General features: G+C 43.9%; 2 protein-coding genes across 3 annotated transcripts in view; one reads left to right on the forward strand and one right to left on the reverse strand.

Moving 5' to 3' along the window:
• Positions 1–4068: 4068 nt before the first annotated feature.
• SLC18A1 (solute carrier family 18 member A1) lies at positions 4069–39658 on the reverse strand. Of its 2 annotated transcripts, XM_047760200.1 has the most exons (18): positions 39299–39658; positions 37058–37194; positions 35452–35645; positions 32232–32456; positions 30217–30577; positions 29152–29210; positions 23926–24009; positions 22658–22750; positions 20291–20380; positions 20006–20049; positions 17892–17952; positions 17714–17809; positions 10158–10236; positions 8616–8667; positions 7575–7638; positions 7176–7295; positions 6827–6960; positions 4069–5340 (listed from the first exon to the last, which is right to left on the reverse strand). In XM_047760200.1, exons 4-18 carry the CDS (start codon positions 32353–32355, stop codon positions 5227–5229), a joined length of 1575 nt encoding a protein of 524 aa, XP_047616156.1. In that variant the 5' UTR covers positions 32356–32456; positions 35452–35645; positions 37058–37194; positions 39299–39658; the 3' UTR covers positions 4069–5226. The 2 variants fall into 2 exon arrangements, with proteins under 2 accessions (XP_047616156.1, XP_047616155.1); XM_047760199.1 differs by lacking the exon at positions 37058–37194.
• Positions 39659–51513: 11855 nt separating this feature from the next.
• Positions 51514–71459, forward strand: part of ATP6V1B2 (ATPase H+ transporting V1 subunit B2) — a 27433-nt gene continuing 7487 nt past the window's right edge. Inside the window, exons 1-10 of the mRNA XM_047760201.1 lie at positions 51514–51702; positions 58327–58382; positions 63140–63238; positions 64531–64624; positions 64751–64828; positions 65534–65673; positions 66020–66121; positions 66467–66564; positions 67200–67323; positions 69629–69779. Of these exons, the coding sequence (XP_047616157.1) occupies positions 51567–51702; positions 58327–58382; positions 63140–63238; positions 64531–64624; positions 64751–64828; positions 65534–65673; positions 66020–66121; positions 66467–66564; positions 67200–67323; positions 69629–69779 (1078 nt within the window). The 5' untranslated portion in view covers positions 51514–51566. The remainder of the gene's footprint in view (positions 51703–58326; positions 58383–63139; positions 63239–64530; positions 64625–64750; positions 64829–65533; positions 65674–66019; positions 66122–66466; positions 66565–67199; positions 67324–69628; positions 69780–71459) is intronic.

Here is a 71459-nt window from a genome sequence, read left to right on the forward strand (position 1 = left end):
GATGAGAGGCTTCAGGCCGGTTGAAGTGACAAAAGGAGACCTGGGTATGAAAAATAAATTTCACTTAACATTGTGTGTAAAATTTATGTAACATTGTGTGTGCATAAGGACCACAATAATTAGTAAATAGTAACTGCTCAGTAAGACTCCTGCAGCCAGTCTCACTGGAATTTGGCTTTAGGCCACTTCCTTCGGCTTAACCAGTTCAGGGTGTAACCAACTTGGTGTGGACTCTACTGCCCTCTTCTGGAAAGAATGGGGAACTGACCATTACTTTCGATGGTGCAGATCAGTCAAAAATACTGGAAGTGTCCCTGTGGAAGGTGAGACAATTTGGTAGGTGTCTCAGGAGGAAGGGAAATCGGGGTGGGAGCAAATAAAGGTAATGCAGGCTCTTTTTCAAAATATGCAGAAAAGGTTCTACAGTACACTTAAACTTTAGTAGTAATTTACTACTGCTTTGGAAAGGGCCCTGTGTTAAGTTTTGTTCATGAGCAGGTGTTTGTTGCGATATTCGTTTATAGAGGAAAGAGCTCAGACTTTGGAGGAAGACCAACCTGAATTTAAATCTGGACTCTGCTGCTTGTTATGTGGGAAAGTGATGATAGGAGTGCAAGACGATAATTTACCTTCCCAGCCTTGGTTTTTTTCAGCTGTAAATTGGGAACAATAATGCCTAAGGAAGATAAGGTGAAATGCCACATTTGAAAAGGACCAATATGTCACAGATTCCCTTCAAGAAATTTACCCAGGGAGTTTCCACTGTGGCTCAGTGGTAATGAACCTGACTAATATGTATGAGGACGGGGGTTTGGTCCCTGACCTCGCTCAGTGGGTCAAGGATCCAGCATTGCTGTGGCTGGGGCCTGGGCTGTCAGCTGCAGCTCTGATTTGACCCCTAGCCTGAGAATTCCATGTGCCGTGGATGTGGCCATAAAAAGAAAAAAAGAAAGAAATGGAAAATTTTACTTTAGGGAGTTGGCTTGTGGCCTAGCAGTTAAGGATCCAGCATTGCCACTGCTGTGGCTGGGGTTCGATCCGTGACCCAAGAACTTCCGCATGCCGTGGGCATGGCCAAAGAAAGAAAGAAAAGAAATTTACCTGAAGGGAGAGGGGCAAGATATGAGTAACGGGAGTTCCCGTTGTGGTGCAGTGGAAATGAATCCGACTAGTATCCATGAGGACGCAGGTTTGATTCCTGGCCTCACTCAGTGGGTTAAGGATCCAGCATTGCTGTGAGCTGTGGTGTAGGTCGCAGACATGGCTCAGACCCCGTGTTGCTCTGTGGTTGTGGTGTAGGCTGACAGCTGTAGGTCTGATTTGACCCCTAGCCTGGGAACCCCCATATGCCACAGGTCCATCCCTAAAAATAAATAAATAAATAAATAAGCCGTTCAGGGTTTTGAGTGCAAGCCACTCATTCTTGCTTGGTAAACTTTTTCTGTTCAAAAAAAAAGCCAATAGATCAATAAGTGAAAAGGCAACTAAGATATGTTGTACACATTGTAGTTATTATGTATATAATATAGACACAGGGAAATACCGTTATTATTTTATAATAACCTTAAATGAATAATCTAGAGAAATACTGACTCACTATGTCATGCACGTGGAACTAATATTGCAAATCAATCGTAATTTCAAGTTAAAAGGGGAACAAAAGGAAGTTTACTTGAGGCAAATTACAAAATCCTAATGAGAAATCTGAGCAAATGGAGAAATACAGATGAAGTTCAAGAACAGGTAAAAACATGGAGTTCCCATCGTGGCGCAGTGGTTAACGAATCCGACTGGGAACATGAGGTTGCGGGTTCGGTCCCTGCCCTTGCTCAGTGGATTAAGGATCTGACGTCGCCTTGAGCTGTGGTGTAGGTTGCAGACGTGGCTCGGATCCCGCGTTGCTGTGGCTCTGGTGTAGGCCGGTGGCTACAGCTCCGATTTGACCCCTGGCCTGGGAACCTCCATGTGCCGCAGGAGCGGCCCAAGAAATAGCAAAGACAAAAAAAAAAAAAAAAAGAACAGGTAAAAACAATTGATGGGGATAGAAGTCAGAAAGGGGAGTTCCCGTCATGGCTTAGTGTTTAATGAACGTGACTATGATCCATGAGGTTGCAGGTTCAATCCCTCACCTCCCTTAGTGGGTTAAGGATCCAGCGTTGCTGTGAGCTGTGGTGTAGGCCGCAGATGTGGCTCGGATCGGGTGTTGCTGTGGTGTAGGCCAGGAACTGTAGCTCTGATTGGACCCCTAGCCTGGGAACCTCCATATGCTGGGGGTGAGGCTCTAATAAAAAGCAAAAAAAAAAAAAAGTCAGAATGGTATTTACCTTTGGGTGAGGGTGGGTACTGCCTGAGGAGGGAACGGCTCTGTTATTGCTAACTGTGTGGTAGTTACACACATATGTAAATTATCCAACATATCCTTATGAGTACACTTCATTGTATGTATAGGACATATAATTTTCTTAAAGGAGGGGGAAGAAGGGGAAGGAAAAAAATAGGGGAGGAGAAGTAGAAGAAAAGAGAAAAAAAAATGGAAAGAAAAGGAAAAGGGAAAATGACTAAGAAATATCCAGTGGAGGTGCAGGATGGGGGAAACCAGAATTTAGTCAAGATAGTGATCTAGGCTTTTTTACTCTGCCCTCCCCTCCTTTCCCAAGGGCCCATTAAATGTCCAGTATCAGTGCTGGAACCTAGAGGAAGATATATTCACAGGCAGAGACTATGAGGAATTTCTGCTGATACTGAGGGAAGGAGATAGAGCAAAGACGTACTAACCTGTGATTCAACCAGGTCAAAGGAAAGCCCGCAGGGGATTGGGTGGAAGGGATTTCTGTAAGAAACCCCTTGGCTCAGCATGGCAGGGGTTGGAAGCCAAGATGGACCAAGAGGCAGCCAGATTAGGGTTGGATGAGTAAGACTTGCTTCTTCCACAATTCCTGGAACACAGAGTGGTGAGCGCCCCTGCATCATTCACCTGCAGCGTTGCATGTCAGGCATACTGTGCATGCCGCAAGTTCAGCCACGGCTCTGCCCCAGCTAATTGCTAACAGAAGAGCCTGGCCAGTTGCAGAAATAAAGGACTTAACTTCAGACTGCTCCAGCAAATGTGAAAAATACACACATGCACACAGACCAAACTCTCTTCCACCCTTGTCTCAACTCTGGCTCTTATCTTTACAGGCACATTTAAACTGTGAGTAATCACCCCCCCACACACACACACACCGCCTTCTTTAAATGAGCTGGAAAGCTTCAAACTCAGATAAGTTCTTCTGGCTACCCTGTGAAAGGACTCAGAAGAAAAGATTTGGGAAAATCGTTTTCTTACTGGGAGACAGTAAGAAATTTTTGGAAATCATTGGGGTGAAACATTGGATAAAAATTGACGAGAAAATTAGCAAAAGTGGGCTGTCTACATAGTAAATTCAGGCAAAAGGCGATGACAATAAAAATAGCCAATTTATGTCACAGAACTCCAGAAATAACTAGGAATCGAAAGTGGTACAAGCGGTTCCTGCGGTGGCTGAGCAGAAATGGACCTGACTAGTATCTATGAGGATGGGGGTCTGATCTCTGGCCCCACTTGGTGGGTTAGGGATGCGGCATTGCCGTGAGCTGTGGTGTAGGTCACAGATGTGGCTCGGATCTGGTGTTGCTGTGGCTGCGGCATTGGCAGGCAGCTGTAGCTCCAATTCGACCCCCAGCCTGGAAATTTCCATAGGCCACAGGTGTGGCCCTAAAATGACAAAAATAAGTAAATAAATAATCAAAAAATCAGATACCCGATATCCAAGCGGTAAGAATTCACTAAGGCTCAGCTTGAACATGTTCTGATGATTCAGGGCTTGGACTGAACCCACTCAACTCTTGCCAAGGAGTGCAATGATCAGAGCCAGCCACCATTCCAGAGTAAGATCTGAACACCCGATTGGACATCTACGCATCCTGCAGCCTCCACCTGTGGGTCCTCCCATTCCTGCCTCCATCTCCCCATTATTCGCCACCTAGACCGTGAGCATCCTTGCCTCTCTGCCCTCGAACACAGAGTGTATACAAACTTGTGGTATTGATCATTTTTATTTGATGTACATCCAGTTTGCCCAAATAGACGAGAAGCTACTTAAGTGTGGGTACCATGTCTGCCATCTCTTTGAAACCTCATCTCTTAGTAAGGATTTTAAAAAGGTAAAAAAAAAAAAAAAGAGTCAAAATACTTATGGTACCTACTGTATTTGCCCACACGCTCTCTTTTGCCGTAAGAGCATCTAGTTTGTCATGACTGAATTAAGGAATAACTTGCTCATTAGCAAACGTGAACAATGCCTCCTTATAATCCTTGTTTGGAAACCTGCAGTTGGAAGGGATTTCAGGGCACTTTTTTTTTTTTTTAACACTCCTTCCTGTAAAATCTTAGAGCTAACAGACTGTGTTTTCCGTTAAATTTCTGTCTAAGAATCTAAGAAATTTAAGAAAAGGTAGAAAAAACCTACAGGGGAAACCACGAGCATGTCAGTAACTCCAACATGAGCAAAACAGCCTCCTTCCCTTTATATCGGGAAGGGGAAGAAAAAAAAAAAAAAAAAAGAGCCCTCCTTTCACGGAGGGCAGAATTGTTTCAGCAGCTGAAGGTCTGGCCACAGGGGGGAAAAAAAATTCACCTTATAGAAACCAGGCAAAAATTCCCAAATTGGCAACTGGGTAGCCATTCAATATTCAGGAAGCTTTCTCAACTCCTATGGGAAAACTCAGATAGGATCACGTCAGGGAAGAGAGGACAAAACTTCCATCTGTGGGGAACGTGCCGGAGCGAATCAGATAACAGATGAGATGAGGTGTGTCAGCCACCCCACTGGTTTCAGGGAACAGTGTGTGTTCACTGTCGCCTCCGCGGAATGAGTCACCCCTTGCAGAACCCGTCACAGCTTTGCAGAGGCCGAGAGGGAAGCATGACTCTGCCCTCCCCTAAAAGATGAGCCAGCTGAAGCCTGGATGCTTAGAGGGAGAGCTAGGGGGATGCAGGTGAGGGGAGAACCGGGAAACAGACCCCCCCCCCCCCCGCCCGGCTGTGTGTGTGTTGTTGTGGGGAAGGGGGGGCACTGCGGAGAGGAGACACCAGGGGAGCGCGAAGTGATGCCTGGGGGACAGCCCATGGTGATCCGGTTCCAGAGGTGGTCGCCGACGCCTGAGCCTCATGTGACAATGCCCAGGGACCAGTTTCTGCTGTTGCTACTCCTCACTGGCCGGCTCCGCATCGCTGTCGTCCCCCAAAGGAAACTCCCTCATGTGCGGCTCTGCTGCATACATCCGGGTCTCCAGGGGGCAGTCCTGGCTCAGAATTGCCTGCACCAAGAAGCGGGAATAGAATCATTGCTTTCCCCAGCTCCCCCGCGCCCCGCCGCCTCTGCAACAAGCTCATTGGGGTCTAGCGCTGCTCAGAAAAGACTCAAGAAACCTGCCAAGGCCCCTCGGTTCTCTTCTTGCATATGCACAGGCCACCCAAGGCCCTGAGGTGGAACCGCCCTAGTTGAGACAGTCATCTGATAGGCTTTTAACCGAATCCCAAAAGCAGCAGCAGAGGCTCCAGCGAGGAGCCAGCTGCACTGGGTGCCCTTCTCCATGAGATCTTCCTGTCTTCTCCTCTTCCTTTAAGCAGCCTCCACATCCAAAGTAGCTCATTAACTAAAATCATATGTTGTGGTTCTCTCCCCTGGGGTGCTTATACTTTAAGAAATGCCCTGGTGGGGTTCCCATTGTGGTGCTGCGGAAACAAACCCAATTAGTATCCACGAGGATGTGGGTTCAATCCCTGGTCTCGCTCATTGGGTCAGGGATCTGGTGCTGCTGTGAGCTGTGGTGCAGGAAGCAGACGTTGCTGTGGCTGTGGTGTAGGCTGGCAGCTGTAGCCCCTAGCCTGGGAATTTCCATATGCCGCTGGTGTGGCCCTACAAAGATAGGAAAAGAAAGACAAGACAAGACAAGACCTGGTAGAGGGAATTCTTTGTGGCTCAGCAGGTTAAGGATCTGACCTTGTCACTGCAGCAGCTTGGGTCGCTGCTGTGGAGCGAGTTCAATTCCTGGCCTAGGAACTTCCGAATGCTGCAGGAGCGGCCAAAAAAAAAAAAAAAAGGAAAGAAAGAAAAAAATGACCTGGCAAGGATAATGACAGAAGTGAATGAATGAATGAATGAATGAATGAACAGGCCCAGTGGAATTCTGCCTACTTGGGGGCATGCTTTGGTAGTTCACACTTTGCTAGTAGTTACAGCAAGTATAGGATGCTTATGGTGGCCTCAGACCCCAACACTTTACAAACTTCCTATTTTCTTTCTACACCTAGGACCCTTCTTAACTGACCTGTGTAAAAGGGAAAGTGGTTAATGTAGAGAAGGCAAAATCAGGGCACAAAGGAAAGAAAGGAGCATCAGAAAACATAGCAAAGTGGGAGTTCCCATTGTGGTTCAGCAGTAACGAACCTGAGGAGAATCCATGAGGATACAGGTTTGATCCCTGGCCTTGCTCAGCAGGTTAAGCATCCAGCATTGCTGGGAGCTGTGGTGTAGAATAAAGATGCGTGGCTCAGATCTGGCGTTGCTGGCTGTGGTACAGCTGGCAGCTGCAGCTCCGATTCGATCTCTAGCCTGGGAACCTCCCTATGTCGCAGGTGTGGCCCCCCAAAAAAGAAAAACAGAAACAAAAAAACCCCAGAAACATGACAAAGCAGAGAGTGTATAAGGAAGAGGAAAAAAGAGCACAGGATTAAAAGGAATGAGAGAGACATGGAAAGAAATGCAACATTATTTTTCCAGCAGTTGTCAGAGCCCCTTACGAGCTTCTCCTCCTTGGCTGGGGGGCTCCTCAGGTAGCAGCAAAGAGGAGCATAGATGATGTTGACGACCCCAATGACGACCATGAGCCAGGGGAAGCCAATGGCCCGCACGATGGCACCCCCGGTGGATGGGCCTGTGAGGAATCAAGCAAATTCACAAGTGTTTACTGAGCCTGGATCACATGAAGACACCACGCTAGGGGCAGCAGGCCACCCACAGGATGTCCCAGGGCCAAATATCTCCAGAACCCCAGGGAAACCAGCCTCTTGGCTCTACTTCCAGCTGATAAACAGTAAAGGGAGCATGGGTACCGGGTCCTGCTGCTCCCCTCTCCCTCTGCCAGCATACCTATAGCAAAGCCCATGCAAAACGCCACGTCGGCGATGGCGTAGACGCTCCCATACACAGGGGCGTGGCGCAGGTCCACCAGGTGCCCCATGATGGGCATCATGGAGGAATCCACCATGCCTGTGGTCAAAGCAAACGGGACACAGTCTGTCAACCCTCCCCACGGTGCCCTCCCCCATCGCTGCCCGCATCTGCAGCCTCCTCCCGCCCGCTTTCGCCCGCCGCCGCCGCCTTTGGCTGCTGTCTGTCCGACCCGCAGCGCTGACACCCATTCCTAGCAGGAGTTGCTAGGATTCCCAGCATCTCTCCACAACCCCTGCCAGCCACCCTCCCAGTCCTTCTGCCTTTCCACGTGCCGGCTCTGATCTGCCCCAAAGTCAACATCTAGGAACTTCTTACCTATAGAAAAGCCAAGCCCTGCATTGGGGCCAATGAGACCAAAAATATTATGAGCCAGAGGCACCTGCAGCAGGAAAGGAGGAGTTTTCCTATGAAATGCATTTATTAACCAGGTGCTATGTGCCACATACCTTATCTAATTCGGATTCTTATACCTCCTGATGAAAAAGGACCTTTACCCTTTTATCTTTTCATTTTTTTCATTTCATTTCCTTTTTTTGTTTTGTTTTGTTTTGTTTTGTTTTTTTAGGGCTGCACCTGTGGCATATGGAAGTTCCCAGACTAGGAGTTGAATTGGAGCTGCACCACAGCTATAGCAACTCAGGATCCAAGCCGAGTCTGCAATCTACACCACAGCTCACAGCAATGCCAGATCCTTAACCTACTGAGTGAGGCCAGGGATCGAACCCACGTCCTCATGGATACTAGTCAGATCTGTTTCCGCTGAACCACGACGGGAACTCCCCAGCCTTTCTTGAGCACTGTGTTCCCGTGCATTCCACCCATTCACATCCCCCTCAAGCCTCAGAGGCAAGTGTGCTTGTAATCCCCATAGCAGAGAGGAGGAAATGAAGCCTTAGAGAGCTTGAAGGGGCCTCCTGAACATGGGAAAGCCCTTCTTTCTTTCTTCCTCTGCCAAACATTCCGGAGCTGGAGCTGGAGGCAGAGATGATGGTTCCCTTGGTGGCTTATGGGGTCCTGTCAGGGTAGGGTGAGGAAATGAAGGCATGAAATGCATCATTTTGCTGACCCCAGAAGTAGAGTCCAACATATATTGCTTCACAGGCCCGTCCACAGTGCCTCAGATCTGTCCCCAGCTGCCCCACTGCCCTCTCCCTTTCTGTCCCCACCCCTTTCCAATGGGCTGGCTGCTGGCATCTGCCCCAGGGCTAAATGCCTCCCTACAAAGACAGTCTCTCTGACCGTTCTTTTCAAGTCAACTTGCTGCTCATTTCAAAAGAAAGTGGTCTTTAAATCTCCGGATCTCTTCTCTCTCTCTCCATCCCCCTCTCTGTCTCCACTAGACCTTATTGTACTTACACAAAGCAAGCTGGTACCTACTATCACCATCCCAACCAGGGAACACAGCCACCTGGAAGAAAAGAGCCATCATCCAACAGGTCGAAGGGGAGAGCGATCCCTTCCACCTGCCAGCCCATCACTAACACACCGGTCAGCCTGACCACCCCTAATTCCAGCAATTCCTTAGGATCCGAGGCGATCAACGCATCTCTCCATGCCCAGTCTGTACCAGGCGAGCCCTCCCCATCCCTTTCCCACCCTCCTCTCTTCCTTGGCTCCACCCCTCTTTCCATAGTAGAAGCAGATAAGGAGCAACGGGAGAGTCTTCCTTCCCTCGGAAGAGGAAACTGACTGACTCAGAAGGTACTTGTCCCTGGGGAATAAATCTCAAACCTGACGGATGCTATTTACCAATTCAGACCACCTCACACCTGTTCTGATTTTATCAGATCTTTGAGGCCCAAAAGCCACAAAATATACCAAACTTCTTTCACTCTCTGATTTCCTATGGCTTTGGTTTTAAACTTATCTTTTATTTTATTTTACTTAATTTTATTTTATTTTTTCTTCCTTTCTTTCCTGGCAGTGCCTGCAGCATATGGAAGTTCCTAGGCTAGGAGTCGAATCAGAGCTGTGGCTGCCAGCCTATACCACAGCCACAGCAATACCAGATCTGGGCCACATCTGTGACTTACACCACAGCTCACAGCAATGCCGAATCCTTCACTCACTAAGTGGGGCCAGGGATTGAACCCAAGTCATCATGGGTACTAGTCAGGCTTGTTAATGCTGAGGCACACAGGAACTCCTATTTTTAATTTTTTTTTTTTCAGGGCTGCACCTGCAGCATATGGAAGTTCCCAGGCTAAGGGTCAAATCGGAGCTGCAGCTGCTGGCCTACACCACAGCCACAGCAATGTGGGATCTGAGCTGCACCCCCAACCTACACCACAGCTGGTGGCAACATCAGATCCTTAACCTACTGAGTGAGGCCAGGGATGGAACCCACATCCCCATAGATACTAGTCAGGTTCATTACCACTGAGACACAACGGGAACTCCTAAACTAATTATTTAAAATCTTTATGCTGAACTCCAAAGACAAACTTCAAGCTGTTCTCACAGCAGTGGGGGAACAGAATCCAGAGTCACACCTCTTAAGCCTCCAACCCTTTCCACTAGGGGGGCCTCTGAGGCACCTCTGTGGAGCTCCCTGGAGCTTCAGCGAGCATGTGACAACCACTGCCCCAAGGTACTGGTGTCTTCATACCTGTTCTCTGTGGAGTTATTTTCTCTCTTCAAAGGGACAAACATCTGCAAAGCAAAGGCTGTCCCTCATCTATTCCCTGCCTCTTCTGTAGCAACCAGCTCAGGGCGGTCCTTCCTGCACCACCCTCTCCACCTCCACGCCCCGTCCTCCCTGTGGGCAGTTTTTACCCGTGTTCTAAATTTCCAGGCTCAACGAAGCTATTACTCATCATCCCCAATGCAGGGGAAAACCTCAGAAGACTCTCCCACCTCACATTCACATTCCTCTTCCCAGATCCCCGGGCTACATACCGGCCCATCTTGTTGGCCAACACGCCAAAGAGGTTGGTGCCAATGAGGTAGGACACACTGGCTGGCAAGAAAGCCAGACCTGTGGAAAGACAGAGGCCCTTACCTTAGAACATGCCCGGTTACTCTGAAATAGCGTGACAGTGAAGTCCCCCTGTCTCTTTCAAGGCTCCCAAACCACTGTGTCTTGTGGGTTGGAGAGTCTGGTACAAACCCAGAGCAGCTGACCTAGGGCTCCACACCTCTGCTTTCCTCAAGGGCGGGGCTTCGTTTTGTTGCAACACATTTAAGGTGCTTCTAGCTCCCCATTTCCTGATGCATGGCTTTAATGAGCCATTCTCAAGTATAAAATACCCATGAATATCAGCATAAGAACATAAGCTTTATTTTTTATTTCCTTTTCTTTTTCTTGGCCAATCTTGTGGCATGCAGTAGGTCCCAGGCCAGGGATCAAACCAGTGACCCGTGCCACAGCAGCAATGCCAGGTCCTTAACACATTGAGCTACCAGGGAACTCCAAGAACATGAGCTTTAGAGAAAAACAAACACACTTCCTGGAAAGTAAAAATTCCTGTGCTGCTGTTTACCTGCCCTTCTATTGCTCTGGCAGTGACCTTGAATAAATTACTAAACCTTTCTGAGCTTTGGTTTCCACATCTGGGAAAAAATGAAGCTGTGATTTTATCATACCAGATTACACTATGGAGCAAGTTAGATAAATATATATAAAAGGGTTTATCTTTGTGACCAGGAGCCATTTACCCTCTCTGAGGCTCACAGATTTGTTTATTCATTCATTCATTCTTTCATTATTTTTATGAGCTTTTACTATGTGCCAGGCATTCTAGGGACAAGGATAAGAAGGGTGAATAAAATAGACAAAATCGTGGCGTTCTCTCGTGGTATATAGTATGTTAAGGATCTAGCGTTGCCACTGCAGGGGCTTGGGTCACTGCTGTGGCTCAGGTTTGATCCCTGCCCACAAGCCATGGGTTTGGCAAAAAAAATAAATTAAAAATCAAGCAATTTTAATAATGAAATTTTTTTTTTAATTTTTAAAAAGGGAGTTCCCGTCGTGGCTCAGTGGTTAATGAACCCAACTAGTAATCATGAGGTTTTCAGGTTTGATCCCTGGCTTCGCTCAGTGAGTTAAGGATCCAGTGTTGCCATGAGCTGTGGTGTAGGTTGCAGACATGGCTCGGATCTGGAGTTGCTGTGGCTGTGGAGCAGGCCAGCAGCTGTGGCTCTGATTCTACCCCTAGCCTGGGAACCTCCGTATGCCGAGGGTGTGGCCCTAAAAAGACACACACATACAAAATTTTTTTTTAAAAAAGGAAGCAACAGCAGAGGTGAAGAGCAATAGCCAATGAAGTAAATGACAGGAGATGGAATCCAGAGGGGGAAAGAAAAAGAAAAAGATGCAGTTGCCGTTGTGGCTCGGCAGTAAGGAAACTGACTAGTATCCGTGAGGAACTGGGTTCAATCCCTGGGCTCATGCCAGCATTGCTGTGAGCTGCAATGTAGGTCACAGACATGGCTCGGATCCTGCCTTGCTGTGACGGTGGTATAGGCTGGCAGTTGTGGCTCTGATTCAACCCCTCACCTGGGAATTTCCATGTGCCATGGCTGTGGCCCTAAAAAAAAGAAAAGAAAAAAGAAGTTTGACCCTGAAGGAGCTGGGGTGCTTTAACCATAAAGAGAAGGAAGAGGATGTGGGCGCAAGTGGAGGGCAGTAAGAATATTTAGTGATGGGAACATGTGAGTGCCCTTCTCATTGCCTCTTTTTTCTCAATGACTGGGAGCTGAGAATGATGTAAGTGAAGGGAGGAGTGTGTGTAGGAGTCTGAACGGGGAAGTGTACAACAGTCCTTTTGGAACGGGGAAAGAACATAACTAGGGACTTAAAGATTGTGGGACACGGAGTTCCCGTCGTGGCGCAGTGGTTAACGAATCCGACTAGGAACCAGGAGGTTGCGGGTTCGATCCCTGGCCTTGCTCAGTGGGTTAACGATCCGGCATGTCCATGAGCTGAACATTGCAGGTTCAATCCCTGGTCTCCCTCAGTGGGCTAAGGATCTGGCATTGCCTCGAGTCGTGGTGTAGGTCGTAGACGCGACTCAGATCTGTTGTTGCTGTGGCTCTGGTGTAGGCCGGTGGCTACAGCTCCAAGTAGACCCCTAGCCTGGGAACTTCCACATGCTGCGAGTGTGGCCCTAGAAAGACAGAAAGACAAAAAAAAAAAAAAAAAGATTGTGGGACAGTGTGAAAACCCACTTTAGATTTGTGACCACGAATATAAGGTGAGACCAACAGCCTAGTGTGTGTTTTCCTACAGTTCCCTTTCACTGCCAGGCACAAAGACGGGGCAACCAGACAGGCTTAACCGAGTCACAGCTTCCCAGATGACAACCCCACTGGGAGAGTGGGTGGGGCAAAGGAATCAACATTCAAGGAGTGACACTGAGGACAGACTTGGATTCAGCATAATGGAGTCCAAGCTGAGTGAAGGAAAAAAGTGCAGGTATAAGTAGCGATGGAAACAGAGAGAGAGCTGAATGGACTAGGGATTGCAGGGTAGCCCGGACGTGTTAGTATAGGGGGATTAGAATACCTGAGCAGAGAATATGTAACCTGGTAACTGGACTGCTTGGAACTGAAATTTCAGAGGTGTTACAATTAATGGTGATGTCAAGGTCAATACTATAGAAAAGTTAGACTGGTCAAGGTGGAGAGCAGAGAAAGATCACTGCAAGAGAACAGATGAAGGAATAGGCCAAGATGTTGGGAGGGTTATCCACCTGGATATTGAAGTCACCAAAAATGGTGACAGGAGGGATTTCCCTTCGTGGCTCAGTGGTTAACAAACCTGACTAGGATCCATGAGGGTTCAATCCCTGGCCTCGCTCAGTGGGTTAAGGATCTGGCATTGCTGTGAACTGTGGTGAAGGTCGCAGATGCAGCTCGGATGTGGCGTGGCTGTGGCTGTGGTGTAGGCTGGTGGCTACAGCTCCAATTAGACCCCTAGCCTGGGAACCTCCATATGCCTCGGGTGCAACCCTAAAAGAAAAAAAAAAAAGGTGACAGGAGTAAAAGTGAAAAGAATACGAGCCAAATGCTGACAGATTTAATGAATGAGAAGGTAACAAAGGAGTTGGGAGATGACTGCAATGCTGAGGGGTGTGGTGGTATAATCTAAGAGTATGGTCTTCAGGGAAGTCAGGGTATTCAAAAGAGAATGGAAAAGAAATGATTCAGAAGCAGTGAAATAAAGCAAAGTCTGAAGTTCCCGTCGTGGCGCAGTGGAACCGAATCCGACGAGGAACCATGAGGTTGCAGGTTCGATCCCTTGCTTTGCTCAGTGGGTTAAGGATCTGACATTGCTGTGAGCTGTGGTGTAGGTCACAGACATGGCTCGGATCTGGCGTTGCTGTGGCTCTGGTGTAGGCCGGCAGCAACAGCTTCGATTAGACCCCTAGCCTGGGAACCTCCATATGCCTCAGGTGTGGCTGTAAAAAGGAAAATAAAAGAAGCAATCTCTGAACTATGGGGATAATAAGAGACTCCCCCCAGATGGGCAGACTGTGAGGCTTTGAGGAGATAACACATACCAACCATTTTGCAAGGTGCTTGGCACAAAATAAGTGCCGTCTGAGCACTGGCCTTAACTATCATCATCCTAACCAGTGACTAACAGGGTCGAAACTTGAGCCCAGACCTCCTCCCTCCAACTCCAGGTGCTTCCGCAACCCACACCAGCAGTGTGGCAGCACAGACGGCTCTGGCATAAGGGACTGCATGGAAAAGCAGCGTCAGTGTCCTTGGGTTCCACCAGCGCTCTCTCCTTCTCTGTATGGAAAGGAAACAGTGCTGCCTAATAGAAACTGTCATGACCCAAAGTCAACAACTCACCAGCGACTGGCTGACATCTTGTTTGCTTTTAATATTCTCTTCTAAGGGCTGGAGGTAAAACACACCTTAGTATATTTGTCTAGTCTATCTTTACAGGTGGCAATCTGTTTCAAACTGTAATTGTTTGTTTATAGTTAATTGCTTTAAAAAAAGTTTAATAGGATAGCTACTTGACTGTTTACCTGGCATGTAGAAATAAGCCTCACGAGGAAGCCCACAAACCTTCTAGATACATCTCCTTGACACTGTTTTTAAGAGATGTGGGATTTCCTGAGTGAGATTTTCCTCAATCAGTGTGGCTTGTTCTTTAGGATCTGAGTACAGCTTGCATTTCAATAATATTCTGTGCAAAAGAGGAGTTCAAACTATTTGTCTACAGACACATATGTATCTCACGGCGTATCTTCAAAGCGTGGGGGATTACACAAAGCTGTGACTGTCAGAGTGATTTCGACAAACGCAATGATGAAAACGATAATGCTTTTTATCTCCTGAGTATATCCTGTATCCCATGCACTGTGCTACTGCCTTTAGACTACATGGATCTAGTTAATCCTGAAAATCTGAACAGTGTCTCAGGAGTTCCTTTTGTGGTGCAGCGGAAATGAATCTGACTAGTATCCATGAGGATGCAGGTTCAATCCCTGGCCTCGCTCAGTGGGTCAGGGATCCGGCATTGCCATGAGCTGTGGTGTAGGTTGCAGATGCGTCTTGGATCCTGAATTGCTGTGGCTGTGGTGTAGGATGGCAGCTGTAGCTCCAATGGGATCCCTAGCCTGGGAACTTACATGCTGCAGGTGCAGCCCTTTATAAAAAAAAAATAAATGGAGTTCCCGTCGTGGCGCAGCGGAAACAAATCCGACTAGGAACCATGAGGTTGCAGGTTCCATCCCTGGCCTCGCTCAGTGGGTCAAGGATCTGGTGTTGCCGTGAGCTGTGGTGTAGGTTGCAGACACAGCTCGGATTCCACATTGCTATAGCTGTGGTGTAGGCTGGTAGATGTAGCTCCGTTTCGACCCCTAGCCTGGGAACCTCCATATGCTGTGGGTGCAGCCCGAAAAAAAAAAAATTAAAAAACCCTGAATGTGTCTCCATTTTTGCAAATGAAAGAAGTGCAGTTCGAAGAAGTAACCTGGTGAAGGACTCAACCAGTAAGTGGTTGGGTCAAGATTTAAACCCAGTTTCCAAAGCCTAAACTCCTTCCTCCACTGGATGAGTGTAGCGGGCACACAGCCCCTCACTTGGAGAGTGTGCGGTCACAGGCTATAAACTGCTCTTTCCAACAGCTTGGAGAGGGAGGGTTCTGCACTGATAGCAATATTTTTCAGTGTGGTCACTGATGCCATATCGGCATCATCAGGAAACTTACCAGGAATGCAAACTTGTTTCTACTGAATTTGTTGGCCAGGTCCCCGCCATCTGAATGTTAACATACTCTCCAGGTCAGAACCTTTTCTTTTTTTCTTTTTTTTTTTTTGTCTTTTTGCCATTTCTTGGGCCACTCTCGCAGCATATGGAGGTTTCCAGGCTAGGGGTCTGTCTAACCGGAGCTGTACCTGCCAGCCTACGCCAGAGCCACAGCAATGTGGGATCCGAGCAGCGTCTGTGACCTACACCACAGCTCATGGCAACGCCAGATCCTCAACCCACTGAGCAAGGCCAGGGATTGAACCCGCAACCTCATGGTTCCTCGTCGGATTCGTTAACCACTGCGCCTTGACAGGAACTCCCAGGTCATAACCTTTGAAGTTAGACTTACAGATGCAGAGAGAACTGAGGAGAGCTGCAAGGGATAGTGTCTCTCACTTACTCCCCTGAGGACCTTCTCCGGCAGCCTCGCCTGCATGAGCCACTGTGTGAGATCACCGGACCCTCTTTCTGTTTCTCGGTACCCCAAGAGGAAACAGGGCTGTGTAACAGAAACTGTCAGGATGATGACAACTAAACCCAAAGTCAACAATTCACCAGCTGCTGGCTGACAGCTGGTTTGCTTTTAACATTCTCTCCTGTAGGGAGAAAAAGGGCTGGGGCGGGGCCATTCTGAGCCACAGACGCCTGCCCACCTGCATCAAGAGACCCAGTGGCTGAAGCCTTGGGGGAGGATGGGGGCAAGCTTATCTGCACCAAGTACCAACTAACTCAATTACCTGTCATGGTCAGAGGCAGCTGCAGCCCAGAAAAATTCAATTTGGGGCTAGGAGTGCAGCTGGGAGCCATGCTAAGAATGGCCCCCTAAAAAATTAGATTTAGTGCTTTTCATTGCATATTAAGCTCTATTGGGTCCTTATCAGTTTCCTTTCTGGTCACATAAGCCTCTCTTCCCTGCAGTGACTGAGCGATTTGCACGTAGCCTTCTCTGCCCCCTCTCCTCTGGCTTCCTGGAAAGGGCCAGAGCCTCCTCTCGAAGCTCAGATGGGTCGTGAGAACGTCTCTCCATGGAACAGAGGAGGTTGGAGGCCTCTCTCACGGAACAATGCACTGCGGCACCTTTTTAGAGGTTAAAGGACCACAACAGGGTGATCTGGGGTATGGAGGGTGAGAAGGAGCAAAGCATCAATGGTGATGCTGTTGCTGTTAACAGTCTACGAGTGCCAAGTACAGCCAAGTATGATGCCACTGACTCCTCAAATTTACCCTCTGAACTAAACCTTCTTCTTCTTTTTTCACAACGGATCGAGGCCAGGGATCAAACTGGCATATCCTCAGGGACACGCTACTCTGTCCCGTTCTTTTTCTATTTATTTTTTTATTTTTTTCTTGTCAGGGCCGTACCTGTGGCACATGGAGGTTCCCAGGCTAGGAGTCTAACCAGAGATGGAGCCACCAGCCTATACCACGGTCACAGCAACACAGGATCCGAGCCAGGTCTGTGACCTAAACCACAGCTCACGGCAATGCCGGATCTTAACCCACTGAGGGAGGCCAGGGATGGAACCTGCAACCTCATGGTTCCTAGTTGGATTCGTTTCCGCTGAGCCACAATGGGAACTCCTAGATAGTATTCTGATGTCCATCTGTTTTTTTTTTTTTTTTTTTGGTCTTTTTAGAGCTGTACCCACAGCATATGGAGGTTTCCAGGCTAGGGGTTGAATTAGAGCTGTAGCTGGTGGCCTACGCCACAGCCACAGCAACGCCAGATCTGAGCCACCTCTGTGACTTACACCACAGTTCACGGCAACTTCTTAACCCACTGAACAAGGCCAGGGATAGAACCTGCGCCCTCATGGATCCCAGTCAGATTTGCCTCCGCTGAGCCATGATGGGAATTTGCTGATGCCCATCTTAGAGATGAGAAAAGTGATGCTCAGAAAGTTGATGTGATTTGCACTGGTTTGCATAGCAAATCAATGAAGAAAATAGATTCTTCAGTGAAGGAAGTGAAAACCTGAAGTCTTTTGACTAGAAGTTGTTAATCATTCTAATACACAGCTAGGTATGTGGCCACTCCACCGCCCCAGTCAATCCCTCCCACTGCATCCTTCTCCACCCGCTTCTTGAAGGGAACGCCCGCCCCTTAAGGCTTGATTTGCAAGTGTGGACAGGTAATTCTACCTGTGAACACCTGGTCCTGACGATGCTTCCCAATTACCTGAGAAAAGGCCTGGCACACACCTTGGCCCAAGCTCAAGGTGGGGACCCAGGTCACTTACCTAGATGCCACTCAGGGGGACACATGGTCTGCAGCATCCAGATGGGCAGTGTGGGCTCCAGCATGGCCACTCCCATGTTGGCAAAGCAGAGGGCGCCTAGGGACATGGTTCAGTGAGCCCCCGAGGCTGTCCTGAAGCTCAGACTCTGCCAGCCGAAAGCGAGGCAAGGTCAGCTTACCTGCAGCCACCAGGATATAAGGGTCTTGGAGAAGTGTGAGGAGCGGAGTCCCCTTGGCACTCTGAGGACATGGACAAAAAACTTCCATTTGTACAGTGCATACGTCCCTCCTGTTTTCACAGAATCTGAGAGTGTTCAGGCAGGACCTTAGAGGCCACCCACATCGACTCCCTTACACGAGAGAACCTCCACATCACAGAAAAGGAAGTGACCTGCCCAGTGTCCACAGAGTGAGCTGGTGCCGAATACCCTGTGTGCAAGGCAGTCACAAAGCGTGGGACAACATATTCCAGACATGATTCCTGCCTTCAAGCGACCATCAACCAGCTCAAAGTGGACTGTCAGCAAGGCTGACATTGGGCAACAGGTGTCTGGACTCCTGGTCTTGCACTAGGTCTTGCTGGCACTGACATTCATCCTGGGAGAACCACTGGCAGATCGCTGAATCCCAAAGGTGAGCCCAGGGTCCCACACTATTCTAACCGTGGCCCAATCAGGAATCCAGTACAATTCTTGCTTTCTCCATCTCCATTCTCCTAAGCATTTTTTTAATTGAAGTATAGTTATTTTACAATGTTGTATTAGTTTCTGGTGTACAGCAAAGTGATTCAGATTCTTTTTGATTATGGTTTATTACAGGAAATTGAATATAGTTCCCTGTGCTATACAGTAGTAGGACCTTCTTGTTTATCCATTTTATATATAATAGTTTGTATCTGCTAATCCCAAACTCATAATTTGTCCCTCCTTCACCCTCTTTCCCCTTTGGTAACCATAAGTTTGTTTTCTGCATCTGATTCTGTTTCTGTTTTGTAAATAAGTTTATTTGTGTCATATTTTAGATGCCAGATAGAAATGATATCGTATGGTATTTGTCTTTCTCTTTCAGACTTACTTCAATTAGTATGACAATCTCTAGGTTCATCTATGTTGCTGCAAATGCATTCTTTCATTTTTTATGGCTGAGTAGTATTCCATCGTGTATATATATGTATGTGTGTGTGTATACACACACACACCACATCTTCTTTATCCATTCATCTGTTGATGTACATTTAGGTTTCTTCCATGTCTTAACTATTGTAAATAATGCTGCTATGAACATTAGGGTACAGATTTCAAATTATTATTATTATTATTATTGTCTTTTTGCCTTTTCTAGGGCCGCTCCCGCGGCATATGGAGGTTCCCAGGCTAGGGGTCCAATCGGAGCTGTAGCCTCCGGCCTACGCCAGAGCCACAGCAATAGCAACACGGGATCTGAGCTGCGTCTGCAACCTATACCTCAGCTCACGGCAATGCCAGATCCTTAACCCACTGAGCAAGGCCAGGGATCGAACCTGCAACCTCATGGTTCCTAGTCAAATTCGTTAACCACTGTACCACAACGGGAACTCCTGCAGGTTTCAAATTACAGTTTTGTGTAGACATATGACCAGGAGTGGCATTGCTGGATCATATGGTAGTTCTATTTTTAGTTTTCTGAGGACCCTCCATACTGTTTTCATAGTGCCTGCACCAATTTCCATTTCCACCAACAGTGTAGGAGTGTCCTTTTTTCTCCACACCCTCTCCAGTATTTATTATTTGTAGATTTTTAAATAATGGCCATTCTGACCATCATTGTAGTTTTGATTTGCATGTTTCTAGTAATTAGGGATGTTGAGAATCTTTTCATGTGCCTGTTGGCCATCCATATGTCTTCTTTTTCTGGTGTGTGTGTGTGTGTGTGTGTGTGCACTCTTTATGGCCACACCTACAGCATATGGAAGTTCTCAGGGGTTGAATAGGAGCTGCAGCTGCTGGCCTGTGTCACAGCCACAGCAACGCTGGGATCAGAGCCCCATCTGCAACTTACACCACAGCTCAAGTCAATGCCAGATCCTTAATCCACTGAGCAGAGCCAGGGATTGAACCTGTGTCCTCATGGCTACTAGTCGGGTTTGTTACTACTGAGCCACAACAGGAACCTCCCCCTTATATCTTCTTTAGATAAATGTCTATTCTATTCCTCTTTCTTCTGATGGTTTGAGAGGGATGATCTAGGCAGGCCTGGGTCACTGCGCTTAGCCATTCTATCTCTCTCTTGGCAATGGAATTTGGTATCTACTTACCTCAGGAGAGACTTTGGAAGGCTGCAGGATGCAAAGCTGGAGTGCTAAGAAAGGGAGAGGGAGAGAGAAACACTTGAGTGTGCCCACTTATCTAGAAGGTCCACTCTCAGCTGCGTTGTCAGTATTAGACTCTGGGCAGGTCTAATTCCCCAAGCTTCCTCCATCGTCCTTACAAAGGGGCAGTCCCCAATCCTCCCAAACACGTCAAGGCTGACACCACAGCATGATGCATTCCCAACCCGACCTGGGCTCTCGCCTGCCTGGTGGCCTCTTATGGTGATTTACCTCCATCCAGTAGTGCCAGGAAGGCCAAGATGAGGAAGGGTACAACCTTCCCGAAAAACACATACATGACACTTCCGAAGGGCGCTCCCACTGGAAAAGCAACACAGGAAAGGATTTCAGAGGTGGTGAGCCAATTCCCAGCCAGCGTGACTGGCCCACCTACACCCAGCAGCATTTCCTAAGGATCCACAGGGGGCTGAGCCCTGCACGAGAATGTAAGGTTTTGAGGAATCAGCGACGAAGAAGACCTGCTTCCAAGGGGCTCACCTTCTAGTGGAGGAAATGGGGGTCTTGAGCACATAATCAAAACCTGGTGAAAAGTAAAGTTCAATGGTAAAGGTTCCATCCACAAAGGCCTATGTAATCACAGGAGAGTGAGTTCATGTAGCTACAGGGGCTTTGCCAAGAGGTGTCAAAAAAGCGAGCGTGGGGAGTTCGTATTGTGGCTCAGCAGTAACAAACCCGATTAAGATCCATGAGGATGCAGGTTTGATCCCTGGCCTCGCTCAGTGGGTTAAGGATTCAGCGTTGCCTCAAGCTGTGGTGTAGGTTGTAGACGTGGCTCAAATCCCACCTTGCTGTGGCTGGCAACTGCAGCTCTGATTTGACCCCTAGCCTGGGAACCTCCATATGCCACAGGTGCGACCCTAAAAAGACAAAGGAAAAAAAAAAGGAAGAAAGAAAAGAGAGTGTGGTTGGAGAAGAAATAGAAGAAATTCCCTGTTACTAGCATTTGGGAGAAAAGCAGAAATTGGAAGGTTGAAGGTCTTAGCTTGGGTGTTTAGGGAGGTGCATACTAACAAGAGCAGGGCTTTTGTTCGATCTCCTCACCATGATGAGCAAGCAGGGTAAGGGCCAAGGAAGAGATGTTTGGCATTCTCTTCTCACTTTGCTTACAAGCTTCCAGAGGTAGGAACCACATCTGAGACGTCTTACTCCTATCCTCTCTGTGCCAGCGCTGGGCTTGGCATGTAATACACGCTCAGTAAAAGTAAGTGGCTTTTTTCTTTCTTTCTTTCCTTTTTTTTTTAAATTGTTATTTTTTGCATTTTAGGGCCACACCTGTGGCATATGGAGGTTCCCAGGCTAGAGGAGCGAACCACAGCCACAGCAACACCAGATCCGAGCCTTGTCTGTGACCTATGTCACAGCTCACGGCAACCCTGGATCCTCAGGCAACCCTGAGGCCAGGGATGGAACCTGCATCCACATGGATACTAGTCAGATTCGTTTCCACTGAGCCACGACAGGAACTCTGTGGCTTTTTGGACTAATCAATTAAATCAGATTTAGAATGAACCTCAAGGAACGTAAAATGTTATGTATGGTTTGGAGTTTGGGAAAATCTGCATCTGTCTCCTGGCTCTGGCATTTCCTGGCCCTGTGACCTTGGATGGCTGTTAACCTTTCTTCTCCTTATCTCCATAATGGGGACAATCATTCCTCCTTCACAGAGTGGCGGTGAGGATTAAAGCAGGTTATGTGGAGTTCCCGTCGTGGTGCAGTGGTTAACGAATCCGACTAGGAACCATGAGGTTGCGGGTTCGGTCCCTGCCCTTGCTCAGTGGGTTAACGATCCGGCGTTGTCGTGAGCTATGGTGTAGGTTGCAGACGCGGCTCGGATCCTGCGTTGCTGTGGCTCTGGCGTAGGCCGGTGGCTACAGCTCCGATTAGACCCCTAGCCTGGGAACCTCCATATGCCGCGGCAGCGGCCCAAAGAAATAGCAAAAAGACAAAAAAAAAAAAAAAGCAGGTTATGTAAGTATTTAGCACAAAATATGACAAAGAGTATGTTCTAAAGTTGAAAACAGTGGCCACACATGACACAGAGTTGAGGCAGCGGCTATCAACAGGTAGAAATTTATTTACCCCCTTGAATAGACTAGGTTTCTGGACCATTCTTATGCCCTTATGGGCTAGTCAGCTTCTAAGGGGAAAGAGAGTCTGCTTTTCCTGAGCAAAATTTCAGGACTCAAAACTTGATTGGACATGGAGTTCCCGTTGTGGCACAGCAGGAGCGAATCCGACTAGGTACCATGAGGGTGTGCATTCATCCCTGGCCACGCTCAGTGGGTTAAGGAATCAGTGTTGCCATGAGCTGTGGTGTAGGTGGCAGACGGGGCTCAGATCCCATGTTACTGTGGCTGTGGTGTAGGCAGGCAGCTGTAGTTCTGATTTGACCCCTAGCCTGGGAACCTCCACATGCCCTGGGTGTGGCCCTAAAAAGAAAAAAAAAAAAAAAAGATTGGACAGAGAAGAAAGGAAAGTCTTCCACGACCTTAGAATCACCTGCTTCCTGGTGCCGTCTCTGAAGGGTCTGCAGGACCTCACCCTACTGAAGTCAGACCTGTGGCCAGGTGCACTTACCCAGCACCCCCAAAGCCAGGCCCCCCAAGGCAATTCCCATGGCCTTCCCTCTCTCATGGTCATCAGTGTAGACACTTGCCAGCATCCCAAGACCTGAAAGGGAAGAGGCAGGTAGAGTGAACACACAGGAGCTCTCTCTGTCTGCCCCGCTGCACCGAGCCCTGGGTCTCAGCCTTATTATAGCTTCAGGTCCCGTCTTAGCTAGAGTTTCAATTTGAAGGGATTTATAGAACCTAACTCATAGTCTTTTATACATACTGCCTGCCCCATGTCCCTTGAGTGCCCACATTGCTCGCTCCTGTTCAGAATATTATTGGAAACGCAAAAGGGAAAGGTAATGCAAAAACCACTGTCTCATGATCCTGCACTTCCTATCATTTTATCCTTCCCTGAATCCAAGGATATAGAGTAGGTCAAGGAAAGGGAAACCTTTGAAACACAGAGCATGGTCCTATTCGATGGGGGTGCCCAAAGGAGAGTATGAAAGCACTGAGGACCTGGGAGAGGGCCTGGCTCGGGCTCTTAGACCCACTTTCTCCCGTGTAAGACGGCATAAAATCCCTACTTCACAGGATTACACTAAACATTGTATTTGATAATACTCTGCAAACTGAGAGGGTATTACCAGTAGTATTAACATGACTATTCCTACAACCTGTTAAGAGAGGCACAGAGAAAAGGCTATGGCATGGCATTAAACAATAACCTGACCTACTTCATAGTTTTACCGTGAGGGCTGACCTGAGCGAGTGGCATCTGATATCAAAGAATGTCATGTCAGGCTTAGGGATTTAAAGGCACTGCTGGCAACACTATGATTGTCTTGTTTTTTAGTTGTTTGTCTTATTTGTTATTTATGTATGTATGTATGTATGTATGTATTCTTGCTTTTCAGGGCCACACCTTTAGCATATGGAGGTTCCCAGCCTAGGGGCCATGTCAGAGCTACAGCTGCCACCCTACACCACAGCCACAGCCACACCAAATCCAAGCCATGTCTGCGACCTACACCAGAGCTCACCGCAATGCTGGATCTTTAATCTACAGAGTGAGGCCAGGGATTGAACCCACAGACTCATGGGCACTGTGCGTGTACTTAACCTTCTGGGCCACAATGGGAATTCCTTGTCTGTATTTAAGCCATAATCTCTGCTTCGTATGATGTTATTTTCTGTAATTTCTTCATATAAATCTTATAGGGCCTGAAGGTAGTAAGAGGTGTGTGTGTGTGTGTGTATTCTCATGTGCACACATAATGTCAGCATTACCTGCAACAGATGAAAATGAAGATCCAATGCCTTGAAGGGTTCGGGCCACAAAGAGCAAAGCATAGGTACCAGAAAAAGCAAACACTGGGCAATGAGAAGAGCAAGAATGATCCGGTTAGCAAATTGCCTTTGATTCCCTGGCCACCAGAAAGTGGGCCCCCCTTATGGCAGATATGAGCCATTATGCGCACGTGTTAATAAAACCTGATCACTGCTCCCTGTTTTCAGAGTTGGCTTTCTAATCTCCTCCCCTTAATTAGGACTCCACTTTAATTGGCATGAAGACTGAGAAACCAAAGAAACATAAACCGATCCATCTCACAATGGATGGAAGGCTGGGTGTCTACATTTCCTGCTTAAAGCCCAACACTGGGGTCAGGGCTGTCTGTGAATGCCCTGGGCTGGGAACTAGTCCTGAGCCCCTACTTCTGGATTCTCCACATATAACACCCAGACTTCATCTCTGCCATTTTTTGAGCCCCGTTGGGTCATCTGGAGTGTAGGACACAAGCTATGTATGCTTGCAGGCCCATAGGCACTGGATAAAAAGTAATACTTTGTGATCCAATCAGATCTTTTCCCTTATACTGGAAGGCCTTTTAGCCAAATTAAATCAGTGAATACTGGAGTTCCTGTTGTGGCTCAGCAGGTTACGAACCTGGCTAGTATCCATGAAGATTTGGGTTCAATCCCTGGTCTCACTCAGTGGGTTAAGGATCCCGCGTTGCTGTGAGCTGTGGTACAAGTCACAGATGAGACCTGGATCCCAGGTAATGGTGGCTGTGGCTATGGCACAGACTGGCAGCTGTAGCTCCAATTTGACCCCTAGCTAGCTTGGGAACTTCCATATGCCGAAGGTGCGGCCCTTAAAAAAAAAAAAAAAGTTAAAAGTTAAAAAAAAAAGTCAGTGAATATTTATTAAATAATACAGAACATGCAGCTGTGCCAGACTCTGTGCAGATGTGAAATCAAGAGACTATCTGGGGGAGTTCCTGTTGTGGCATAGCGGAAGCGAATCCAACTAGTATCCATGAAAACACAGGTTCAACCACTGGCCTTGCTCCGTGGGTTAAGGATCCAGCATTGCTGTGAGCTGTGGTATAGCCCGGCAGCTGTAGCTCTGATTCGATCCCCTAGCCTGGGCAACTTTCATGTGCCATGGGTGCAGTCCTAAAAAGTAAAAAAAAAAATAGAGAGATTTTATCCAGGTTATGCCCTTGAGGAGATTCAGTCTACTCGTGACTAACATACAGAAAACTGAGAACCAAACAGGAATGTGTTATCAAAAACTAAATTACAGGGTGTTGGCGGTAAGGTTGGTAAGTCCAGGCACGTCTCACCCCCAATTCCAGGACAACGTCACTGAAAGAGAGAAGATCCTCTCCCCCAGCGTCTGAGTCAGCAGAGTTTGAACCCCTTTGCCTGTTCATTAGAGATGTCTTTGGTTGTGCTTATAATCTTCCCCCATTAGCTCCCGACATGATCACACCGTCTCCCAAACATGCAAATATTGTGGTATCTCCTTGCCAAGCCTGTGACGCCCTCTTCTAGGCCTTCTGATTTCCAGTCTGTTCAAGGTCAGCTATCCCTATATCCTTTGAGAATTGAGTAACCAGCTCATCTCTGGCTGCCCAGGACCTTCCTGGTTTTAAAATCAAAAGTCTTATATCCTGCACAGCAGGAACTGGCACAACACTGGAAATCAATTATACTTTAAAAAAAATAATAAGGCTCGCACCCTGGGAAGTCCCTCAGTGCCAGGCAAACTAGGATGGCTAATCACCCTGCTTATGTTTTTATTTTATTTTATTGTCTTTTTAGGGCCAAACCCATGGCTAGTGGAAATTCCCAGGCTAGGGGTCGAATCAGAGGTACAGGGGTTGAATCAGAGCTACGGTTGCCAGCCTACACCTCAGACACAGCAAGGCAGGATCTGAGCTGTGTTTACAACCTACACCACAACTCACGGCAACGCCGGATCCTTAACCCACTGAGCGAGGCCAGGGATCGAACGTGCATCCCCATGGATACTAGTCGGGTTCATTACCTGCTGAGCCATGACGAGAAGTCCGGTCACCCTGTTTAGGAAGACCAAAGTAAAATTAAACTGGAGTTCCTTCTGTGAGGCAGTGGGATTTGTGGTGTCTCTGGAGCGGATTTGATGCCCAGTCCAAGCTGCCGGTATAGCTCACAACTGTGGCTCAGATCTGATCCCTGGTTGGGAAATTCCACATGCCACGGGAGGCCAAAAAAAGAAAAACTAACAAAGAAAATAAACTTCTGGTTAACAAAGGAGAAAGGTGGGAGGAGGGATGGATTGGGGTTTGGGATTGGCGCATGCACACTATCATATAGGGAATAGATGGTCAGTGGGGACCTGCTGTAGAGCACAGGGAACCCCATGCAACATTCTGTGATAACCTGTGTGGGAAAAGAATCTGAAAAAGAATGGATATGTGGAGTTCCCGTCGTGGCTTAGTGGTTAACAAATCCAACTAAGAACCATGAGGTTGTGGGTTCGATCCCTGGCTTTGCTCAGTAGGTTAAGGATCCAGTGTTGCTGTGAGCTGTGGTGTAGGTTGCAGCTGCGGCTCGGATCCCGCGTTGCTGTGGCTCTGGCGTAGGCCAGGGGCTACAGCTCTGATTCAACCCCTAGCCTGGGAACCTCCATATGCCATGGGAGCGGCCCTAGAAAAGGCAAAAAGACAACAAAACAAAACAAGAATGGATATGTGTATATGGATAACTGAATCACTTTGTTGTACAGCAGAAATTAATACAACATTGTAAATTAACCATACTTCAATAAAACTTAAAAAGAGCAAAAGAAAAACTCCTGGGTAGCTGGAAACATTCCTGTCATTCTTTACCTTCCCTCCATGACTTCACCATCAAAGCATAATATGGGTATTCCGTAAAGGTTTGTGCTAGGAATTATGTCTCGTTTGATGAAAGAGAGCATCTTCTTAGCTTTTAATTTACTGTGTAGCCTAGGCTGTGCTCCTGGAAGTTCAATAAAAATTTCCAACTCTAATTTGCTCACTTTCTTTGATTTAGCAAGAACATCTCAAGTGCTGCAGTTCTCAGATAGAAATTCACACAGTGAGCTCCTGCACTCTGCACCTTCCAGCCCCAAAGGCAGCAAATTCCTGTTTAGCATTGGTTGATAGGAGTCAAGTCCTATACTGGAAGTGGAGAAAACTGAACGAAGAGCAACAGAAAAAAGCATGAAAGTAAAAGAAAGGCAATTTTAAAAAAATAAGAGGGAGGGAGTTCCTGTCCTGGCGCAGTGGTTAACGAATCCGACTAGGAACCACAAGGTTGTGGGTTCGGTCCCTGCCCTTGCTCAGTGGGTTAAGAATCCGGTGTTGCCGTGAGCTGTGGTGTAGGTTGCAGCTGCGGCTCGGATCCTGCATTGCTGTGGCTGTGTCGTAGGTCAGTGGCTACAGCTCCAATTCCACCCCTAGCCTGGGAACCTCCATATGCTGTGGAAGCGGCCCAAGAAATGGCAAAAAAGACAATAAATAAATAAATAAATAATAAATAAATAAATAAATAAATAAGAGGGAGAAGGAGGAGTGTTACTCGGAGCAGGGAGGCAGCGGAGGCATCAGGCTGCCTTCCCCTTTATTTATTTATTTTTTTGCCCCCACTTTTTTTTAGGGCCACACCCACGGCATATGGAGGGTCCCAGGCTAGGGGTGGAATCGGAGCTACAGCTGCTGGCCTACACCACAGCCACAGCAACTAGGGATCTGAGCTGTGTCTGCGAGCTACACCACAGCTCACAGCAATGGCAGATCCTTAACCCACTAAGCGAGGCCAGGGATCGAACCCGAGGCTTCATGGTTCCTAGTCGGATGGCACCTAGTTTCCGACGCACCACGATGGGAACTCCTGCCTTCCCCTTTATTAACTTCCCCCCACCACACCCCCACATTCATCCTTTCTTCTTTTCTCAGGGTCAGTTTCAGATGTATTTTATTTCACTTATTGCTCTTCTTCCATCTCCATTTTATTGGGAACACTTATCTGCTACTGGGTAGACTGTCTCTTTCTTGTTTCCTTAGCAAATTTGGTCTCCAAAGCTATAACCTTTAACAGCATTTCTTTGAAGGCAAGTAGACTTTTCAAAATTTTCCAGTTGCTATTGTTTGATTTAGGTTGTTAGTTGCCCTTTACCCCTGCCTATCAAAATAATACAATCTCTTCTCAAAGATGGGAGGTTTAGGAGTTGCCATTGTGGCTCAGTGGAAACAAATCTGACTAATATCCATGAGGACACAGGTTTGATCCCTGGCCTCGCTCAGTGGGTTCAGGATCCAGCACTGCCATGAGCTGTGGTGTAGGTTGCAGATGAGGCTCAGATCCGGAGTTGCTGCGGCTGTGGTGTAGGCTGGTGGCTACAGCTCCGATTCAACCCCTAGCCTGGCAACCTCCATATGCCTCGGGTGCAGCCCTAAAAAGACAAAAGACAAATGACACACACACTAAAAAAGATGGGAAGTTTATACTAAACTCATTCAAGGGATTCCTGATACACACATACAGCCTATAGCATACACATTAAAACAACCTTCACAGAGTTCTCTAGTGGGAACTTAACGCTTCTGAACCACATGTTCCCTTTTATAAAGAAAACACGATCTCTTGGATGTACTGTTTTTAGGATTTAAGATTATAATCTCTATGGGGTGTGCACGTGTGTGTGTGTGTGTGTGTGTGTATTTCCTCTAGGAGCAATTATTTAGTATTGATTAAATCCAGTGTTGACAGAAAGTTTATAGCAATGACTGTACCGGATAACCAATTTGTCTCAGGAAGATTCTTATTTAAAAATATGTATTTTGGAGTTCCCTGGTGGCCTAGTAGTTAAGAATCCAGTGTTGTTATTGCTGTGGCTCGGGTCGCTGCTGTGGCTCAGGTTTGATTCCTTCCATATGTCTTGGGGTACAGCCAAAAACAAAAACAAAAAGCCTTCCCGATTTTCCCCAGCTGGAGGAAATGTAGTATCTCTTCTTTTATAGCAGAATATACAAATTCCGACTAGACTGAGTCACCACTACTGCTTTAATCCCCAAAATGAAAAGTGGAAAGCATTTAAATCAGTGTCACAGGCCACAGAGTCAGATGACTAATTATCTGACTTGACCTTGTTCTTTTCACGGTAGTGCCCGAGATAAAATCAATCAGGGAAAGGAAGAAAAGAGGAGGCAAATTACTTACTAACTGTGGACATAAACATGATAACAAAGCCAGCAAACATGGGAATGTGATATCCAATCCTAAAAGAGAATTAGAAGAAGAAGAAGAAAAAAAAGACACACCGTAAATCAACTATAATGGAAAAAATAAAAATCATTAAAAATAAATAAATAAATCCAATGAGCCGGAAAAAAAAAAAAAAAAGATACTATTTCAATAGGCATCCACATAACTTGCACTGTATTTTTCATGTAACTAGGAACAGAAATGCAGTTGAGTGCATGGTAAGACATGTCTCTGCATGAAGATACAGAGCTTGGAGTTCCCATCGTGGCTCAGTGGTTAACAAATCCGACTAGGAACCATGAGGCTGTGGGTTCAATCCCTGGCCTTTCTCAGTGGGTTAAGGACCCAGCGTTGCCTTGAGCTGTGGTGTGGGTCACAGATGCGGCTCAGATCTGGCGTTGCTGTGGCTGTGGCGCAGGCGGGCGGCTACAGCTCTGATTAGACCCCTAGCCTGGGAACCTCCATGTGCCGCAGAAGCGGCCTTAGAAAAGGCAAAAAGGCAAAAAAAAAAAAAAGATATAGAGATAGACTACGACATGTGAATGCATATAAACAACATGCAAATTTATCTACAGGCCGGGACCCAAATCCTCTTTGCCAGAAAGGATAATCTAGTCCTAGTGCATATACCTTTTTTTGAAACATCAGGATAATCCCAAACGTAACTACTAAGGAACCAGTGCTCTGGACTTCAATAAGCCTATCCTATTTCCACCCTTGCCCCAACTGAGTCATGTTCCAGGACAGGGAAGTAAACCCATAACATACGTCTGTTCGCTGGTTCTTGCCTTGGTGCTCAACAGTCATTGTATCACCCAGAAAATCTGATGCCCAAGGCACTTCATCAATATCCTGTTATCCTTTGGGGTAATCAGGTTCCCAAAGAGCTGACGTCTCTGGCATGCAGACAAGTGAGTTTTCCTTTTTCAAATCTCTTTAACTACCTTTCTGATACCTCAGCCCATCCTCTTATTTCTGAGTCCCTGGGTACCCTATGGGGCCCTGCACCCACTGAGATACCTGTTGGTGAGAGGCCCCACGAATGGGTTGACCAGAAGTTGCATCAGAGCCTTGGAAGCAAACAGAACCCCGACCCATATGTTCTCTTCCTTCAAGAATTCTGTGCCTTGAAAGCAGTTGTTTTCATGTGTTGCGATGGCTTCGGTGACAGGAGGGGGGGTAGTGCCAGAAGTGCCATTTGTCCACGCTGTGCCACTTGGCACACTTTCTTCGACGGCTACGGTGTTGTTTTCAAAGAAGGAGAAGATGGTGGACAAGGCAGAAGCGAGGGCAGGCTGGGTAGTTGTGGTTGGGCCCAGGTACAGAGAAGTGTTGACATCTTTGAACTCTATGGCGTAGAGGTAGGTGGGCACAATGGGCACTGAAAGTTAAGAAGAACAATGTGATGAGGGCTAAGCACAGACAGTCTTTGGATCACCTGTCAGTTCAGAGGCATTACCATGAAGTTCAGATTCAAGCTCACGAAGGTGTCTGAGTGGCATGATTTGAAGCCTACTCAAAGACTGTGCCTGCCCAGACCATCCTGTTTGCTTAAGTACCTACATTCCAACTATCACACACTTGATCCTCGCTATTCTCAGATTCCATATCGGTTAATTCGCCTACTGGTCAACATTTATTTGTAATCACAAAGTCAACGCTCATGGAGCCATTTTTCTTAGATATGCAGAGATTGGAGGAAATACTGAGTCACAAATGCTCACTTTTGCAGCTAAGCTTGAACGAGGTGGGCTCTGCCTTCTTGTTTTAGTTCTCACAAAGAGATGCAGAGCCTGGAGATGGCAGGGGCAAGACAATGAGGGCAAGAAGCTCCAGCTCTGGGGCTGGTTGGGCAGAGCTTGAATCCCAGCTCAGCACCGGTTAGTGCGGTGGTCTCAGCCAAGTCGCTTAACACTTCCGAACCTCATGTTCTCTTTTGCAAGGAAAATAAAATCTACCAGAATGTGTTGTCTTTAAGATTTAAGATCATAAGCTACATGTGTGTGTGTATGTGTTTCCCCGAGGAGCAATTATTTAGTACTGATTAAATCCAGTGGTCACAGAAACTTTATAGAGCATAACTACCACAAATAATGAGACATGATTATATTGGAGAAACACTTTGTCTCAGAAAGATTCTCGTATTTTGGGAGTTCCTGTCATGGCTCAGAGGTAATGAACCTGACTACTAACCATGAGGACGCAGGTTCCACCCCTGGCCTTGCTCAGTGGGTTAGGATCCAGTGTTACTGTGGCTGCGGCTCCGATTTGACCCCTAGCCTGGGAACTTCTATAGATCACAGGTGCGGCCCTAAAAAGACAAAAAAATAAAAATAAATAAAAATAAGAATTTAAAAAGCATATATTTTGGAGTTCCCTGGTGGCCTAGTGATTAAGGATTTAGCATTGTTGTCACTGCTGTGGCTCAGGTTCAATCCCTGACCTGGGAATTTCTGCATGTCATGGCTGAGGCCATAGCTAAATAAATAAATAATGTATTTTACCCAGGAGAGGAAACAGATTGACACATGTAAAAATGTACTGGCATAAGTGAATGTAAAAACTGATAGACCACCAACTGAAAAGAAGGACTGTGAGGGAATGAACCACAGGAAAGGTAGCTTTTGATAAGGAGTTGGAGATCTATAGTAAATGTGTATTTTGATAGAGCAGATGCTGGATGGCAACACAGTGAAAAGATGCTATCTCAGAGGCCTGTTGGCCTCTCAGGACCTTGGGAAAATGGTACAGGGAGGAAGAAAAGTAATGCCAGGTTTGGCTCCATGTCAGTCTCTTTGTTTTGAATAGATGCTCTGAATCTCTTTCTCTCTAAACCTCTGGGGTCTTTCAGCAAAGGCTGGCATGCTTCAGACTCCATTTCCTGCTGTTTCCTCCAATCCCCAGCAATCTTTGTGTTTTCAAGCATCAAAGGAAAGCTTCTCAAGTCCATTCACTGCTGAGTTCTCACAGGGTGTGTGCTGCCTGCTGGGACCCTGAGCAGATTAGCCCCCCAGCACCAAGACCCCCGAACGTACCCACCACAGTAAGCAGCATGTTGTCCAGGAGCAGGGCGACAAACACCACCAGCAGCACCAGCTTCGGGGACCCTCTCCCCTTCTTCAGCAACTGCTGGGGAGCATCCCAAACTGCCCTGAGCATGGTGAGGGCTGGGCCGGGGGCGTCTTCTCTGCCAGGCTCTTAGGGAGGATCCTCTTACAGTTACGGGTCTTCTGCAGCCTTTGCAGAAAAGGGGGTAAATTCTGCCCAGACAAGTGAAACTCAGCTATGAATATGAGAAGTACAAAGAGCCACACATGCTAGTATGGTGCTGGAAACTTTTCTATGCCTGGGTCTCTATTCGATTCTTTTTTTTTTTGGTCTTTTTGCCATTTCTTGGGCCACTCCCACGGCATGTGGAGATTCCCAGGCTAGGGATCTAAGCGGAGCTGTAGCCACCGGCCTACGCCACAGCCACAGCAATTCAGGGATCCAGTCTGTGTCTGCAACCTACACCAGAGCTCAGGGAAACACCAGATCCCTAACCCACTGAGCAAGGGCAGGGATTGAACCTGCAACCTCATGGTTCCTAGTTGGATTCGCTAACCACTGAGCCACGATGGGAACACCCCAAATCCATTCTTTCTAAAAACAGAAATACTGTTGTTTACGAATATAACTTCATGTGCCACGCCAGTAAATTATTGTCTATGTCTATGTACCACCCCAAAAATTATGGCCAGTGGTCCATGCATCACCCCAAAATAGACCATGTGCCACAACTGTTATTGATGCTGCCCACAGAGAAACACTGACCTAGACCAACCCCGTCATCTCATAGAAGAGAAATCTGAGACGCAAGAGGCTAAGAGATTTGTCTTGGGTCGCACAATCAGTGTAAAATTAGAACAAAATCTCAGGTGGTTTTTTTGTTTGTTTATTTTCGTCTTTTTAGGGCTGCACCCACAGCATAAGGAGGTTCCCAGGCTAGGGACTGAATCCGAGCTACAGCTGCCAGCCTACACCACAGCCACAGCAATGCCAGATTCGAGCAGCATCTGCAACCTACAGCACAGCTCACGGCAATGCCAGATTCTTAACCCACTGAGGGAGGCCGCAACCTCATGGTTCCTAGACAGATCTGTATCCACTGCACCTCGACAGGAACTCTTCAAGTGCTGTAACTCACAGGAATGTACTCCATCATCCTCCCTTGCCCTGTGGTACCAGAAACACCCTTCTTCGATGTTGAAGCTATAAACTCTGGCTTAGAAAGGTGTGCTACTTTGTGCAAATAAAATACTAGCTTTCATAAGTCATTTTCTACTTTGGATTTCATGTCATTAGTCAGCATTAAGTCACGGCATTTTGTTAAACTTCAGGTAATAACAGCTGCTAGGAAGAATTTCATTTTCTTTTATGTTTCTGCTGTTATAAGTGTCAAAAATTCCAATCTTGGGAGTTCCTGTCGTGGTGCAGCAGAAACGAATCCAACTAGGAACCTTGAGGTTTCGGGTTCGATCCCTGGCCCTGTTCAGTGGGTTAAGGATCCAGTGTTGCCATGAGCTGTGGTGTAGGTCACAGATGTGGCTTGGATCCCAAGTTGCTGCGGCTGTGGTGCAGGCCGGCATCTGCAGCTCCGTTTCAACCCCTAGCCTGGGAACCTCCATATGCTGCAGGTGTGACCCTAAACCAAAAGCAAAAAGAAAAAAGAGAGAGAGAGAGAAAGAGGAAAAAAAAGAATTCCAATCTTATAATTTTTCTGTATGTGCACCTGTGACATACAGAAGTTCCCTAGCTAGGGGATGAATCAGAGCTACAGCTGCTGGCCTGTGTCTCAGCCACAGCAACGCAGGATCCAAGCCACATCTGCAAACTACATGTGGCAACGGTGGATCCTTAACCCACTGAGCAAGGTCAGGGATCAAATCTGCATCCTCATGGATACTAGTCAGATTCATTTCCTCTGAGCCCAACAGGAACTCCCCAATCTTATAAATTTTTAAATACATCACCATCATGAAATAGATCAGGCTCTAAAAATTGTATATCCCTTGATTTGAAATCTATCTTAAAGAAATAATCAGAAATGCAGCCAAAGATTTATGTTTAAAACTAATAATTGTTGAATGATTTATCTTAACGAAAAATGATACATGTTGATGATGAAACATAGCTAGCTCTTCAAATAATGTTTTAAAATAATTGTGATGACGTAGAAAATACTCTTAATATGTTAAGAAAAAAAGGATTTTAAACTGTATTTATAGCTTGACCTCAATTCTATGAAAAGGAAACATATATGTGCCATTTTATTTTTTTATTTTTTATTTTTTTTAAGATTTTTTTTTTTTTTTTTTTTTTTTGCTATTTCTTGGGCCGCTCCCTTGGCATATGGAGGTTCCCAGGCTAGGGGTCCAATCGGAGCTGCAACCACCGGCCAACGCCAGAGCCACAGCAACGCGGGATCCGAGCCGCGTCTGCAACCTACACCACAGCTCACGGCAACGCCAGATCGTTAACCCACTGAGCAAGGGCAGGGACCGAACCCGCAACCTCATGGTTCCTAGTCGGGTTCATTAACCACTGCGCCACGACGGGAACTCCTATATGTGCCATTTTAAAAGACTAGACAGATACATGCCCAAGTGCCAGCTGTAATCAATGACTTAAATTATCTTCTTTTTTCCTTTCCTGTAATTTCTAATTATTTTATAATCCTTCTATAATTAACTACTCCCATAACACATGCAGTAAATCATTTTAAATGATTATCATTAGGGTTCAATAGTCAGCCTCAAATGTTGGAAATATCCCAGCACTGAGCTGCTCCTTGCTAAGGCAAGGGTTGGAAGCACACCGTCCATATTACAGTTCCAAGTGACCAAGTGGTGCCCACAGAACTAAATTTCCACATCAGTTTTAACCAGAAAATGAAAGCAAATCATTTAAGACTCTATATTTCTCTGTGTTAAGAAAAAAAGTATTTCTAAATGCAAGTTGATTTAAGATACATAGGAAATGTATGCATTAAAAAAGGGACAAAAAAAAAGCAATGGAAAACTAAAACATATAAAATGGAATAAGAACTCTGAGGACAGATCAAAAATATACAAGCAAACCAAACCAAACCACAACAACAAACGAAACCAGACATTTGTTGACAAAGCAGCAGTAAACTTTAAGGTCATAATTTTCTATTGAAAGACACAAATTACAAGGAAGGATTAAATGTGTCCAGAGAGAGAAACATCTTACCTTAGAGCCCACCTTGTGTGAGGGACTCAGTGAGGTATTGGCAGCTGTTGGCAGTTCAGCAGGGACTCCTCTCTGAAAGTGGACGTGCTGATGGATTTATTGCCACCTGTTATCTGAGGATGTCATGTGTGCCCTTTGTCCACAGAGATTTAATTGGAACCTTAGCTCCCTGCGTCAGAGGCAGGAGAGCAGCACTGAGGAGGATAAAGAGAGGAGAGAAATTATCCTAAACAAAGATGCACTGGGCTACACGCTGTTTTTCATCTGTGCTTATCTTCCATCAAACCCATTAACTCTTGTCTGGGTCTGAATACAAATTGGAAGATAAAATGGAACCAGAGGACAGTTCCTGTCCCTTGCTACTTAAGCAAAAAGGCTCTATGTATCCAATTGCTTTCTGGAAAGAAAAAAAATCTTAGAACACCTGCAGGACCAAAGGAAAAAAAAGAAAAAAGGGAAAAAAAAGAAGAGAAAATATACGCAATCTATGCATGTTATTCTCAAGTATAAAAATCCAACACCTATGGCCTCTGTGTAGCCATAGATTATGTACTGCCATCTCAATGCCTGGTTCATAGAAGCCTCCAGCAAATACTTCTTAAACAGATGACTGGATGGATGGCTATAGGAGAGAGGATGGCTCATTGCAGAATCTTGGAGTGACCTTATAGATCTCTACTTTCATGACATTAAGGGTCATCAGTAGAGCAAAGAACACAAATAATTTACAAAAGAGCAAATACAATGAATGAACAGAGTAACCGTGGAGGGAGTTCCCATTGTGGCACAGCGGAAACAAACCTGACCAGGAACCATGAGGTTGCAGGTTCAATCCCTGGCCTTGCTCAGTGGGTTAAGGATCCGGTGTTGCTGTGAGCTATGGTATGTTTCACAGATGTGGCTTGGATTCTGTGCTGCTGTGACTATGGCATATTCCAGCAGCTATAGCTCCAATTTGACCCCTAGCCTGGGAACCTTAATATGCCATGGATGTGCCCTTAAAATATAGAACAAACAAACAAAAAAAACCAGAGTAGCAGTGGAGATGTCCTGAATGTGGGACTTGTAAGTTCCTCCTATTTGTCTTAATTAATTTGGGAACTTTCAATTTATGGCTCAAAAGATAGAGATTCAAAGGAAAGTTGGAAAGAGAAATAGGAAGAAAGCCATAGAAATAGGAGGAAGGATAGGAGTATGAATGTACTATTGCTGATGCAACAAATGACCACAAACTTAATGGTTTATAACAAAAGTCTATTATCTTAGAGTTCTGAAGGTCAGAATTCCAAAATAGGTCTTATTTGGCTAAAACGCAAGGTGTTGGCAGAGTTGCAATTTTTCTAGAGACTCTAGGAGGGAATCTGTTACCTTGCCTTTTCCAGCCTCTAGAGACTGCCTGCATTTCTTGGCTTGTGGCTCCTTCTACCTTCAAAGGCAGCAGCACAGGATTCCCCCCGTCCCCCCACCCACCACTTCATTTAACTCTCTGACTCTCTCTCTTAGCCTCTTGTCTCCCTCCTTACTTAAAAGAACTCATGTAATGACATTGGGCCCATGCAGATAATTCAAGATAATCTTCCCGTCTCAAGATCCTGAACTTACTCACATCGGCAAAGGCCCTTTGCCATGGAAGGCCACAGATTCACAGGTTCCAGGATTACAGCACGGCCATCTTGTGGGGATGGGCATCATTCTGCCTACCCAGGGAGCATGGCATACCAGCCTCCTTACACACCCTGTTGCCTAAGCCAATGTGGAAAAAGGGCATTAGAGCCAAAAGATGGAGGAGCTGTAGGAATAATAAAGACATTTACAAGATTCTGGGCATGGGGCAGTGTCTTGCTGGGGCCCAAGTGACACTTCTGTCAGCACGGCCTCCCCTCTAAGTACCGCTTTGGTACTCTGAGGTCTCAGGGCAGCCACCAGCAAAGCGAAGCAGTGTGCAAAGAGCATTAGCAGCATAGGGCATGGGTAGAGCACTTGCCACAGGGGAGAATAAAACCTTCTGAGATAGCACCAAACAACAGATGCCCCATATAGTGGGAAAACCATGGTTTAGAGTTGCCGAGGGCCTGAGAGAACAGGTACTGGCCAACAATCATCATACTTTGGGTATTAATAGAAACAACAGCAACAACAATAATAGCTATTTATTGAGCCCCTGCCACTTATCAGGCATATTTCTTCTATATACATATAATATACATTATACACACATTCCCGGTAAATGTAACCATGCTAGCACTCACACACTAGCCAAGTGTGGAGTGCTCTCATAAATGTCCATCACTGTTAAGAATCAGTGTTGTCGATCAAACAGGAATCAGTGCCTATCTTCCTCCTGTTCAATTTTCTAACATAAACAAAAATAAAGCTGGGATGAACATGGAGAAATGGAAATTCATATACACTATTATAAATTCATATACACCATTGCATGTATACACTGCAATTCATACAGACTATTATAAATTCATATACACTACTGCATGTATACATTATGCAAATAAATATAATTCTTTTTTTGGGGGGGTGCCTCCGTGGTATACAGAAATTCTGGGGCTAGGAATCACACACTGCACCACAGCAGTGACAATGCCGGATCCCTTAACCCCCTGAGCCATCAGGGGAACTCCCAGATACAATTTTTTTAGAAAGCAATTTGGCTTTCTATCTCTTGTCTCTTAAGTCATAAAATGTCCATACCTTTTAACCTAGGAATTCCACTTCTTAGGAATCTATTCTAAGAAAATTAGCTAAAATTGGCTAAAATATAGGGGGAATATCATAGGCAATGAATGTGAGGGAGGCAGTGAGGGAAAAACTGGAAACATCTCAAATGTTCAACTGTAGAAAAAGATTTAATTACATGGGCCTGAAGAACTGCCATGTTGCTGTTAAAACAGAGGAAAAAAGATTATTATGGAGGCTATATATCAACCTGGAAAAATTATATATGTTCATACATAGATATGACAATGAGGAATAAAATGGTAGGATATAAAACTTCATGTAAATTCATAGTAATACTACGAACAATTGCCGAAAAGCAGAAGCAACCAATTTATCCATGGATGAATGGATAAACAAATGTGATGTTTACATATGGTGGAATATTATTCAGCTTTTAAAAAGGAAGGACATTCTGACACATGCTACAACATGGATGAATCTTGAGAACATTATGCTAAGTTTAATAAGAAAGTCACAAGAAGATAGAAACTGTTTGACTTCACTTATTTGAGGTAACTAGAGTAGTCAAATTCATAGAAACACAAAGTAGAATTGTGGTTTCCAGAGTCCAAAGGAAGGAAGAAGCAAGTTTTTGTTTTGCAAGCTGAAAAAAACCTCTAGAGATTGGCTTGCACAACCAAGTAAATGTACTTAAGGCTACTAAACTGTCACTTAAAAATACATTTTATGTTACATATATTTTACCATAATTAATTTTTAACTGTGCATTTAATTATCTATCTATAAAAACTGCATAGACATAAGACAAACCCAGTGAAGTTATATTAGTGCTTACGCTAAATGGCAAACATTATAGGAGATTTTTAGTTTATCATCCAAATTACAGTGGGAACATTTCAAAAATAAAAAAGTCGCCAGCAAGAGGAACAGCTCAGTCTATGTGTGATGAGAATGGTAGGCGCTGTGTCCTCAGGACTAATGATTCCTGGCCAGAGCAGACTGTTGAGAACAATCTAGAACTGAAACGGAACTTAGAGGCTCTTTGACAGTGGATCTGTTATCACTTCAGTTAAAGCAGCGGGAACACAGCATCATCAGACAGACAGCTTTTTTTCTCCAGACCCAGTAACACGTACAATCTAATTACACTTACATTTGGCTGTGGCTGACGTGGCCTGCCAGAGGAGATGGTCCTCTGACTGCAACATGGAGGGTAGTTTTGTTTTGCATTGCTTCCTCTTTCTCCTGCTGATCAAATATTTAACAATCAATTCAAACTTCCTCTTGTATCAGGCGTATGTCAGCATTCCAGTCTTGGAGTGGAGAGGTTCAGTTGCTGTCACAGGCTTCTGAAAAGAAGGCCAGGGGTGTGCCACTTTGTGTCTAGGATCTGCATGGCACTGTGGGCCCTGTAAGAAGGATCTCGGTCCAAAATGCTGGGACTTGCTGTGTTTCGTAAACTGGGAAAAGAGCTTGTTTCAGATAAAGGGAAACAAGATGGTTTAAAAACCAAATCGGGAGTTCCTGTTGTGACTCAGATGATTAAGAATCCAACTAATAGCCATGAGGATGCGGGTTCCATCTCTGGCCTCGCACAGTGGGTTAAGGAGCTGTGGTGTGGGTCACAGATGCAGCTCGGATCTGGCATTGCTGTGGCTGTGGTGTAGGGTGGCAGCTGAGGCTCTGATTTGACCCCTAGCCTGGGAACCTCCATATGCCTCAGGTGTGGCCCTAAAAAGACAAAACAAATAAAAAACACCCAAAATAAAATTTTTGCTAACTTTGCTGATTTACAGAGTTCCCATGAAGATTCAATGAGTAAATTAACAATAAGCACTTAGAAAAATGCGTAGCACCTAGTAGGCACATAATATCAGATCCTATGCACTTACTTAGTAAAACAGTAATACACTGACTCTGCTCTGGAGAGATCTGTTTGCTGGGGGAATTTCCAAACACTAAGTTCCCTAAAATAAATTCCTCTTTAAGACTGCAGCATTCATCATGAACTGCCAGAGCTATTATGTATTGCTAACCATGAGAATGTATGCGCCTTGCTCAAAAATCACGAGACCTGCAATATTGTTCCTCTAATCCAAATCAGCCACAAATTCTGTCTAAAATGGAAAAGATCAGAGTTCCCATTGTCACTCAGTGGTTAATGAACCTGACTAGTATACATGAGGATGGGGGTTCAATCCCTGGCCCTGCTCAGTGGGTTAAGGATCCAGCCATGAGCTGTGGTGTAGGTCACAGACTCAGCTCAGATCCTGCATTGCTCTGGCTGTGATGTAGGCCAGCAGCTACAGTTCCAATTCAGCCCCTAGCCTGGGAACCTATATATGCCACAGGCACCCCCACCCCCCCAAAAAAGACAAAAGACCAAAAAAAAAAAAAATCAAAAAGATCTGCCTTTCTATGGACACTGATCTGACCTAAGTAAATCCTAGCTGACCTTTCTCTTACCAGTTAGGCAATTGGGCATGTCATCCATGCTGTTTTATATGTTCTCTCTGTCCTGTGTGTTCACCTTCTTCTTTTTTTTTTTTTTTCCAGTCTTTTTAGGGCTGCATTCACAGCATGTGGAGGTTCCCAGGCTACTGGTCAAATCAGAGCTGCAGCTGCCAGCCTACACCACAGCCACAGCAACGTGGGATCTGAGCCGCATTTGCAACCTACACCATAGCTCACCACGACGCTGGATCCTTTAACCCACTGATCGAGGCCGGGGACTGAATCTTCCTCCTCCTCATGGATACTAGTTGGCTTCATTACCACAGAGCCACAATGGGAACTCTATGTGTGTTCATTGTGTCTCTACAATTTAGCCTTTAGCTCCTTAAAAACATATTTTACGGTAATATCACCTTGACTTTCAATATGTGACACAGGCCCAGAGACGTCGCCGGCCTGAGGATAATGAACTCGGCCCAATGTCCTCGCCACTTGAGAACCGGGAAGTGTCCGCTAGTTCTTCTGAGGTTTTCTAGTGCCTACCACGATGCTGAGTCCATTACAAGTGCTCGTTCGGTATCCATTTGTCAATAAAAAATGCCATTCAAGCTTTTGCTGCACTTTCCCATTGAGTACATCATAAGTAAGCCAGGATATAAGGCCTTTTGCTAGCAATAGTCAGACTGACTTTGAGATAGTACAGGCACATTGCCATGACAACTGATGGAAAAGGGGAAATGATCCAAGTTAGAATAAATCCCTAGAACTTTTCCTGAGAATTGCACATATTCTAAGTCCAGCTTGTCCCAAGGTCATCTTTGCCACCAAAGAAGGGGCTTCAGACAGACACCAGGTCAGAGCTTGGGTTTTGGATTCTCACTTCAGATCATCAGAAGCCCCCACCTGTCCTAGGAATAACTGACTCTTCCAAAGTTCCCTCACATGGGAGTAGAATAGCCCATCTAGCAGTTACTGTTGTGGCTTAGCAGGTTAAGAATCCGACATAGTGTCCTTGAGGATGTAGGTTCGATCCCTGGCCTCGCTCAGTAGGTTAAGGATCCAGTGTTGCCACAAAATGCTGTGTAAGTAACAAATGCGGCTCGGATCCAGTGTTGCTGTGGCTGTAGTGTAGGCTGGCAGCTGCAGCTGCAGCTCCAATTCGACCCCTAGCTTGGGAATTTACACATGCTGCAGGTAAGGCCCTAAAAAAAGAATAGCCCATCTATAACTAGGCTGCATAAGACAGACTCTCCCAGACTTATCCAAATGTGTACACAGGAGACAAAGCCAAAACTGGGTAGCTATGGAGGTTATGGAACAAAAAAAAAGGATGGCCTAAAGTCTAGAAAGCTTAGAGTATCTTACTAGACCTGCTTCTCTTTTTTTTTTTTTTTTTTCTTTTTAGGGCCGCATCTGAAGCATATAGAGGTTCCCAGGCTAGGGGTCGAATCGGAGCTGTAGCTGCCAGCCTATACCACAGCCACAGCAATACATCCATATCTGGGACCTACACCACAGCTCATGGCAATGCCAGATCCTTAACCCATTGACCGAGGCCAGGGATCGAACCTGCAACATCATGGTTCCTAGTCAGATTCGTTTCTGCTGCGCCACGATGGGAACTCTGACCTGCTACTATCTTGCTTCTGGAACTTGGGGAATCACTTTACTTCCCTGAACTCAGTTTCCTCATTTGTTAAATAAATTGGAGAGTTAGGTCTAGTTAATCCCTAAGGCTTATTTCAGGTCTAACAGTCATAAACTAGTCTTAGAGGTAAAACGATGAGATCTCGTCAAATGTTGACTCTGTCACTCTTCACTACCTTTTCCCCCCAATTTCTTTCAGGTCTCTGCAAGACAGGAGTTTTCATTTGCCTTATCACATGCTTATTTTACTACTAGTCAAATCTGTTGCCTGTTAAATGAAAACTGTCAACAGTTTCATATTTAAACACAAGTACCTTGACTTCTTCTTTTTTTTTTTTGGTCTTTTTAGGGCCGCACCCAAGGCATAAGGAGATTTCCAGGCTAGGGGTCGAATCGGAGCTGTAGCCACCAGCCTACGCCACTGCCACAGCAATGGCAGATTCAAGCTGTGTCTGCAACCTACACCACAGCTCACAGCAACACTGGATCCTTAACCCACTGAGGGAGGCTGGGGATCAAACCTTCATCCTCATGGATGCTAGTCAGATTCATTTCTGCTGAGCCACCACGGGAACTCCCTAATTTTATTTCTGATTTAAAAAGTGTGTAGGAGCATACCAAAAAAAGAAAGATAAAAACATAGAATGCAAAACATCTCATAACTCAGAGGCAGTCTCTGTTAACATCTGTATATATTTCCAGTATCTTCTCTGAGGGTATATGTATACATATAGATAATAGAGATTATACTATGTGGGTCATTTCCTACAGAATTTCTACTCAATATTGTATTGTGAAAAATTTTCCCATGTTTAAAATATTTTTCTGGGAGTTCCCATCGTGGCTCAGTGTTAACAAATCTGACTAGTATCCATGAGGATGAGGGTTCGAACCCGGCCTCGCTCAGTGGGTTAAGGATCTGGCATTGCCGTGAGCTGAGGTGTAGGTTGCAGATGAGGCTAGGATCTCCCACATTTCTATGGCTTTGGCGTAGGCCAGCATCTGTAGCTCACCCCCTAGCTTGGGAACTTCCTTGCTTCAGATGCTGCCCTGGTTTATGCTTTGTTACATGGAAATGTACAGAACTAGTGATTTGATTTGCTGTGGTTTGTCCGCATCATGTTTTCCTTGATCGGAATTTTCCAGCAAATGAAGAGAGACACCCATTACAGCAGGAAAAACTAGGTCACTGTATGAGCTTTTCTTCCTCTGCCCTTCTATAATTTTCTTCCCCAATAATCATTTGTAAAAAAGAATAAGTGGTTGGTTCCTAGTTGGATTCGTTTCTGCTGCAGCATGACGGGAGCTCCAAGAATAAGTGTTTGCATGTCTATTTGTAATGCTGATTTCTGGAAGCCTTCTTTTAAATGCTTGAGAACTATGATATGAAATCTTCTCAACTGACATATGGAGACTCTGAGACAAAAGGAATTGAGGATTGGCCCAGGGTCACACTGTTCATAAGGGGACACAGTCGACACTGAGACTGGAGCTGGTGACTCTGAGTCTCATGTTCCAACCGTATTCCCTGCTGCTGAGGCCAGCTGGTCTTGCATTCTTTGGGGGTAAAATAAGGATAGGATTTCAACAAACAACAACAGGACAGTAACCAGTATACAATCTGATAAGGTGAGTGGTCTTTAGGAGAAAAAACCTTCATATGGAAATATAAGATTGGTGGAGATTGTTCATTCTCAGGAAAAGAACAACACATTTGCATTAATCTATTAGATTTTTATTACGAACTATGTGCAAGTTACCTTGCTAGGTACGACAGATGGAAGACACAGATAATTATAAAATAGAGTCCCTGCTTCATACAAACTAGTCAGGGAGATATGCTATTTATAAACTCTTGGAAAAGAGCCTCACACATAGTAATTAATATGTACATTATTGATCAAAGCATACAATAATAATGCTAGTTAAAACATATTGAGCCCTTGCTATTTACCAAATACTTTGCATTAATCTTTCTCTGTCTCTCTCTCTTTTTGCATTAATCTCTCTTATTGCTTGCAAGTTTATGAAGAAGGTAATATTATGATCCTCATTTTGCATATGAGACCCAGAGGCAATAAATAAACAAATACATTTTTGTTTAAGAGTATAAAACAATTAGGGTAAACAAGGCTTCAGTGAAATCTGCCTGGCTCCAAAGACCCTTAACTATAATGTTATATTCCACCCCGTCCTCAAGAGATCCTCTCTGTAATGGAACAAAATAAAAATCATTACATTAAAAAAAAAGACAGAGAGATCCTCTCTGTGTGAATGTGACCTCGGACATCTGATATCCATTTTAAAACAAAAAAATAGACCCCCTCCAAAAAAAAAACCCTGCAATATCAATTATTTATATCACTGAACTATGTCTTCGGATTTTTAGCAGTGTATGAAAGTGTTTTACCCTATTGTAATTGGTCTACATCTGTGTTTAGCTCTTTTCACTGTTATTTTATTTCATTATTTTATTATTTTAATTTTTTTTTTGTCTTTTTAGGGAAGCACCCCCAGCACATGGAAGTTCCCAGGCTAGGGGGTGAATGAGAGCTGTAGCTGCTGGCCTGCATCACAGCCACAGGCGCGCCAGATCTGAGCTGCGTCTGTGACCTACACCACCGCTCACGGCAACACCAGATCCTTAACCCACTGAGCAAGGCCAGGGATAGAACCTGTGTCCTCATGGATACTAGTCAGATTCGTTTCCCCTGAGCCATGATGGGAACTCCCTTCACTATTATTTTATATAAATAATTCCATAGGAGTTCCTGTCGTGGTGCAGTGGTTAACGAATCTGATTAGGAACCATGAGGTTGTGGGTTCGATCCCTGGCCTTGCTCAGTGGGTTAAGGATCCGGCATTGCCGTGAGCTGTGATGTAGGTTGCAGACGCAGCTGGGATCCCGTGTTGCTGTGTCTCTGGTGTAGGCTGGCAGCTACAGCTCAGATTAGATCCCTAGCCTGAGACCCTCCATATGCCGTAGGAGCGGCCCTAGAAAAGGTAAAAAGACAAAAAAAAAAAAAGTTCCACATACCTAACTTCTGCTAGCTCTAAGTATCACACGCATGCCAGTAGCCATTAAATACAGAATACTTAGCCAGTTCTCTATTGGTAGATATTTAGCTTACTACTTCATTTTCACTATGGTGAGTAATACCAGCATCATAATCAGCTATGAACATATTCTTTTGTTCATAATGATCCCATTATGGAGACTGTTGCTTATTGGATCAAACATCATTAGCAGCTTTCTGATCGCTTTATCCATCCCAGGTTGCTCTCTAGGACTGGCCAGTTTACAAAGCCAGGAAAAATGTCTTAGTCCCTAATCCTGCCAATGCTTAAAAAAAGAACCACTGGGCTAGTTTTGCTAACTTAACAAATACAGTCGAATCTCATCATGTTTTAGTTTGAATTTCTTCATTATTAGGGAGGCTAAGATTTTCATAATTTCCTACCTGTATTTTTCCACATGTGCAATATCTGTATTACCCTTTGTCTTATATATTAAGGAAATATTTTTTAGAAAACCATGAGGAACAGTGCTCTAAATAACTAAGGAATTCTCATATTCAATTTCACTTGACTAATATTTTTTAATTACCTGCACTCTACACAGATACCATCAAATGGCCATAAGAAATTATAAAATAAAAATAATTGTAATTGTCTAAAAAGTTGGAGATGGTGCCAAGTAATACCAAATATCTGACACTACCATCTAGAATACAATCCTATAAATGGAAATACTTTTACAATTACTAAATGATGCTTAACTATTTTGTTTTCTTTTTCTTGCAATCCAAGTTGCAGCTGTGGCAATGTCAGATCCTTTTTTTTTTTTTTTTTGGTCTTTTTTGGTCTGCACCTGTGGCCTGTGGAGGTTTCCAAGCTAGGGTTGAAAGGTAGCTGTAGCTGCTGGTCTATACCACAGCCACAGCAACACAGGATCCAAACCACATCTGTGACCTACCCCACAGCTCTCAGCAAGGCCAGATCCTTAACCCACTAAGTGAGGCCAGGGACTGAACCTGCAACCTCATGGTTCCTAGTCGGATTCATTTCCGCTGCGCCACAACAGGAACTCCAGTGCCAGATCCTTTTAACCCATTGTGCCCTGTCAGAGATCAAACTGTGCTTCTGCAGGGAACAGAGCCACTGCGTGAGATTCTTAACCCAATGCACCACAGTTTTGTTTTCTTTAAGAGTTTCAGGCTCGGAGTTCCCGTCGTGGTGCAGTGGTTAACGAATCTGACTAGGAACCATGAGGTTGCAGGTTCGGCCCCTGGCCTTGCTCAGTGGGTTAAGGATCCAGCGTTGCTGTGAGCTGTGGTGTAGGTCGAAGATGTGGCTTGGATCCTGAGTTGCTGTGGCTGTGGCGTAGGCCGGCAGCTCTAGCTCTGATTCGACCCCTAGCCTGGGAACCTCCATATGCCGTGGGAGTGGCCCTAGAAAAGGCAAAAAGACAAAAAAAAAAATTTCGGGCTCTCTTTTTTAGATTCCACATATAGGTGATAACATATGATGCTTGTCTTTCATATGTTATCACCTATATGCGGAATGGAAAAAAAGGATAAAATGAATTATGTGCAGAACAGAAACAGACTTATGGTTACCAAAGGGGACGGGTGGTGTGGGAGGAGGGATGGAATGGGGGCTTGGGATTGGCACATGCACAGTGAGGTATATGGAATGACTGGCCAATGGGATCCTGCTGTAGAGCACAGAGAACTCTACCCAATATTCTGTGATAATCTAGAAAAAGAACCTGAAAGAAGAGCTCCTGTCGTAGCTCAGTGGTTAAGGAATCTGACTAGGAACCATGAGGTTGAGGGTTCGATCCCTGGCCTCGCTCAGTGGGTTAAGGATCCGCTGTTGCCGTGAGCTGTGGTGTAGGTCGCAGATGCGGCTCAGATCCCGAGTTGCTGTGGTTCTGGTGTAGGCTGGTGGCTACAGCTCCGATTGGACCCCTAGCCTAGGAACCTCCATATGCCGTGGGTGCAGCCCTGAAAAGACAAAAGACAAAAAAAAAAAAAAAAACTGAAAGAGAATGGATTGTGTACATGTATAACTGGATTACTTTGTTGTACAGCAGAAATTATCACGACCTTGTGAATCAACTACACTTCAATAAAGCTGTTTTTGAAAAAAAAGTTTCAGGGTCCTTTGAGAATCTGACAAATACCTACAAGTCATCTCTACCAAAGATGTCCATATGTATACATTTTGCATAAGAGCTCACAGATTTCCATGGGTCCCCAGTTAATGAAGTCTGTTACAGCAACCTTATCTCTATCATTTTTTTCCTTCAAAATGCTTTTCTAAACTACTCTCTTCTCTACATCCCATTGCCAATCCCTCCGATCTGTTTCCAAGGTTACAGAGAAGAACAATGCAGGAAAAAAAAAAAGAGAGAGAGAGAGACAATGCTGTCCTTACAGTGATGAGTTCTGTGGTGGAGGTCAGGCCAGCATGCTGTGGATGGCTGGAGGAAAGCCATCACTCTAGCTCGAGTCATCACTGCTCACCCCATACAAATTTTTTTTTTTTTGTCTTTTGCCTTTTCTTGAGCCGATCCCTTGGCATATGGAGGTTCCCAGGCTAGGGGTCTGATCGGAGCTGTAGCCGCCGGCCTACGCCAGAGCCACAGCAATGACAGATCTGAGTCACGCCTGCAACCTACACCACAGCTCACGGCAACGCCGGATCCTTAATCCACTGAGCAAGGCCAGGGTCACCCCAGACAATTAAAGTCACTTCCTAACAAGTCTTGATTTCTCCTTTGCCTTCTGCTCTAATTCATTTTTCTTAGTAGAACAAGATGCCATTTTAAAGCCTAACCAGATCACATTATCCCTTCGGAAAACTCTCCAATAACACTAAGGATAAAATTCAAACCCCTACCCATAGCTTCCGAGGCTCTCTCTGACCTGGTCCAGTTCTTTCTCCTCCTATTCTCTGCTAAACTTAATCCATCCTAGCCCCACTTTCCTTCTGCCTGAGGACTTTTGCATTTACCTTCCTCTCTACCTGGATCATGTGCCCCCTGGAGAATCCATGACTTTCTTTCTCTCTTCATTTAGGGCTCAGGTGGCAGACAGGCACATTTCCTGACCACACTCTCTAAAATCTTCTCTCCCTCCTGATCATTGTTTACTGTTCACTCTGCTTTATCATTTTTCATCACACTTGTCCCTGCCAGGAACTTAATTAATATACTGTTTGTCTTCTGACTTTTTCACTCCTATAAGTGCCACGAGAACAGGGACTTTGTTTACATACTGGTGTATCTCTAGGACTTACAACAGTACCCAGGATACATAATAAGGTGTTTCCATATTTATTAAATGCACGTTGGGATTAATACTTTGTTTATGCAGTAGAAACCATAACTGATTCCTGATCACAGAGTAAAAAGTTAAAGAAAACTTTTTAAAAAAAGAAAAATCTTGGGAGTTCCCGTAGTGGCACAGCAGAAACAAATCCGACTAGGAACCATGAGGTTGGGGGTTCAATCCCTGGCCTCGTTTAGTGGGTTAAGGATCCGGCGTTGCCGTGGCTCTGGCATAGGCCGGCGGCTACAGCTCCAATTAGACCCCTAGCCTGAGAACTCCATATGCCACGGGTGTGGCCCTAAAAGACAAAAAATAAAAATAAAAATTTTTTAAAAATTAAAAAAATAAAAATCTTGGAGTTCCTTTGCGGTACAGCAAGTCAAGGATCTGGTGTTGTCACTGCAGTGGCTTGGGTCACTGCTGTGGCGCAGGTTTGATCCCTGGACTGGGAACCTCCACATGCTATGGGCACAGCCAAAACATTTTTTTTAGTTTGTTTTTTAGGGCCACACCCATGGTATATGGAGGTTTCCAGGTTAGGGGTGGAATCAGAGCTGTAGCTGCTGGCCTGCACCACAGCAACAGCAACGAGGTATCTGAGCCATGTCTGTGACCCACACCTCAGCTCACGGCCACACTGGATCCTTAACGCACTAAGAGAGGCCAGGGATTGAACCTGTGCCCTTATGGATACTAGTCAGATTCATTTCTGCAGCTCCATGATGGGAACTCCAAACAAATTTTTTTTAATAAATAAAAAATAAAATATTGAACTACTCCTAAAATAAAAGGATAAAAGCTGTAATGATAGTTAACAGTCTGGTGTTCATATCTGAAACTTACCTATTATTGTGAAAAATTAGCATAAGACCAGATTTGGAATTTCTATAAAAAAGAAATGCTTTGTATTTGGGGGAAAAAAAATCAGTGTGAATACAATTTAGAGGAGTGAAAATACATAGAAAGGTTATAAATTAAAAATAGAACTCTTAATTGGCACAACATTGTAAGCCAACTACAATTTTTTTAAAATCGTTTTTAAAAAAAGAATTCTTGAGGGGTTCTCTTGTGGTGCAGTGGGTTAAGAATTCAGAGTTGTCACTGCAGTGGCTCGGATTTGCTGCTGCGGTAGGGGTTCCACCCCTAGTCCGAGAATTTTCATATGCTGAAAGCAAGACAAAAAAAAAAAAGCAGAAGTTTCATCTTCATATTCACACATATATACACATATGTACTTAGAATGTATACAGATTAATCTACTGTATATACAAGTTTGCAATTGCTTTTTTAAAAAAAACCTTAATTTGGTGTTCCCGTCGTGGCGCAGTGGTTAACGAATCCGACTAGGAACCATGAGGTTGTGGGTTCGATCCCTAGCCTTGCTCAGTGGGTTAAGGATCCAGTGTTGCTGTGAGCAGTGGTGTAGGTTGCAGACGCGGCTCGGATCCCGCGTTGCTGTGGCTCTGGCGTAGGCTGGCAGCTACAGCTCCAATTAGACCCCTAGCCTGGGAACCTCCATAAGCCGTGGGAGCAGCCCTAGAAAAAGCAAAAAGACAAAAAATAAAATAAAATAAACCTTAATTTATCTTGGGAGATTTTAAAAATTTCAACACTTAAGGCTGTACTAATTCTTCAAAGGCTGAGGAATATGTTTGACTAGGCCAGAACTTATGAAGGGACATGTACCTTAGATTATTTCTACAGTTTTGCTATTTCACAAATGTTTCAATAAATATCTCTGTATACATACATGTATAAATATAGATCACATATACTATATATAATAACATATATGATATGATATCTAATAAATCATAAACAATTGAAAACATTTGTTAGATATACCGATATATATATATATACCACATCACAATGGTCTTCTAAAGGCCAAATGCAATGGCAACTTATATTCCTGCTTGCCTTCTCTTCAGTTTTTGGCATTAATAGTACCAAAATCCATCCTTAAGATTTTCTCCTCTTTTTGCTTCCAGGACATGTGCTCTGGGTTCTCTCCAACTCCAGTAACACCCCAAGTTTGATTACAGGATGCTCTTTCCTTTACTCATTCCCTAATCTTGGTCTTTAGCATCTTCCATAGTACGCACACTCTCTAGCTTATTTGTTTTATTTTCATATTACCAAATGGTGATATTATAAATTTGATCTTGGGTTTAGCCCGGAGATCGGCTCCTGGGATGTGTACCTATTCAGTCCAACAGAAATCTCATTCTGAATATTCCACAGGCAACTTAACCAAACAGCGCCCCCAATTAGCTTACTACTTCTCCTCCTCCACCACCACTAAAATTCCTCACTTTCCTTCTCTATTTTCTACCCAGTAATCAGCACCAAAACCCACCAAGCACTCAGGCTGCAAGCCTGTACTGCCATCTTCCACAGCCAGCTCGTCCTTCTTACACTAGTTCTGCGCCCTAAATACTTTTCAAACACATCCCACTTTGGTCTTTCACGCTGCCACCATCACCCTAAAACAGTCCAATATATATATTTTTGAACCGATATGTAAGTGAATGAATTGGAAAGGAAGCTAATAAAGAGAAAGAAGTAATAATCACCGGAATAGGTTCTATATACTGTTTCTCAAAGCAATTTTGAGAACTCTCTTCACTCAAAATAATGAAATGCCGTAACGAAATAGACATCGGTTGGTGTCTTCCTGCATGGAATCGCCTTTCTTCCCCTTCCCTCTTGTCTTCTTTCTCCCGCAAACCTTGCCTTTCTCTGGGTGCCTCTCCCTGGCCGGGCGCCCGCCCCCCAGCACGCTGGTCAGCTCCTCTCGAGGGCGCGCGGGTTTAGCCCCGCCCACGCGGATCCTGAGTCACAAGGCCGCCGGCGGGCGGGGCTCAACCAAGGGGGCGGGGGCTTCGCAGCGCGCATGGGCGGAGCGGGGCGCGGGCCGCCCCAGCTATATCTGCGCCTGCGCGGCGCCGCTGCGGGGCCAGTCGGGACGGAGGAGACAAGATGGCGCTGCGGGCGATGCGGGGGATCGTGAACGGGGCCGCGCCTGAGCTACCCGTATCCACCAGCGGGCCCATGGTGGGGTCTCGAGAGCAGGCGCTGGCAGTCAGCCGTAACTACCTCTCCCAGCCTCGTCTCAGTGAGTATCCGAGAGCAAGACGGATCCTGTCTTTGCTTTTAGCCCAGCCCCTTGCTCCCACTCACCTGCTTAGCCAGAGGGGTGGGGTGTGTGACGGGGTTTGTTTTTCCCTCTGGCGTCCCCATATTCCGACCCAGACGTCTCTCTCTAGAAGAAGATTTGAGTGTACCTTAATTTCCGGGACGGAGGTGGGCTAAGTGCAAGAGCAGCCAGCGGGAACTTTTTTCTGGGTGGGTGGGCTGCTGGCTCTTGCCCCGCCCTCTCCAGCTTCCCGGGGCTGGAGCTTGCTCAGGCGCTTGCTTCCTGTCTCGGAGGGAAGGCTGCTCCTTGCCACTCCTATCCTAATCTTCCCCTGGCCTCATTTGGATCTGCAGGGGTCAGGGGAACGTCCCTTCCCATCTCCTTGCCCGGGGTGTGGACCTCAGGGCAGGTCCTGCGCTCCTGCGGAGGGAGACGGTATGGTGTCATCGCTGACGTGGTGAGGCCTTTCGTGGATGGAGGTCAGGCCCACAGCCAGAGGGAGATGTTGTTTGCGGGAGAACACCTAGATATGAGAGAAAGCTAGAGCTGAAAAGTACCCTGCAGGTCATCTAGTCTAACCCTCTCATTTTACAGTGAGACGCCTCAGGTTCCGGGAGGGACAGGGCTTGCCAGGGTCGACACCTCATTATTTGCAGAACAGGAATATACCAGGTTTCTTGCCGGACCTTTTTCTACGATTGACTTTGTTGAGTGCAAGGCTGTTTTGGGGAAGACAGCAGCTTTGCCTATATTATATACCATATGTGCAAAGTATATGCATAGGCATGTTTGCGTTGTGATTGTAAACAGACCTTAGTAAAGCAGGCCTAAGTGGACTGCTCAGCAGTTCCCAAAGAAATGATTCTTGTGTAGTAGCATCAGACCTCTGGCAGAGCTTCCTTAGGAACTGGGAATGAGCCCTGGAAATTGACTCTTTAACGCTTAGGAAAGCACCGGACGTTTCCCCCGGTGATGAGACCGTATTTGCACTGGTTACTTGCCAGAGTACCTGTTTGTGGGTGGCTCCTTGGTTAAAAAGAATTTCAGATGAAGGGTTTCAGTTTGGGGCGCTCTCCTGCCTGACTAATCCCATCCTGATCAGTCACTGGGTCATGTGATGGCACTGCAGAGTGAGGAAGAAGGCGACTTGAGTCTATGGTTTGCGGAGATGTGCTTTTTTTTCTGGCAATTATTTTCATTAGAGAATGCCTGTTGAGAGTTTATAGGAGCTGAAATAAATGGCTTAAGAAATTGGCGTTCTTATATAGACTTGGACAATAAATTTTCCCCTGACAGTTACAAATACTCTTTTATGAATTGCCTTTGTGTGTTTTACTGTTCTTTGGGTAGAGTAGATAGACATTAGTGGTGCTTCTAGGAAAAGATTATAAGGGGCAGTAGTCATTTTCCGACGATGTAATTTATTCACTGAATTTCAATTCAGAGAGTATCAGCTGAAATGATAACAGTTGAAAGAGTACTGCATGATTAAAGTTGTAAACCCCTATAAGGGAGATGAATATGATTTCTTAACATTCTGTGTGTGCTTAGCCAGTGACTGAGGAACTTCTCCAGAGAAGATTCCTCTGGACAAAATTGTTACAGCATAATGCCTAAAACAGAAGCTTTAGAGTTCAGGAACCCCTTTTGTATCCTCAGTGCCTGGCACAGTATTTTACAATTGCTACATAGCTTGCGTTTAAACCCCTTGTTCTAATAGTGGGTGAAGTCATAATGTGGAAGGAAAGAAACCACAGTAGGGAGTTGGGGTACTTGCTTTGCGTTTCCATTCTGTGTCTGGGTTATTCTAAAAAGCACAAATGATACCAGACGTAGGTTAACAGCTAGCTGCATTTGAATATCATCTTTTTCCTATATTGCCACAGTCTTACTTCTAGTTAATGCTTTTAATTTCTTCTGAATAAATGTTGATTAACTTCTTAATTTTTCTAATTAAAGATTGATGATACCATCCTAGGTTAAAAAGTTATAGTTATTTAATTTGTGCGTTTTGAACAAAGGAATCAGTTCCCCTGCACAGATTGGATCCTGTTAATTTTTTTAAATTCCGAATTATGAGGCTGTTAACAAGAAATGGAAAATGAAGTACACGGGGTTAAAATAATCTTGAGCACATTAGTTGAATTACAGTGTCACAAGGAAAGAAAATTTGATTTCCTTTTAAACTTTGAACAAGGTTCAGTAACATACATAGAACTTTTGGATGTTAAACATTTTGAATTAGATAATCTCCATTGTGCTTGAGACCCTCGATCAGCTGTCTAAATCTTTCTTACTTCATGAAGCAGAGTCTTTTCGAGAGTCGAATAAAGGAACAGTGGCCTGCCCTTCTCTAGGACCTCTCCCTCCTTGCCCACTGCTCGAGGTGGGCTTCCTACTTTCCTTGCTCAATAGAAGGTGATTCTTCAGTTTTCCTTTTGCTGATAAGGTGTAGGCTAAAGGACTAGATCTCTTATTGTGCAATGGCTTTCAGATTTTTCACAATCGTTAAGTAGTTTTAGTCCTGTTGAGTAATCTCATATCCTGCAGGAGGAAGAGGATGTCATCTGACAAAATGTGTATTCCTTAACGCCTTTGTAGTTCAGGGGTTTTAAATGTTACTCCATAAATATTTATTGCCTGGTTGGTAGTTCAGGATCAAAGATGTGACTTTGGGGACGTAAATTGTGTTCAGCATGCTGTGTAAACAAGTGTTGCTGTGTTGTCAGAAATTCTTACCATTCCCTGCGGATTTAGGTTCTTGTTCATTTGGAATTTTCAAGGGAAAAGTGATCATTATTTCTAAGCATAGAAATATTTATGTAATTTGTGAATCGGTTTTGATTTTTTGAAGAGCAGTTTAGTGTCTTTGGCAGCTTTAAACTGTTGTCTTTTTGGGCTTTTGATAGTAATGGTAAGGAGCTCTGGCTAAGTATTGTTGAAAGGTAAAGGTGGTGGTTGATATTGTTTTCTGTGCTTGTTTCCCCGCTTCCCCAGGGAGTTTTATTATTGTGGAAAGGCATTATAGTTTGTATATAAACAGTCATCTTTCTATATTTTTAAGTAATACTGGAGACTAAAGGTCACCCTAACTTTAGGGTTTTGGGGTGATGGTGGTGAGGACAAACATAAATTTCTTAGAGATGTAGTTTTAAGTGTCAAGTAGCTGTACCAGCCTTGCCTGCCTCCCAGTGTGCTCTTAAGTTAAAGTGAGGGAAAACCTATCTGAAGATGCTCTGTAAAGTATGAAACATTTTGGTTTAGTAACGTTTTTTCTTTAGTTTGGATTATAAAGGTTTTTTTTTTTTTTTTTTTTGGTTTTATTAGGCCCACGCCTGTGGCATATGGAGGTTCCCAGGCTAGGGGTCGAATTGGAGCTGTAGCCATTGGCCTACGCCAGAGCCGTAACAACACGGGATTGGAGCAGAGTCTGGAACTTACACCACAGCTTAAGGCAATGCCGTATCCTTAACTCACGGAATGAGGCCAGGGATTGAACCTGCGTCCTCATGGATGCTGGTCAGATTTGCTTCCGCTAAGCCATGATGGGAAATCCCAATAACATTTATTAGTTTAGTTTGTACCCAATTTAATTTAAAGCAGTCATGTTGCTTAACCTGATTTGTATCTGAAATGGTCTCCTTATGCTTCATGCTTTCCATTGAGAGAAAACTGCTGAAGCGTGTTCCTTAGATGCTCCCTTTTCTGCTTTAACTCTCCTAGTTTCTACACTCCATTGGAGAAAGACTGTTTTTCAGTAATGATAAAAGAGTTCCCCAGAACACAAAAAATGACCAATTCTGTTTTAGAATTTAAGCTGCAGCACAGAGTTAAAGCGTAAGTGACTTGAGCCAGACTGTGTTACTTAGGCAAGTTACTGTGTTTCTGAGAATCTTTTTTCTCTTCTAAACCTTGGCATGGTATTAGTTAACTCATAAACCTGTTATGGAGATTAAGAAAGAATTCCTGACAAGTGCTTATGTGTATGGTGGTGTTGGTGGAAATCAGTTAATTCAAATGGTTACTTACTGGTTTTTTTAAAAGTCCATATACATTGAGACTGCTGTTGGTGAAGCAGAATCTTGTCTTCCATGGTAGGAGTCAACTTGATTCACTCTTTCCAGGAAAAGCAGTGACTGACTAGTGTTTCTTTTTCTTGGTCATGCTTTTGCCTTGTGACTGGCAAAACTTCATAATTTTGAATGAGCATAAATTTAAGCCTGGGATTTCTGAAGGATCATTGTTGTAGAGATTTGAAGTTCAAAGGAGAATTTCAGAACCTGACGCATTTTACTTATGTGACATTTTATTCAAAACAATTGCTTATAAATCTCAAAACTAGATTTCCCCTACCCCTCAGGCCCATTCCCTGCTCCTATTTCCAGCTGTTTTAAATAAAGGTTTTGAAAAACTGTTTCTATAGGTTTAAAAACTGGGTGCTAAGAAAACACATTTCTTCCTTTTTTTCTTTTTTTTGTCTTTTCTAGGGCCGCTTCCTGCAGCATATGGAGGTTCCCAGGCTAGGGGTCTAATTGGAGCTGTAGCCACCGGGCTACGCCACAGCAACTCAGGATCTGAGCCACGTCTGCAACCTACACCACAGCTCACAGCAACACCGGATCCTTAACCCATTGAGCAAGGCCAGGGATTGAACCCACAACCTGATGGTTCCTAGTCATTAACCACTACACCACGACGGGAACTCCAAAAACACATTTCTAACTTAGCTCATTTTCACATAGCAATTTTAGAAAACCATTGAAAAAGAATATTTGGATTCTTAAAATGAGAACAGTGGGAGTTCCCGCTGTGGTGCAATGGCATCAACCATGTCTCCGCAGCACCAGGACACAGGTTCAATCCCCACCCCTGCACAGTAGGTTAAATGACCCGGCATTGCTGCAGCTGTGGTGTAGGTCACAGATTCGGCTCAGGTCACGGCTGTGGCTCGTATCTGATCCCTGTCTCAGGAACTCCATATGCCATGGGACAGCCAAAAAAGAAAAAATAAAATGAGAACAATGAAGAAATTGTTTTAGGGGTAGGACTTACTTTTAAGAGTATTACATCGTTTTAAAATGGGAGGATTATCATAAAGGTAGCAGGAAATGTGACAGCTGGGGTCCTCCTAATAATCTTGCAGGGATGACCCATTTTTTTACACCATTCAAGTAACTTTTAAAATTTGTGACTTGCCTTTTATCTAAGGTTAAAAAAAGAGAGAAAGAGAGAGAGTAGTTTAGGGGCCTCTGCTGAGATCAGTACAGTGTCCCGAGTGCTTGCTTGCCTGCTCTGTCTCAGTGTTGCTTCTCAGTATTATGTCCTGGTCGAAAAAAATTGTGTTTCCAAATTCTGAAGCCCCTTGAATGGATAGACTGGTTATTCAGTGGTTTCCTCATTCTTGGGAGTCCACATTTGTGCCAGAAATTTCTGTCCAAGATCTTGTTAAGAAATCAGGCAAGTAAGGAGTTTACATTGTGGCTCAGTGGTAGTGAACCTGACTGGTATCCATGAGGATGTGGGTTAAAGGAGCTGGCATTACTCTGGCTGTGGTGTAGGCCAGCAGCTGCAGCTCCTATTTGACCCCTAGCCTGGGAACTTCCATGTGCCACAAAATGACAAAAAGGGAAAAAGAAAGAAAGAAAGAAAAATTAAGCGAGTGAAAAATTCTCAATTGTTGACAGCTTTTTCAGTTTTGGGGGGCCTTGTAAACATTTGTTTATTTCACTTGTTTTCCAGCTTTTCTGATTATGAAATTTTGTTATTTCCAACATTTTTAGAGTTGCTTTCCTGAGTTTTATGATTTTAAACCTGATTACCATTAATTACACTTGATATGTATGTAGGTGTGATGTGGTTCAAGGATAGTTGCCTCTTTTCTAAATGAGGGATTTGGACAGTGTGTTGGTAGAGCGTAATTTGCAATAGAACATATAAGCCTCTGCACTGATGATGACATGTGACTTCTTTTTTTTTCTAAGGATATTTTTTCTTATCTTATGTGATCTCTAGCCTCGCATTCCACAGCACACTCCCCCTTCATAAATTTTCTTCATAGTTTTTATGATACCATTTAATCATGGCTTTTTATCTTAACAGACTACATTTTCTCACATGTCCTTTGTGAGTTTTGTCATGTCTGCTTAAAGTTAAGGATTCCTTTCCCCTTCCCTATCTACTTTGCTAAGTGCCACCTCATCTATAAAGCTTTTTCTTTTCTCTGCAAAGTAAAAACCATTGCTGGGTTTCCCCGCCCACCTGCAGACCCTCAGCATACCTCTATCAGAGCTCTTCACTCCCTCTTTTCCATATCACATTGGAACTCTTGGGGGAACTCCCTTCTGTGCCTTTTTGTATCCTGGGTCTTTGAAACAATGTGATTTAGAGGAAGGATTTAGAATGCTTTTGGTTGGATGAAGGGGGATTATGAAAAGTAGTACAGATGCAGGCATATTTTATAATTCAATGAAAACTTTCATAACTGAGTGCTTCATATAATAATAGATGTGATAGAATAGAGAGGGTTTTTTTGGTAATACCAGAGAGATAATTTATACTGTTGCCCTGTTTGACTAGAGCTGACTCTTTTGTGTTTCTTTTCAGCATACAAGACAGTATCAGGAGTCAATGGTCCACTAGTGATCTTAGATCATGTTAAGGTAATACTGCTGTCATTACTATCTAACCATTTATGAAGTTAAAAGCATGATATTAAGCACTGTTTAATATACTTTAAATTTTTTGTTGTGACTTTTAAGCCACCGTCCCTTGGTCCAAACGTCAGTGCTATATAGGAGACAGAATTTTAGATAAAAATCAGAAGATCTGATTCTAGTACTGGATCTTTTGTGGATTCTTTTGTGGCCTTGAGTCCCTCTTCTCCAGAATTTAAAATTTTGTTTGTTTGTCAGTCCTATTCACAGGTTTATTAGGAAAACAACAATGATATTTATGAGAGTTCTGTGACTTGTAGGATATTATAAATATGTGGTATCTTATGGCTCTTGTCATAGACTACCACATACTCTAACTACTTGCTATAGCATTTGCCTTATTTTCTCTACTAAAATTTAAGGTCTTTGAGTGAATAAACAATGCTAAAAGTTATAGGATATAGTCTGTAATTGAATACCCTGGCTAAAGCCTCCTGCTTGAGCTCTGTGATTAAAATATCTTCAGAGGAGATAATTTATATAATATGTTCTCTGGAACAGTCTGCACTGGTTGTTGTTGGGTGGATTGAGAGGAAGGTACACAGTTACTAGTTTGTTGAGAGAAGTAATGATGGAAGGAGGTTTGGCATGCGGCCCCTCTGGAAGCAGAAAATGAATTGAAAAACATTTCTTAAAAGAAAGAGCAAAGTGCATTGTCTCTTCAGCTTTACCAGTATATGAATTCATCTCAAGATTAAGCATATAGGAGTTCTTGTTGTGGCTCAGTGGTTAATGAACCCGACTAGTATCTATGAGGACGCAGGTTCAATCCCTGACCTTGCCTAGTGGGTTAAGGATCTGGCATTGCCGTGAGCTGTGGTGTAGTTCGCAGACGAGGCTTGGATTCCGCATGGCTGTGGCATAGGCTGGCAGCTACAGCTCCAGTTCAACCCCTAGCCTGCAGCACCTCCATATGCTGCGGGTTCAGTCCTAAAAAGACCAAAAAAAAAGATTAAGCATATAGCTTACCCTGGTAAGTAGCAAAAATCAAGAGAATTATGGGGATACCTGTTTTCACCACCACTATCCATCTTTGTTCCATCTTTGTGCTTGGACCCTAAGCAGTACTGTGGGGAAAGAAAATTAGAGGATGAAGGGATTAGAAAGGAAAAGCCACCGCTGTCATTATTTCTTGGTGATATGATTAACTAAACAGAAAACACTAGTCCTTCAGTGAACAGAGTGTTGGAAACAATGGTTTCCAAACTGTTTGCTGGATACAGGATCAGTCTGTAGAAACCAGCAGTGTTTTGTATAGCAGAAGTAGTAACTGCTAGAATAATTAGTAACTTTTTATAGAAAACTGCCAGGCTTTGTTAAACGACATAAAAGAAAACTTCAAATAAGTGGAGATGCCACATTCATGAATGAAAAGACTCAGAATAAAAAAAGATGTTCAGGAGTTCCTGTTGTGGTGCAGCGGAAACAAATCTGACTAGGAACCATGAGGTTTCGGGTTCAATCCCTGGTCTCACTCAGTGGGTTACGGATCCCGCGTTGCCGTTAGCTGTGGTGTAGGTTGAGGATACGGCTTGGATCTGAGGTTGCTGTGGCTGTGGTATAGGCTGGAAGCTGTAGCTCCAGTTCGACCCCTAACCTGGGAATCTTCATATGCTGCGAATGCAGCCCTAAAGAGCAAAAAAAAAATTTCTCTAGGTAACAAAATCAGTTAGAGATAGAATACTTCAGAATAAATGCTTGGTGTGGGAATAAGCAGATATTTCAGTGGAGCAAAATTAAGATTTTCTTTTTTGGTTGATTTTTAGGGCCACACTTACAGCATATGAAAGTTCCCAGGCTATGGGTCAAATTGGAAGTGCAGCTGCAACTCTACACTATAGCCATAAAAACAATGGATCTGAGCTGCATCTGCGACCTACACCACAGTTCACGGCAACGCCAGATCCTTAACCCACCAGTGAGAACAGGGATCAAATGTGCAACCTCACGATTACTGGTTGGGTTTGTAACCTACTGAACCACAACGGGAACTCTAGATTCTTAAAACTAGCTCTCTTCATACCTGAGAATTTGACTTGGTAAATGATAATGGCTGCATTACAAGGCAATGGAGGACATTTTGTGCTACTCAGTATTTGGCTTTCTGTATGATAAAAATAAAAATGAGAAAAATAAGATTACATACCAAAAATAAATCCAAGTGGATTAGAGACCTAAACATGAAAAACCTATTAGAAGACAGTATATGTGTACGTATAACTTTGCTGTACACCTGAAACTAACACAATACTGTAAATTAGCTGTAATATAAAATTAAATTTTAAAAAAGAAGGCAACATTGGGAGTTCCTGTCGTGGATCAGCAGAAACGAATCTGACTATTATCCAGGAGGACGCAGGTTCAATCTCTGTCCTCACTGTGTGGGTTGAGGATCCGTCGTTGCCATGAGCTGTGGTGTAGGTCACAGACACAGCTCGGATCTGGCGTTGCTGTGGCTGTGGTTTGTGCCGGCAGCTGTAGCTCCGATTTGACCCCTAGCCTGGGAATCGCCATATGCTGTGGGTGTGGCCCTAAATAAGAAGAAGAAGACATTTTTATGACTTCAGATTGGAAGGTTTCCCTGCACAAGAAACAAAAGGCACAAATCATAAAGGAAAACAAGTCATTTTATTACAAAATTTTCTGGATGATGATCCCATAAACAGAATTAGAAGACAAGAAACAGACTGAGAGCAGATATTTGCAAAAGAACTAATATACAGAATCTATGAAACTTACCTAAAAATAAATAAGAAAAAGCAGATCCAGCTGAAAAGTGAGGAATTACATAGAGGAAAGGAAGTCTGAATTGTCAGTAGATGTGGAAAGATACTCAATATTAGAATCAGGAAAATGACGTAATATTTTTCACTTGATCAAAAATGGTAAAAATTAAAGTTTACTAATGTAAGATTGGCAAAGATGTAGAGAAAAAATACTTTTCTATACTACTAGGAAGATTGTAAAGTAAAAGTCCCTTTGCAGAGTAATTTCGGAAAAATAAAGGATACAGCCTGTAGCTCACCACTAGGAACCAGACACCCTGGAGAATTTCAGGCCCACTTGTGTGAGGAGCCACATGTGAGAAGTTCATTGCAGCATGTTTGTAATAGTAAAAATTTAGAACAGCCTTGAATACCAGTGGTAGAAGAACAGCTGAATAAAATGTAGTTTCACTTGGAATTCTCCTTGTGGCTTACTGGTCACGAACCCGACTAGTATCCATGAGGTTGTGGGTTTGATCTCTGGCCCCACACAGTGGGTTAAGGATTTGGCATTGCAGCATCTGTGGCGTAGGCCGACAGCTAAAGCTCTGAGTTGACCCATTGCCATTGTCTGGGAACCTCCATAATGCTGCGGATGTGGCCCTAAATTTTAAAAAAAAAGTAGTGCCATTTGATTTTATTTTAACCATAGCTCTTCTGACATTAATTCTAAGATGCCCATTTATTCACATTAGCCTTTCCAAAATCAAATATCCTACAATCAGTGTAGCATCACAGATGCACTGGCAGATGTTTCCCTTCTAATCACACAAAATATATATATATACATATATATTTTGTCTTTTTAGGGCCTCACCCCTGGCATATGGAGGTTCCCAAGCTAGGGGTCGAATTGGAGCTGTAGCTGCCGGCCACAGCCTACACCACAGCCACAGCAACTCAGGATCCGAGCCGAGTCTGCCACCTACACCACAGTTCACAGCAACACCGGATCCTTAACCCACTGAGTGAGGCCAGGAATCAAACCTGCAACCTCATGGATCCTAGTTGGATTTGTTTCCTCTTTGCCAATGACGGGAACTCCTCAAAAGATTATATTAATAAAATAAGGTAAATACTACCATAACAGAGCCAAAACATAAGGTCAAGTGGGGGAAAAAAAAGTTGCAGGATGATATATTTAGAATGTTACCATTTAGGTAAATAAAACACTATACAGTACATTTTTGGAAACATACAATTTAAAACATTAAAGATGGATTAGAGGAATACATATCTGGTGAGGAGAATTAGATTTAAGGTGGGAATGTTAGCACTGTTTAATTATATTAGTAATTATTCTTTTTTTTTTTTTTTTTTGCTTCCTAGGGCCACATCCACAGCATATGGAGCTTCCCAGGCTAGGGGTCTAATCAGAGCTACAGATGCCAGCCTATGCCACAGCCACACCAGATCTGAGCCACGTCTTCAACCTACACCACACCTCACCCCAAATTCTTAACCCACTGATCAAGGCCAGGGATCAAACCCACAACCTCCTGGGTCCTAGTAGGATTTGTCTCCGCTGCATCACGATGGGAACTCCAGTAATTATTCTTTAGTTGAATTTTATTCCTATCTTCCCAGAGCACAAGGTGACTACATAGCCCAGAAGCAAACATCATTTCTGAGTAGTGGAAACATGGCTATTTATGAGTTTAGTCTCTTTCTATAGTCTCAAAACTTTAAAACATACACACAGAAGGAAAAAACTTACTTCCTATGTTTTCATAGATTTACGATTCTTCCCTCTGTACCTTATGCTGTGTTTACCAGTATGTGTGCCAGCGGCAAGTGTTTTAAGGACTTAAACTACCTGAGGATACTCTCAATTCTTAGTATACACTTGGTGTGTTGGGGAGGTGGAGGGATGACACATGCATTTTGAGAAGCTTTTAAAATGTTGGTTATTGAGCTTTTATTTTTTTTCCTATTTAGTTTCCCAGATACGCTGAGATTGTGCACTTGACACTACCTGATGGCACAAAGAGAAGTGGGCAAGTTCTAGAAGTCAGTGGTTCCAAAGCAGTGGTTCAGGTAAGCATCACTTTCAAATCCTGGCCAGTTGAACTTTTTTCCAATCACAGAAAAACATGAGAAACACCAATAGTTTTTCTCTAGTGATTATTGCATAAGAACATGGATTTTCCTCAACTGACAGGTGGTGTGATGTCTTGATAAACCCATCCTAAGTTGAAAGTATCCTAAGTTGAAAATGCATTTAGTATGTGGAAGCTACCAAACCTCATAGCTTCACTTACATTAAAAGTGCTCAGAAGACCTAGCATCTAGCTGTGTAAAATCATCTGACACAAAGCCTATTTTATAATAAAATGTTGACTGTCTTATGTAATTTATTGCATACTGTAGTGAAAGTGCAAAACAGCATGGCTCTGTGGGTACAGAATGATTGTAAGTATATATCAGTCATGGTGGTGTGACTGGCCTGGGGTCGGGGTAGGGGGAGCCCGAAGCTTACTGCTGCTGCCGTCCAGCCTCTCAAGAGAGCATTGTGCCACACAAGCCCAGGAAGACGTCAAAATTCATTACGTGGAGTACAATTTCTACCAAATGCGTATTGGTTTTGCACCATTCATGAAGGCAAAGAATCTTAAGCCAGGGACCCTCTGTATCTTCAGAGATTGAATACTGGCTATGAGGGGAGAAAGTTGTTTTTTCATGTTTTCTTGCCATATGTCAGCCACCTATATCCATTCTAGCCCAGTACTCCACTGGCAAAATGGCCTTTTTTCCCTCTCTCTTTTAATGGATAAAATGAAACAGATAATCATGTAGAAGGAGGGAGATGAAAAGCAGATTTCACAGCTCACAGCATATAGGATGAAACCAAAACAAGATCTGAGTCTGTTTCTTTAAATCATCTCTGATAATTCCTAGTTTTTAATGTTAACTGACTATAGGAAATGCCAGTTTTCTCAAAGAATGTGATGCCCTAAAAAGTAATCTAGAGCACAGATCGGCAAAATTTTTGTAAAAAGCTAGATAGTAAATGTTTTAGACTTTGTAGGTCTCTGATGCATGTTTTTAGGCTTTCTCTTCCTTCCTTCCTTCCTTTTTTTTAAACAACGCTTTACAAATATAAAAAACCTTCTTAGCTTGTTTGATGGATTTGACCTGTAGGCATGACCCTGGTTAAGAGGTTGATAATTTGGTTCATTACCCACCACGGACACTTCTTCATTCATGATGTTGAAAATAGTCACATTTATATATTTTACTTTATAAGGGCTGTTTAACAGACAGATAAGTTTTAAGTGCTTATAATCTAAATTTCTTTTACCCTTCTGTTTATTTTTCTTTCCTGATAGGTATTTGAAGGGACCTCAGGCATAGATGCCAAGAAAACGTCCTGTGAGTTTACTGGGGATATTCTCCGAACACCAGTGTCTGAGGATATGCTTGGTAAGCAGATATTATTATTCATTGAGCAGAGATGTTTCCTTTTTAACATATTTCCATGAAGTTTTTTTAAAGAGTATGAGTATTTGAGCCATTGTCCACCCTGTGCTGTCTTGTTATGTTGGACAGGTCGGGTATTCAATGGATCAGGAAAACCCATTGACAGAGGTCCTGTTGTGCTGGCTGAAGACTTCCTTGACATCATGGGTAGGGGCAGAAAATGGACTTCTATGTTTTTGGGGAAATAACATCTATCTTATATCTTTGCCAGATGAAGAGTGATTTTTATGATACTTTAAATAACCAACACACTCCACATTTGATTATTTTGTTTATTATTTAATAAATTGATTTTTCCTAGAGATTATCATAACATTTTATATAAAATACCTTAAGATACTGTAGAATATCACTAGTGGATTCCCTGTCATGGCTCATTAGTAACAAACCCTACTAGTTCAATCTCTGGCCTCACTCAGTGGGTTAAGGATCCGGCATTGCCATGAGCTGTGGTGTAGGTCACAGACACTGCTTGGATCTGGTGTTGCTGTGGCTTCAATGTAGACGGATAGCTACAGCTCCAATTGGACTCCTAGCCTAGGAGCTTCCATATGCCGTGGGTGCGGCCCTAAAAAGACAAAAAAAAAAAAAAAGGTATCACTAGGGTATATCTGAAATGTAAATGGTAAAGCTATGATGGCTTTGAAATTAGGATTTCTCTCTTATTTGCCAGACCTTACATTTCACTGTACTACCATGTGTTTTGTGAATCTACGAAAGATTAATGGAAAAATATTTAAATAGTTTCAGATTCTAGAAATAACTGATTTTTTAAGATAGAAAGAAATGCTTTAAGTGGTTGTAGTCTTAATGTACAGACATATTAAAATTTTCCCTTTGGAAATGTATTAGGCCAGCCAATCAATCCTCAGTGTCGAATCTACCCAGAGGAGATGATTCAGACCGGCATCTCGGCCATAGACGGCATGAACAGTATTGCTAGGGGGCAGAAAATTCCTATCTTCTCAGCTGCTGGCTTACCGCACAACGAGGTGAGAAATGTGATCTGTTTGGCATGAAATTTAAGAAGGAAGAACTTCCAGATGCTTTACTGGAATGCTTCACTGTTAGTGAGAAGCCAAATAAAGGGTTTTCAAGCTAAGTAGCCAATGTTATTGTTTATGTAATCCAATTACATTGAGTCTTTATCCATGTATATCTGACTTCTGCTCACTCTTATGACTCTTTGCAAAAATTACAAAATAATTTTGTTGGGTAATGCCCTTATTTAAGACACCTAAATTTCATTTGTGATTACAATTCCCAAAAGTTTGGGAAAAAGTTATTGTAGAAATACTATTTTATATTTCAACTCAATTCTTTTGCACTCCTCATCAGATTGCAGCTCAAATCTGTCGCCAGGCTGGTTTGGTAAAAAAATCCAAAGATGTGGTAGACTACAGTGAGGAAAATTTTGCAATTGTGTTTGCTGCTATGGGTGTAAGTATAATTTTTTTCCGTTTTAGTATGAAATGTAAAATTACTTATATTATTAGAACAGTGTAGAAGACTACACATATATCATTGAATTTATCTCTAGCTAGAGAAGTTACAACTTGGCATTTTGGGCAAACAGTGGATTACCGTTTAGCATTTGACCATGGAATATAAGAATAATTCTTTTTGTGCCAAAGCAGGTTGTTACTTTGTTGGTTTTTGTGAACAGTTTTTGAATACTTGAAACTTTAAAAGAAGGAACAATACAGATCTATAGGTTGGCCTTCACCAGAAATAAATATTGAGAATTTTTCTTCTCCCAGCACTGATGAAGTCATTGCCATTTAGGTAAACATGGAAACTGCCCGGTTCTTCAAATCTGACTTTGAAGAAAATGGCTCAATGGACAATGTCTGCCTCTTTTTGAACTTGGCTAATGACCCAACGTAAGTAAACAAATAGAGCTGTTTCTCTCTTCACATAGGCTTCTAGTAAAAAATGTTACCTTGGACTAGGGAGGTCAGATGTTATAGTGAAAGTGACACAGGCCTGGCAATGAGATGACCATACTAAAATTCTAGCTCTGCTTTTTTGCAAGTTCTTTGGTTTGGGGCAAGTCGCTTAGGCTCTGAAGCTCAGTTTCTTTCATAAAGTGTGATAAATACTACTTCTCTCACAGGATCGTTGTGCATATTAAATGAGCTAATAGTATAAAAATTACTTAGCATGTAGTCCATACTCGATAAATGACCTTTTCTTCTTACCTGCGACTGACCCCTGTCTCTTTCCTTCCTTCCTTCTCCCGCTCCCTCCCTCTCTTTCAGTTTTGAGAAGTATTACATATATATAGTTCTGAGAAATTATGGGCATTTACAAAGTAGTCAAACTATGTAGCACTAAATAATTCTTATTAGGTAAATACATAAAATAACTCTGCCTTACTTAAGAACTTTTAAAGTAATTGCTCAACCCTCCTCAATTTATGTAAACCTTTAAAGGGGAGACTGTATGATTATTTCTAGAATCATTTTGCTTTTGGCCTTTTTGTTTGAGTGACACAAGCCTTGATGTTTCATTGCAGTATCGAGCGAATTATCACTCCTCGCTTGGCTCTAACCACAGCAGAGTTCTTGGCCTATCAATGTGAAAAACACGTATTGGTTATCCTGACAGACATGAGTTCTTATGCTGAAGCACTTCGAGAGGTAATTTTTTTCTTTTTTCAATTAAAATGGATTAATTTTCAAGGTTATCTTGTCCCTCTGCAAGTTTTCATTTTTTTAATCATGTTTTTTAAAATTCATTGCTCATATATTAGTAGAATACCTTAATCAGAAAAGAAAATAGGGAGTTCCCGTCGTGGCACAGTGGTTAACGAATCCGACTAGGAACCATGAGGTTGCGGGTTCGGTCCCTGGCCTTGCTCAGTGGGTTAACGATCCGGCGTTGCCGTGAGCTGTGGTGTAGGTTGCAGACGCGGCTCGGACCCCGAGTTGCTGTGGCTCTGGCGTAGGCCGGTGGCTACAGCTCCAATTCGACCCCTAGCCTGGGAACCTCCATGTGCCGCGGGAGCGGCCCAAGAAATAGCAACAACAACAACAACAAAAGACAAAAGACAAAAAAAAAAAAGAAAAAAAAAGAAAAGAAAATAGAACTTCTGTCAGATTAGTTGAAACATCAGAGGATGAGATTTAATTTATTAGCCTATTTATCATACTGTCACTGTCTCCATTGATTAAGACCTGATTCTAAAAGAAAGTAAATGATGCCAGCTATTTAATCAGTTACTCTCTCAGGAAGTTCTGTTTCTGTCCAGACTGTCAGTTTTTAGCCCTTTTCAAGAATTTAATTTTTAATGTCAATTTTTATTTGTTTACATAAATGAAGACTATATTCTGGCAGATGCTTCTCAGCACTTTTTTCCTTCAGAAAACTCAGTGTTTATTTAGAAACAATATAAAGATTCTAGCAGTTACCATCCAGAAGTGTGGGGTGTTCTAATGCAGATTAGCTGAAAATTTGGTGAATTGCTCTTTAAATTTGTAAAAAAGGGGAAAAGACTTTTTTCTTTTTCTTTTTTTTTTTAGGGCCACACCTGCGACATAGGGAGGTTCCCGGCCTAGGGGTCGAATCGGAGCTCCAGCTGCCAGCCTATACCACAGCCACAGCAATGCAGGATCCAAACCTAGTCTGCGACCTACACCGCAGCTCACAGAAACATTGGATCTTTAACCCAGTGAGCAAGGCCAGGGATCAAACTTGCATCCTCATGGATACTAGTTCAATTCATTTCCCCTGAGCCACTACAGGAATTCCCAAACTGGATTTATAACCCTCTGTGCCACAAGGGCACTTCCACAGCCCTTTTTAAAAAATATTATTGTTAGATTCAATAGACGTATAATTGTTCTTTGGTTTGGGGCAAGTCGCTTAGGCTCTGAAGTTTTCACTGAAATTGCCACTGAAGTTTTCTATATGTTTATCTTGCCTCCTACATTATCTCCTTACACATTGATAAAAGCTGATCTGCAGACCACACTTTGAGTAGCACGGTTGGAGCATGCTCTTTTGGAGGTTCAAAGTAACACTTGAAAGTTAGGCTTAATGCTTTAGAGTTCTTGATGGTTGTAGATTAATGTGTATGCCTATGTTCTAATGTGCATGTCACTAAGAAAAAGACCATTTATTACTATTCTTACTTCGTGCAGTGATCTAGGGAAGTTATCTATCTGGCCCTTGATTCCAGCTATATTTGGGATTAATGACATTAACTTCCTCATAGGGTTATTGTGAGGATTAAATTATGTATGAAAAGTACACCAAATAATTTCTGATAGGTATTTCCTTGCCTTTTGAACTTTTCAGGATTAGCTTACATAAGCCTGGCAAGATCCATAGCATGAAGTAAATCTTGTGAAGTAAGAATGTTCTCTTAGTTTTGTTTTGTTTTGGTTTGGTTTTTAGGGCTGCATCCATGGCATGTGCAGGTTCCCAGGCTAGGGGTTGAATCGAAGCTGTAGCCACCGGCGTATGCCACAGCCACAGCCACGCCAGATCCATTCTGCAACCTACACCACAGCTAACAGCAACACCGGATCCTTAACCCACTGAGTGAGGCCAGGGATCAAACCTGCAACCTCATGGTTCCTAGTTGGATTCATTTCCACTGAGCCATGACGGGGATTTCATCTCTTAGTTTTTAAAATGGACTGTCTTTTGATTTATAAAATTGCAAACAGATTTCCTTCCAGCAAGCTACTTGATGACATGTGTTAGGGCAGTATGATTTTAGCAAATTTCTGGTCCCCCCCATTGTCCACATTTTTTGTACCAGAATAATCTAAATTTATGTTGATAGATTTTTCTAAGTAACCTCTCAGAGATGATATTTTAAATGAACAAGATATTTCCAACTTTATAATTTGGAATGTTCAAATAAACGTCTTTGTTAACCAAGCTTTAATTTTCATGCTCTGGTACGTGATACTCTCCTCCTTGATTTACGGTCAGGTTTCAGCAGCCAGGGAAGAGGTTCCTGGTCGACGGGGTTTCCCAGGTTACATGTATACAGATTTAGCCACAATATATGAACGTGCTGGTCGAGTGGAAGGTAGAAATGGCTCTATCACTCAAATTCCTATTCTCACCATGCCCAATGACGGTAAGTTTTGTGTCTTTGGATTATAGCAGGCCTAATCATTGTAAGGACTTGGATTCTAAGAGAGAAGATCGTCTTTTTGAGTTGAAATTCTTTTGAGAGTTCTTCCTCCAGAAGTTTACCTTATCTAGTGATTTGTTTCTAAATAAAATGTTTCATTTCAAAACTACCTGTAATTATTACTATTTTATAGAAAACTTTTCTTGTGGTTTTAATTTCTTTTTTTCTTTTTGGCGGCCCTGTAGCATGTGGAGTTCCCAGGCCAGGAATCAGATCTGAGCCACACTTGCAGCCTAAGCCTCAGCTGTGGCAGCGCTGGATCCTTAACCCACTGTGCCAGGCCAGGGATTGAACCTGAGTCCTAGTACTCCCGAGATGCTGCCAGTCCCACTGCACCACAGTGGGAACTCCTTGTGATTTTAATTTTTTTAAAAAAATTTTTTATTAGCTAGTGTTTAATGTCTCTTGTTTGCAGGGCACTGGTCTAGATGTAAGGAGTTTTTTAGAAAATTTATGGGCTCAACTTAATGTAAGCTACTCATTCTTTATGGATGTGCACCAGTAATTTAAGGTAGCTTAAGTGCCAGAGAAAGAGCACAATAGTAAATGCCAAAAACTAGAGGTAGAATGATCACCAAAGGCTTGTTAAAAATTGCTTGGTTTTACCATGAGTGAAAGCACACAGTGCAGGGCTTTGCCTGGGTGTGTGTATGTCCAGCAGCTCGCAGGTGACACTCAGTCTTTCCCTTATGTTAGTGTCTTTTCGTCCTTACCTCAGTTTTTCCAAAGCCCTTTCATAAGACATTTTCAGAAACAGTAATAACTGACTATAATTGAGCACTGTTGTGTTTTATAAGTATTAACTCACTTGCTTTTCATAGTGACTTTGAGGTAGATGCTGCCATGTGAGACACAGGAAGGTAAGTGATCCATCACGGTTAGGAAGGGGTAGCCTTAGAACCCAGGCAGTCTGAACACTGCCTCTGACCTGAAAATGATTTGCTCCAAGGAAGTATCTACAAAGTTACTTTATGTGATTTCACAGACTTTATAGATGTCCTGCTCTGTAGGAGCTGTTTGGTGCTGCTTGTGCAGTGTTGCTTTATAAGTATTTTCATATCCATCTAGGATAGCTTATGGACTAAGAATGTTTTCTCAGTATACCTCAAATTGTCAAATCTCTGCAAGCAGATCTTGTGTTTAAAATGGAACTTTAGGAGTTCCCATTGTGGCACAGCGGAAATGAATCCCACTAGGAACCATGAGGTTGCGGGTGTGATCCCTGGCCTCGATTAGTGGGTTAAGGATCCAGCATTGCCATGAGCTGTGGTGTTGGTCACGGACGTGGCTTGGATCTGGCATTGCTGTGGCTGTGGTGTAAGCTGGCAGCTATAGCTCTGATTAGACCCTAGCTTGGGAACCTCCATATGCTGTGGGTGCGGCCCTAAAAAAGCAAAATAAATAAATAAATAAAATAAAATGGAACTTTATATTTGGGGGAGAGATCACATAACTAGGAGCAATAGTACTTTTTATGAATATGGCTAGTTGTGTCAGCACATGTCTAACTATGCTATAATCGGTAAGTTAAACTGGCCAATATGTTACCCTCTAACCACATTTGGCTGTTGAAATTCTAAAGTTTATTAAAATTAGATAAAGTTCGAAGTAAAGTTTTCAGTC

Source organism: Phacochoerus africanus, chromosome 15 (genome assembly GCF_016906955.1).
Source record: "Phacochoerus africanus isolate WHEZ1 chromosome 15, ROS_Pafr_v1, whole genome shotgun sequence".
In the NCBI taxonomy this organism is placed as follows: Eukaryota; Metazoa; Chordata; class Mammalia; order Artiodactyla; family Suidae; genus Phacochoerus; species Phacochoerus africanus.

Bases quoted from the DNA above. Each gene is read 5' to 3' on its own strand.
- SLC18A1 (XM_047760199.1), bottom strand. From the start codon at position 32,355: ATGCTCAGGGCAGTTTGGGATGCTCCCCAGCAGTTGCTGAAGAAGGGG. The intron at 20,050-20,290 runs GTAAATCACCAT...TCCCTTTCTTAG, and splicing joins CCTGGCACTACTGGATGGAG to CACTCCAGCTTTGCATCCTG. The intron at 10,237-17,713 runs GTAAGTGACCTG...GTCTTTCCACAG, and splicing joins TCCCCCTGAGTGGCATCTAG to GTCTGGCTTTCTTGCCAGCC.